This window comes from Nuphar pumila, chromosome 2 (genome assembly GCF_984573655.1).
Source record: "Nuphar pumila chromosome 2, dmNupPumi1.hap1.1, whole genome shotgun sequence".
Lineage (NCBI taxonomy): Eukaryota > Viridiplantae > Streptophyta > Magnoliopsida > Nymphaeales > Nymphaeaceae > Nuphar > Nuphar pumila.
Genome location: NC_143250.1, coordinates 87,403,790 through 87,475,878, shown reverse-complemented (window position 1 = coordinate 87,475,878; position 72,089 = coordinate 87,403,790). Strand labels below are relative to the sequence as shown.

At 36.3% G+C, this 72,089-nt stretch overlaps 3 protein-coding genes across 3 annotated transcripts; all 3 read right to left on the bottom strand.

Annotated features, from left to right (window-relative positions):
• Positions 1 to 12,790: 12,790 nt before the first annotated feature.
• LOC149845963 (F-box protein At4g00755-like) lies at positions 12,791 to 18,033 on the bottom strand. The gene is made up of 6 exons (XM_089997810.1): positions 17,916 to 18,033; positions 17,315 to 17,445; positions 14,697 to 15,110; positions 14,442 to 14,620; positions 13,548 to 13,666; positions 12,791 to 13,309 (listed from the first exon to the last, which is right to left on the bottom strand). The coding sequence occupies exons 2-6, from the start codon at positions 17,439 to 17,441 to the stop codon at positions 13,027 to 13,029; spliced, it is 1,122 nt and encodes a 373-aa protein (XP_089853936.1). The 5' UTR covers positions 17,442 to 17,445; positions 17,916 to 18,033; the 3' UTR covers positions 12,791 to 13,026.
• Positions 18,034 to 30,199: 12,166 nt separating this feature from the next.
• On the bottom strand, positions 30,200 to 46,790 carry LOC149845962 (F-box protein PP2-A15-like). Its single transcript, XM_089996100.1, has 3 exons — positions 46,220 to 46,790; positions 33,556 to 33,674; positions 30,200 to 31,022 (listed from the first exon to the last, which is right to left on the bottom strand). The coding sequence occupies exons 1-3, from the start codon at positions 46,526 to 46,528 to the stop codon at positions 30,581 to 30,583; spliced, it is 870 nt and encodes a 289-aa protein (XP_089852226.1). The 5' UTR covers positions 46,529 to 46,790; the 3' UTR covers positions 30,200 to 30,580.
• Positions 46,791 to 67,149: 20,359 nt separating this feature from the next.
• LOC149845961 (F-box protein PP2-A15-like) lies at positions 67,150 to 71,329 on the bottom strand. Its single transcript, XM_089996099.1, has 3 exons — positions 70,253 to 71,329; positions 69,939 to 70,057; positions 67,150 to 67,800 (listed from the first exon to the last, which is right to left on the bottom strand). Exons 1-3 carry the CDS (start codon positions 70,559 to 70,561, stop codon positions 67,341 to 67,343), a joined length of 888 nt encoding a protein of 295 aa, XP_089852225.1. The 5' UTR covers positions 70,562 to 71,329; the 3' UTR covers positions 67,150 to 67,340.
• Positions 71,330 to 72,089: the final 760 nt, after the last annotated feature.

Genomic DNA, 72,089 nt, shown 5'->3' with positions numbered 1-72,089 from the left:
ATGACTCACAATTCATGAAAATAGGGGTGGTTTAAAAATGATATAAAACTTCCTCTTTGAGTCAACTTTAACACATGAAAATAGTAAATAGGACATGCTAAACACCATCCAAAGGTTAGATTTTGCTTTGAAGCTTTGATCTATCTAAATCAAGTGTGTACCAACATAGAGTTATGCTGGTACAGTATATATATATGGCTAATATTTGGTGCTATTGAAGGCACAAACTATAGAGTATAAATCACATTCTTTTCATTTTTTTAGATTTTTTTTTTGTAGGTTGGCACGACATGGATGTGATCCACCAGATGTGTTTAGTAGAAAATATATTTTGAATAATGTGATTGTGACATGTAAGCAGGTTTTTTAAGGGCTTAAAAAAACAACAGCCCTCAACACACTAAATTTCATGACTCAAAAGGTCATATTTTAAGATCTACATAACAGGATCAAAGGTTTGATCTTTAGCAAACAAACCATGCAACATTGTGTTGTATGACTTGTATCGCTTGAGTCTTGAGGTTTTAAGCCATAGTTTTCTTTTGTTGCAGTTGATACCCAACACGGTGTTGTATGAGAACTGGACGTTGATCGATGGAAAGCACATTGAACTATCAGATGATACAAAGCTTTTCCTGGAGCAACGAGGGCATGAGCTAAAAGATCAAGCAGGTGGTGCCATTTGCCAGCTTGTTGTACATAACCTTCACACCCCAATTAAGGGGACTAGAAATAGGAAAGATAACCCCTTACCTAAAGAAGTCTTCTATGGAATGCTTACTGCTGTTAGTGATCCAAGAAAGGATGGAATTCCTGCTGGCTTTTGATTCTTCCTGTATCGATTATTTTAGATATATAATATGTGCTTGTAATCTCTTTGACATGTGATGTTGCAACCATGTTTCACGTGTACAATAACTCAATAAAATTATAACTAAATAACAACTAAGGAACGATCTACGAACTAACTACTGCTAGAAAAATTGTATCGTTAATCTACGCTATCTAAAATGATCAATCACAAATCTAATAAGACAGAAAAACACAACAAATCTAATTTCTATGATGCATATGAATTATTCTAAAATGCGAAAAAGAAGCAAATAAAAATTAGATTATGCTATATGCAACGAAGATGCGAAAACTCAAATATGATGCAATGATCTTAACTACTACGGAGAAGGGGGAGAAGAGGTTTACCTACACAACTTACCTTCAATGGACGGGTTGAGAAGAAGTGACTTTTCCATTGCAATCACACGCACCTCCAATCTCTCTCTGATGATAAGGGCAAGAAGAACCGGCGACGATGGGGTTTAGAAGCAAGAACGAGAAAGAAGAAGAAAGAAGAGTAAGGAAGAATACTAGCTTGAGAAGAGAAACGGGAAAAGAGAAGAGGAAGAAGAAGAGGTAGAGAGGAGAGAGAGGGGGCACAAATCTCAAGAGGGAAAAGCATCCCTCTCTTCTCTAAAACTGATATTTATAATCTTCTAATTAGGTTTTTAAAAATTCTTTCAAAAAGAGTTCATAAAATTTTTAATATTTCAAAAGACTTCTCTTTCTAAAAATATTTTTTAAAAACTTAATTAGTTTTTCCAAAATACTCCAAAGAGGCTCAATTTGCTCAAATTACACTTTGATGAAAAACTATAAAAAACCTTCACAAACAAGCATTTTTAAGCATTTATTGCATATGATCATGCATAAAAATGTATGAAATTATGCATGATCAAATTGTCCCATGCTTATCGTTTGCTAGTCCTCGAGCAAACTGGCCTAACAAAACAAAAACAAACTAAAAAGAATAAAAACCTAACTCACTTTCATAGAAATCATGGTTGCATTTAGTGGATGCAATAAGCCCTTTAAACCCTTGGGTTACTCCAATGGATGAGTAAGGTCTCGTGAGGGTTTACAATGATGCTACCTATAAATATCTTTGTCATGTATGCATAAAGATTTCAATTCAAGAGACATTAGGCAACTAAGGATTTTGTTTTCACAAATATTACATGTCGTTATACTTTCAAAACATAATTAGTCTTTTACACATCACCACAGAGTAAAACCTTTTCTTTTACTTTTCTAAATATCACAATCATTTATGCTTTATTCTCAGAAAATTAAATATATACATGTCATTATTTATTTCTCCTCACTTATATATTTTCTGCACAGGTTTTTTCAATACTTATTCGTAAGCAATGAACTTTTTCTTTTATACTATTTCTTTTCTTTTTCTAGATTTTTAATTTTTTTCACACTTTTTCTTTCTTTTTGGTAAGCACTATTTCAAATTTCCAGTTTTCATGACCCGTGCAACGAGCTTTGAGTCAGTGACTCCCAGGCCAAATGACCTTAGGACACCAGATACAAAGTATCACTCAGACTTAATTGCTCAAGTCACTAGACCTTCAATTTTTATAGTTTTACGTATATCTTACTTCTTGTCATATGCAATATCAACATCTATTAGGCTCTCTATATAGTCTTTATAACGGGTTTTCGGGCCGGTGGCTCCCAAACCAGATGGCTTTAGGGCACCAGGTATAAACACCCCTCAGGCTCTACTTGCTCGAATAAAATAGGCTACATATATCAACTTAGATAAAGAAGTGACTTTCTTCGTTATCCTTTTCAACGTGAGAATCAAACACTTTAATTTGTTTTTGAACCCAGCTACTAGGGAATACAAAGACATCACACTACTAAACGTATACTTTTTTTCACTTTTTGAGCTTTTAGTTTTAATGTTGTTCATTTGCTTAGTTTTCAAAAATAAACTGTGCATATTCATACTTGTGATTCAAAATAAACTCTAACATGAATCTATCACCATTTCTTTGAAATCCACATAAATAACCATATTTTTCTAGATTAGTGTCAGAATTTTTTTTTATGGGACTTAAAAATTCTCTAAAAATACTAGATTATGTAAGACATTCATATAAGGTCAAACTAATTCCTTAAAAGCCTAATTCTTATGAGTTTTCATTAATGTGCAAGTAAAAAGACAAAAAAAAAAATGGGTGTGCAAACTATACCCTCCCCATGCTTGAATGATACTGTCCTCAGTGGCACTCCCCCATGCTTGCATGAAACTATATGAATGCACATGAGAAACAGAAAAAAGAGGAGAAAAGTAGTAGAAGTCACCTGATCTATACTATGAAATCTTACCTGATGCTGCTCTGTACTGGCTCTGCAGAAATTCCACCTGTCTCAATATTTATAACTCATAAAAATACACCAAAATGAATGCATCCATGATCTAACATTCATACTTATTAAATAAGTAAACAAACCCTAAGAAAACTATAAAATAACCACAAATTTAATCCTAACAATACAACATACAAGCACTGCACGTTGCCTTACTCATCAATGAGGTCAATGACCTCGATGTCCTGACTAACTATGGCATCTGAAATATAGGGCTTCAATCATTGCCTATTGACCTTGAACATGCTGCCCGTTCGTGGGTCCAAAATCTCAATAACACCATGTAGAAAAACTCTCTAGACTATGAACGAGCCATCCTATCTAGACTTCAACTTCCCTGAAAAGAGATGGAGTCACGAATTATAAAGCAAACCTTCTGCTTGGGCCCGAACCATTTTCACACAATGTGCTTGTCATGAAAATGCTTGGTTCGAGCCTTATAGATTTTGGCGCTCTCATATGCATCGTTTTGCAACTCCTCGAGCTCACTCATCTGCAATCAACTCTTTGCACCAGCTTGAGTCATATCAAAATTAAACTTTTTGTTTGTCCAATACACCCTATGCTCCAATTCAATAGAGAGATGACATGGCTTTCTAAAAACCAATCGGTAGGGGGATATGCCAATTAGGGTCTTGAAAGTAGTCCGATATACCCATAATGCATCTTCAAGGTGTTGGGACCAGTTCTTTCAGTCTGGCCAGACTATCTTTTTAAGAATCCGCTTGATCTCCTTGTTGGAGACCTCGACCTGGACACTCGTCTGTGGATGGTATGGTGTAGCAATCTGATGGTGTACAAAATACTTCATGAGTAAGGAAGCTACCTGCACATTCTTGAAGTGCATACCACCATCACTAATTATCTCTCTCGGAACACCAAACCTACTAAAGATATTGTGCTTGATAAATCGAAACACCTCCTTATGATCATTGGTCCAGATGGCCATGACCTCGACCCACTTGGACATATAATCGACTACTACTAAAATGTAAACAAAACCAAATGATGGTGGAAAGAGACCCATAAAGTCGATACCCCAGACATCAAAAATCTCTATGACAAGAATGGAAAGAAGGGGCATCATATCGCACTTGTAAAATGCTCCTGATCTGCTGACAACGTAAGCATCTCCAACAAAAATCATGAGCATCTTAATGTAGTGTTGGCTACTAAAATCCAGATTAGAGGACCATCGCAGCGGTTTTCGATTGAAAAAATGGCCTCTATAGGCCAGGGAATGACAAAAAGATAGAATATAATTGTACTCCTCCATAGGGACACATCTCTGAATCACTTGATCAGGACATAATCGAAACAACTCTAGATCCTCTCAGAAATAATGTTTCACCTATGCTAAAAAGAGATCTCGCTCATTCTTGGCCCAATGCGTAGGGAATTGACCGATCACCAGATAGTTGATGATGTCCGCAAACTAGGGCAAAGGCTTGATATGAAGAAGTTGCTCATTTGAGAATGAATTATCAATCTGTCTCTAATCAGTTGATATCTCTACCGTCAGTCTAGACAGATGATATGTTACAAGGTTCTTACATCCACTCTTATCTCAAATCTTGAGATCAAATTCTTATAGCAAGAGGATCGAACGGATGAGTCACGGCTTGACATCCTTTTTACTCATCAAGTACCACACGACAACATGATCTAAGTAAATAATGACCTTGGAGCCCAATAAATATGAATAAAACTTCTTGAGGATAAATACGATAACTAGTAGTTTCTTCTCAGTAGTCGTATAGTTCATCTGAGCATCGAAGCGTAATAAATGACATGAGACTTCTGTTTAATCTTTTGGCCAAGAATGACTCCAACCGCATAATCAGAAGTGTCGCACATGATCTCGAATGGCATTGACCAATCGGGGGAACGATGGATGAGAGTTGTGGTCAGGGCTTCCTTTAGAGACAAAAATACCTTCAGACATGCATCATCAAAACAAACGACTGATCTTTAGAGAGCAGGTTGAATAACGGTCTAGAAATCTTGCTAAAATCCTTGATGAACCACCTATAAAAACCTGCATGACCTAAGAATGAATGCACCTGCTACATAGAGGTCGGTGAAGATAATTTGGCAATCGACTCCACTTTGGCTTTATCGACTTCAATCCCTTTCTCAAACATAATATGTCCAAGAACAATCTCCTATTGTACCATAAAATGACTTTTCTCCCAACTGAGCACAAGATTTGTCTTCATACAATGCTTCAGCACTCTCGATAACTTCTAGAGACAATCGGCAAATAAAGAGCCATAAATCGAAAATTCATCCATGAAAATCTCAAGAACGTTATCAACCATGTGGAAGAAAATCACCATCATGCACTACTGAAATATAGTCGGAGCATTGCAGAGCCCAAACAACATTCTCTTAAATGCAAAGGTGCCATATGGATAGGTAAACATCGACTTCTCTTAGTCATCGGGGTGAACAACCACCTAATTGTATCTTGAATAACCATCCAAGAAGCAAAAATAATGTTGGTCTGCGAGTCTCTTAAAAATATGGTCGATGAATGGCAATGAAAAGTGATCCTTTTGTGTTGCACTATTCAACTTCCTATAATCGATACACACTAGTCATTCCGTGGTAGTCCTCGTGGGGATGCTCTCTTCCTTCTCATTTAGAGCAATGGTGAGCCCAGACTTCTTGGGGACAACCTCGGTGGGGCTCACCCACTGACTATTAGAGATGAGATAAATGATCCCTGCATCTAACCACTTGACTACCTTCTTCTTCACCACATCCTTCATATAGGGATTTAACCTCCTTTGCATCTATCTTGAGGGCTTGGCACCCTCATCCATGATAATCCAATGCATGCAAAAGGAGGGGTCTATCCCCTTCAGATTAGCCACCGACCAACCAATCACCTCTTTATGCTCATGCAGGACCTGCAGAAGCTGACACTTCTGAGTGTTAGTTAGGTCTGCAGAAATGATGATGGAAAGAGTCTAATCCTTGCCTAAAAAGGCATACTTAAGCGAAGCTGGTAAGGGCTTTAACTCAAGTTCGGGCAGACTCTCAATGGAAGGTCGGGCAGGCTTCTCTGCCAACTCAATGATTGGGTCAAAGTGCCAGGTCCAATCCAGCTCACCTGACTGTCTATCAATCAATCCAAGGCTATCTCTCTTGAGTGATTCATCAACAACTCAGGGAGTGGGTTGAAGTGTCATGATAAACCAATGCATGAAAAAAAATTAGAATGACCACAGACAACAACAAAATTATGTCAGATTAACAAATCTGACAACCTTCGCTTTGATACCAAAATATGGTGTAACTATAATGTAAGCTTTGATACCAAAATGAAGGCGGATCTGGCGAAGAAGCTGATTCATGATCCGAGATCTAACTAGATCTCCACATGCAGAAGCTAAGTAAACAAGTGAGTCCAAATAGAACTTAAAAAAGCTATGATTTGATGCCTGAGCACTTTGTTTTGACAAAAAAGATAAACACGGGAAATATGTGTGACAGACACGCCTTTCCAATGAGCCTATATTTGTAATTTTTGAATTTATACTTAGGAAGATATGATTCAAATACGTTGATATGTTTCTGAGCTAAACTATTCAAAAATCCAAATAGAAGTTTTAGCATGCAGAATGAACAAACAACTATTCGAAGTAGCAGAAGATCAAACCAACAATTCTTCCAAACATGAAAGATATAAATCTAGGTGTTACTAAACAAGAATATCAAACAGATCCATAAACAAAGTTGAGATGAGCAAGTTACAAGGCAAATACTGGATGCTGTCAGGAAAACAACAAACAATCCATATTCAAACTAGCTTTCAAAAAGCAGAGATTGATAGTAGGATTCACTCAATAAAGACAAATATTCAAAGGAACTGATAAACATAAAAGATTGAGATCCAGATGTTAGATTTCCAACAAGCTAATATTTGGATTTTTTTGATCAGTATTTTGTGAGAACACGACAAAACACCGAACACTGCCAGACAACTCACTATCAAAACAGGACTTGGGTCACGACCCAATGTAAGAAAAATTACTAGGAACTTTAATCACTCTTAGGCATGAATTTTGGTCAAACGTCCAACACCAAAGTTATATTTTGGTGTCTTGACTTTCCAACAAGCCAAAGCACGCATAAAACAGACAAGTATCTTGGGAGATACGATCAAAACTCCGTGACTGTGTCAAACAGTCCAGAATGTCGATAAACAGGAAAACACACAAATGCAAATCAAAACTAAATATGAGAATAAAACGAAACTCCACCAGATCATAAAACAAGTCAAGACTTTACTTTCAAAATAAAATAATAACGAGAACAATTGTTTCATCGATAGTTAAACCAAACACAAGGAATCAACACAAGTTTAGCAAGCATTCATAAGTCGAAATCAAAACTCAAAGAGTAAAGAAATTGTGTATCTCTTGCAGCCACAAGCAGTCGAAGTTCTAGCAGCACCAACAAGCTTCTTCATTGCTGAAACAATCATTTCCTTAAGAGCACTAGAGTTCTCCTCCTTGAATCTGTCACACTCATCCATGATTTTTTTCCAAATCCTTTCTCAGAATATTTCCCAAAAGTTGAATAGCAGTCCCTCTACCCCCCTACCCCCCCCCCCCCCTTGGGCTCTTAAACTCCAAAAAAGGAGTCTCATTATGAAGGGAAGGGCCTTACCAATGCAGCCACCCAAACTTAGCCTCTCCATTGCTGAGTTTGAGAAAGCATTTACCTTAGCTTCAACAACTAATTTGACTTTCAAAATCAAATTAGAATTTTCAAATGAAGGCTGAACTTGTCCACGCAACGGTGGCGCCAACTAGGGTCAAATAGGGGTTTGGATCTTGGGCAAGATCCAAACATGCTGTGAACTGGACCCTCACACGATAATGCATTAAAATAAAATGTAAATAAAAATAAAAACTACCCTTAATCCCCATACACCTTCTAGTACCACAAAAAGATCCTACATGACACTAGAACTATCCGGATCTGTACAATTTGGCATAAAAAAATAAAAGAAATAAAATATGAGGAAAAAGTCTAGTATGATTCCAAACATGCAAAATGGAATCAAACATCAAAATACAATTTCTGAGAAGGCCAAAAGCAAAATATCTCAGAACTTGAAACATGATAAGCAAATAGATTTTGTAGTTTCTTGGAGATCCAATTGGACTCAGATAGTCCTACATGATTGGATCTGCAACGAGTTGCATCCTTTATCAGGTCTGGTGAATTGGATTTGAATCCAATTTGTCTTCAATGTTCGGATCTTCAGGATGTTCTGCATCATATTGAAATAATTCATTAAAAAAATAATAGATAAATACAAAGAAGCAATTTATTAAAATAACTATTAACAAATACACATTTTGTAAAGCATATGTACTCATACATACTGTTATTCGTGCTTTCGCCTGATGTGGTCAACCTCACCACATATATTACACTTGTGTGACACAACATCCTTGTGTTCTGTTCTTCGTCTCTTCACTTTTGGTTATCCTGCTTTATAAACTACTTTTGATGGATAGACAAAAATAAGAAATGATGAAGTGATGTGTGAGACATTATCTGCCATCAGAAGGAATGAATATGCATTATATGTAGTTTGATACCATTCAATTGTAAAGAACTTATCGCAGTAATCCTATGGTAGCTTGCCCTCATATAAAATACATGTGATTGCATGTTCACATAAAATCCTGCTAACCTGCCACTCTTAATAAGAGCATAAATGTTTCTCAAGATCAACATTGTAACTATGAGATCGATCACGGGCTTCATACCGACGTCGATGGTAATGCACTACCTACACACATAATTGATATGCCTTTCTCTCAAGCACCTCTATCTTTTCTTTGATTTCAGATACTACAACATCTGACATTTTATGGTCGATATTATTTTTTTTTTCAAAACATTTCATCAGCATGAAACAAGGCTTTTTAATAAGAGAAATTAGGAGCTTGCTACTATGGCGAGAATTCATGAATTGAAGTTATCTGTTATATTAGACGTTAAAGCACCCATATATTTTTGTTGAAAAGTGACTCTTAGCTTTGGTTTCATGTCAATGACTACATAATTGTATGTAGCTAAGTCTTAGTACTAAATTTTTTGAAGAAAATAAGTGCATTGTTGTCTTGTGGCTGCTCGAGCTGCACTCCACCAAAGTGTACTGAGTAGTGAACCAATTTTTTTAAAAAAGTGAACCGTAATTGTATGTAAGCCATGTGTAGAGGACAATATATTTTAGATCTTCCTGCTTATCTGAGAAAATTGTAAATGGTAATATCACTTTATATTCATCGAAGACAGTGAACTTTTCTTTCACATGCTCAAAAAATCACACCCATAAATCCTTTGACTCTTTATCTACAACTACAAATGTTATAGGAAACATCTCACCACAATGATCAATACTATGAATCAACAACACTATACTCATATATCTTTCTTTTAAGAATATGCAATCAACCATAAGAACTGAAGGACATCATTTTAAAAACTCATTAATGCATGAACAAAAGGATAAAAATATGTACTTAAATTAATCTTTTTGATCGCTCTGAATATACCTAGTGATCCTCAGTTAGCCTTCATTAAATGATCTAAATAGGCGGAAAGCATCCTAAATCACTCTTTGAATGAACTATATAATGCCTTCCTTGTCCGTTCTCATACCATGCTTGTTTATAAGTAACCTCTACACCTTTCTCATGATTGATGTCATTCATGATTTCTCTTGGAGTTATCTTCAAGTTATCGTGCATGCGTTTGTGAATAACACCTGAAATCCATTTGGAAGATACTTTTTCTATTACAAGGTTTCCCAATGATCCACCATATATATACTCACTTTAATACTTCTCCACTTGAAAGGACGTTGCTCCACACACCTTTGTGTAATGGATTTTTCAAGGAAAATTAACTATAAATTGTGGTTTCTTTCTCTTGCATATGACAATGATTATTATTGCAGTTCTTCATGAATTTTGCTTTATAGTTATCCATGATCACATGATCTTTTAAAAACCCTTAACAACGCTGAAGATTATTAGACCTTTTGTTGAAAGTAATTTCTCGATTGTTTGAGCCTATTGTTAGCCACTGAAAATGTTCATAAATATTAAGTTTTTTGTTATGCAACTCATCATACAACTGAGATGCCTCCACTTCAATGATTTTAAATTGTTCTTCATTGTATGAGAAACCATTGAATGAAAACATGTTGAACCACGACTCATTAATTTAAAACATAAAACAATTCTATTGCCCAATAAATGCTCACATAGCTTATACAATATACCAAAGGTTCAACTTCTTAATTGCCATTTGTGCAACATTTTCAACTGTCATTATTTATCCAATGTTATCATTGTCTTGGTCATCTCCTATCGTTTCTAGGTTCGGCTCAACAAACATGGTATAATCATCAATTCAATGTTGGGGACATCAATATCATTCACTGTTTGAGACAGTTGAACGTTCATCAAATGACTAAGCTCAATAGATGATGTCTGAAAATATATACACATTCTCCACAGGTTTTTCATCATTCCATTTATCAACTGCTTCTTTTACATTACTTTCAACTGCTTGTTTAACTTTACAACCAACAACTTATTGTTTGTCTTTGCAAGCAACTAAGTAAACATTGCCACTAAATAACATCAATTCTATATTATCATCATAAAAAACATTTATCAATGTTTGTTCGCTAACTACGTTTAGAGAATAACTATATTTGAGGCTCAATAACTCTTCTGCATAACCGGTTTTATGAGACATCAAAATCATAAAAAGCTATTATTTTTAGAAACCAATATAGATCTTCAACTAGTGTGATTAGTGTTACGATAGTGTACTTTACTGTTTATATCAAGCACACAATATATCATTAATCTAATAAAAGTATCATGTAATATATATATATATATATATATATATATACATTTAATTACCATAACTATCTTCAATGACCACTTTTAAAACCAACTACCCATAATAACCCTAACCCATATTCAATGTTTTTTGTACGGCCAACCCTATCTTCATTACACCAACATAAAAATACTGAATATTAACTAAAGGACAAGCAAACAAATATAAATCATGTACAATACAAACAAATAAATATATCTATGAAAAAAACTTTAAACATAGTAAAACCTAAATGGTAAATCCGGTGAAACATTCAATAAAATACAATACAACATAACAACAATCAAACACAAATATGCACGTGACTATTAAATGCTCATATCTATAAAATATGAAAAAAGTTAAGAATAAAATAAAACAATATTTTTTGTATGAAACTCACCTTTTGACCTAACTGGAATGCAAAAGGTACCACAACCTCGTCGTAATGCAGCAAACAAAATTTCATGAAAATCACTAAGAGGACAAGGAAAATATTAAAGATTCTAGAGAAAAAAGGGTTAGGGTTCTTTTTAGAAATAAATAAATAAATAAAACTTTATATATGATTCAACAAGAATGCGAATATACAAAAATCCACGTGACAAAAATTTAAGTAGAATGTCATTTATTTATAGATCTCCTTGAAGTTCAGCTACTAACGGTGGTTCGCATGATATGCCACAATTTTTGTACTATATAAGCAAATTTAGTATGATATTTACAAAGTTGCAAGGTTTTAGTAATAAGTTCATACCATATCTTGCAAATTTAGTCTCGTATTTGCAAAATTACGAGGTGTCAATAACAATACGCATGGTATCTCACAAATTTCATAGTATATAAGCAAATTTTAGTAAAATTTAGTATGATATTTATAAAATGACAGGTTTCAATAATAGGAGGTTCAAATTGTATCTCACAAATTTTGTATTATATATGCAAATTTAATTTGATATTTGCAAAGAGGTTTTAGTTGAACTGGAGGTTCGTAAATTTAGCTATGTAAACTTAGTGGAGTAGAATAAAAAGCATGTGAAACTATTTTTTTTAATGAGAATTTGCAATACCAAAAAAGTATACCAATATATCAAACCTCAAGAAGTTAGTTTGTGCGAAAAATAAAAGCTCCTAAAGATGTCAGACATTTGTAAATTTGGACCTATAATGAATTTTATAAATTGTAAAGCATTTTAGAAAACATGTCATTTTCCAGTACAATAGTCATTTCCGATAAAAAATTGGCAAGTGGGAAGCAAGTTTTAGTGTACCCATTTATACGCTCTGCTTGGAGGTATCGAATGATTGGATGGTCAAAAGAACCCCAAAACAATATACATGATTGGATGCTCAAAAGAACTCGATGTAATCTAGATAGATCGCTTAGTGAACAAAATTTTGATAATATGATTACAATGTGCAAAAGAGGTTTTCGTAAACTATAAAAATCAATGGCTTAAAGTATAACAAAATTTCACCACTAAAAAATTTAGGATTTTTCAGAAAAAAAAGACTCAAAATGTTATCCTAACAAAGAAACCATGCTGAACACACATGGTCAGTTCGAGTTAGAAGATTGTTGACTTGAGTCACAATTAGTCCACACCTTAATCGGTGCATATCTCCAAATTGCTCATACAGGATAATATGCTGGATTTACTTTGTGAATGGTCTTACACAATGGATTATGAAGTATAACAGAAGTGATATTGAAGTTCAACTGTTCACTCAACCATCTAAACTATTTAACTTATTCATTACGCATTCTAATCAACCACATATACAAGATGCCCTAGTAGCTTCATACTCAGCACAAATAGAGGCAACTATGTATCAATCAAAACTTGACAAGCAAGAACTGGAATCACACATTCATTCATCATCTGATGAATGATCATCAGAGTCCTCATCGTTACCAAGAACAGTTCGAAGGATGGCTCGGTTCCATCCCCTTGTGGCCCTCATCTGTCTAATTCTCGTTGCAAATGAAAGCCAAGCTGAAGAACCTGCAGCTTCATCATCTGATGATCGTCTCAGCAGGTAGGGAATATCATCAGTTCTGGGAAAATACTTCAAAATGCATCGCCCTGAGTGTGTGCTGACATCAACATCAAATGCATGAAGCGGTCTACCCACAACTTGAACATGGCACACGCTTCAAACACAATAAAGATGACAAGGTGTTAAATTTCAGAAACAGTACACACACACACAAAACTTGAACGGAGCATCAGTGTTCATGTCATGCAGGTCAAGGTGATGCCATAACAAAAAGATGCCCTTGCTCCTGCAGCTGGCAATAGGTTTTATCAAGATGCATGCATGTAAGGCAGAATGAAAACATACAGAGACGATACATGCACATCTGAAAGGGAAACATCAATAAAACTAACCATATATAGTACAAAGCATCCATTTCTTGTTGCTGGAGTCTCCCCAAAAGTTCAATCTGCAAGATTCCTCCAATGCACAAAACTGGCTTTGGAAGCTTAAAAGTCTGCAAACAATTTTCCTGTTCAACAGAAATAACACAATTAGTTCATTTTTCGATGATATTAAAGTTCAAAACATAAAAGTCCAACGAGCCTGAGTTAACCAGGAAATGAATAGTCAGAATACACACAAGAAATGTCATAGTTCATCAAGTCAATTGTTATTCAGAGTTCAGCTTTTTGCGTTTGTTTCAGATGATGGTACATGATGAAAGAAGATTCAGTGGTAACATGGCCCCACAGGCATATATATATATATATATATATATATATATATATATATATATATATATATATATATATATATATATATATATATATATATATAGAGAGAGAGAGAGAGAGAGAGAGAGAGAGAGAGAGAGAGAATAGCAGCCATTAATCTAGGTGTACCATAAAAATCCAGGAGTAGAGATGTCCACAAGCATCTAATATGATGTGGAGCTTAAATAAAAAAAATAACATAGATTAAGCCAGATATTACTTGGCAAGTATCTGGTATACGTTATTAGAACAAAGCAGTAAATCATGCAGGGACATGAGACTGACAAGTGCTGGGTGCAAATCTTTGAAACTGTTCCCTTCCGTCTCTCAGTAGGGGAAGGGAAATCTGGGGATGAAACTAATCCTCTAAGCCAGAAAATTTTCCATCAAATAATATTGAACTTCAGAATTATAAATTTAGAATTTTCAAAAAAGAACATAATATTTTGTACAAACACAAGAGCCGACTACTGTTGATGCATTTTTCAAAGTTCAAAACCATGTTGTCCTTGAACTCAAGTGATTACTTACCTGTGCCATAGGAAATACCGGTGAAATGTATGTCCAAACATAATTATTGTCCGCAGATCTATCATTTGGCATGAGCTCAGAAAAAACCTCATCTCCTATGTTTAATGGTAGCTTGGAATAACCCAGTTTAAATCGTACTGCCTTGGCTGAATATATAGGACTTCCCATCTGAAAGTCAGCTGCACAAAAGCAGTTTTAATGAATACGAACACAATTGCATTTGCTAAATACAGTTAAGCAAAGAAGAACATGGACCTTGAAATGGGTGTACATTGATTTCATATACAACACACAAGCGAGAGCTCAAATAGTATGTTAATGTCTCTGGCACATCGGTGCTTCTTTCACCTTTACTTGACCAATATGAAGGCCTCTCATTCTCACTATGGCATGGTTGCAATGTTTTTTCGATGCTTTCTTCTGGGTAATTATCAGTGCTTGAAGAACCAATTGACCGTTGGATACATCCTTTGTCTATAGGAGGAGACAGGAGACTTCGAACTAAACATGCATAGATTTTATGTTCTTTCTCCAGGTATTTCCATTCCAGAGCATTGCTGCAACCAACTACCAGACCTTCGTCTAAGGAGTTTTCTTCCACTCCAGTAAACATGGATGTTTCAGGAAACAGTTCCATGCACAGCTCCTTACAGAAACTATTGGCAACAGCTGCAGAGAGTTTGTAATGAGCATCAGGATAATTCCTAATAGAAAAGAATATTACTCAACAAGGTCAAACATTAACTAATCACAAGAACCCATCAATCACCAATTCAATATCCTCTAGTTGACAGGGCAGCCATGCATGCCCTTCATAAACAGCAAAATAGATTATCCTCTTGATCATTTGATAAAAAAAAAACATGGAAACCACAGAGATGAACAAAAGTTACATTAAAATGCTATCCTCATAGGTAATGCAAAAGATGTGATTATTGCTAATCACGTTAAACTAAATTTAAACAGACTTTTAATATTAAAATGCATGTCTTTTTATGTATAGCCATAAATTCAAATGGGTTATTAAGGATAATTATCCTATGCACCTGACTGTATCAAATAGGAGAGAGAATTAGCACCATTGAACAATGTTCTGACCAAAGTGGAGTGTCACCAAGTGGAGTGGTGCAGAAGGGGATGTGTTAATTGGTGAAAATGGAAAATAGAGCTGACATTGGTTATGTCACCAGCCTGGCCTGCATCAGATTTGCTTGGAAGAGTTGGAGATACTAATGGCAACTGTCAGAATACAAACCCCTTATTTTCTTTTGGCTTATAGGAAGGCATTGAAATTTGGAACATAATTGGTTATCCAAAGGACTTCTTTAGAGCAACTGTATTGAGAGACGTGTGGTGGAAGACTCGGAGGCAGTGCAATAAAGCATCATGGAGCTATATTTGACTGGAAAGAAATGCTCACCATTTTCATTGCAAATTCTTATCTTTGGTTTCCATACTCTATACAAACATCCAAATAGGGCTCTGACTATGTGTCGTGCTTGTGCTAATAAAGGGACTCAGCCGACTTGAGTCTCATTAAATGAGACGAGCATTTTGACCTTATTTATGACATACATCTTTTTATCTAGGTGACCTTATTTATGACATCTTTTTATCTAGGTGAATTATCACCACTCCGATTTCCCGATGAACTCCTATATCATTTTCAGTAAATTTTTATTATTTGGCCTAAACAAGAAAAAACACATTTAGAGAGAAAATGCAAAGGCATAAGGAGTAACAACACATCAAAACTAGAAAGAGTAAGCAATATAGAATCTCTTATTTATGATAGGTAGCATTTATCTTTGACTTGTTCATCTTGAAATCTAATATCATTATAGGATATGCACCACATAATCCTAAGTGTGTTTTTTCATATATAACCCCGCAAAACCATTTTATTGCCTTTGCGGGTTATAGATAAAACACGGAGCATTTCCTCTGGTTACGAGTGCAAAAATTGCTAGGAGTATGCTCACAACTGGTTGGGAGTGTAAAGTGTGGGTTGCCTCTTGGTCTGAAGAAGCATGAATCCAAACAAAAAAAAAACACATGAGTGAACCACATAGAAGAATCTGACAAATAAAATCTGACCAAGCATCATATGAGCAGTTCAGCTTGCCAGTCAAATAAACACCCTCAAACTCATTCCTGTAGCCCTCAGTTTATGGATTATTAGGCCTAAACAGAATATGCGCCTCTAAGCTTTATTTATTTTTTTGAATTCCATTATACAAGCATAGTGCATCTTTTTATTTCTTTAATTATGCCAAAGACAAATTTGAACAGAAGTCAACTATTATGAGTTTTATTCAAATGAAATTCACCACCATCTTGGCGAACTGGAAAATAAAAGTACCTTACACCATCATCACAGAATTCAAGTATAGCATATGGAATAAACTGTTACATATGCATTAACTCTTAGGCCTAGCTTATAGATAAATCATTATACCTGCTGCCAATCTCATTGGTTACAACAGCGAGGGTGGCAGCTATTATTTTCAATGGAAGTACTTAGCAAGCACAATTTCTTATTCTACACCATTTACAGTGAAAAACCATTGACAATCTTGAACTCTCATCCAATGCCTTGACATAAACAACATATGAAGATCAATCAGAAACACAGAACCCCATAAGCCTCTAAAGAGTCAAGCACACGATCATCACATTAAAAAAACAGTTTGTTCCAGTAAAATAATAGCACAAATTATTCGCCGACACAAACAATTCCCTACCAGGGGGTATCAATCTAAGATGTTCGATTTGACTCTGATAGTCACAGGAAACAATACATACGTCTAATTAGAAAAGTTTGGGCACAGCACTGAATACAAAAGAATACAGAATGACGGAGAAGCACTCACCGAATCTCCGCCACGCACACGAAACCGATGAAATGCGGACTAAATCCGCAGGATCCTTCAAACACTTCATAACGGCGATCGACATATCGTTCCCAAGCCAATCTAGAAAATCTCCACAAATTTCCATCTCGCTGGTCCAACAAACGAACACAAGACGGAGAAGGAAGAAAATGAAACAAAAACCTAATCAACAACAAAAAAGAATCTCCTATAAGAACCTATCGCAACAATGCCCCCACATCAACCCAAACAAAACAAACAGAAGAAAAACAAACAGACAGACGAACCCTAATTACCAACAAGAATACCACAAAAACTGCATTCCGAATGAAATAGAATAAAAAAAACAAAAGAAACCCTTAAAACGAAAAACCCACGAGAAAATCCACAAAATCAACCAAAAGAGATAAAGAAAAAGACACGTTTTGCGTGAACAGAGGTTCCTAAAGATTTCATCGCTAAAATTACTTCCAAAAAAATAAACTTTTTCTTCAATGCACATAAAAAATCCAACACAAAACCGAAAAACCACCAAATTTCGCCAAACAAAGAAAAAAGGAGACGAAAAAAGAAAAACCACCACAATGGTTCAGGAATTCACCTTCCAAAACGTATCCGCGGCCAATCGAACCCTAATTTGCCCTCTCCAGAGAGAGGGAAGCGCGAAAATAGGAGGAAATAAACGAGAGGGAGACGATATGAATATCCCGATTTGGGCAGATTCTGAGGATTTTTATCAGGGTCTGGGTGACGACGACGATGGCGATGCCCAATGAAGGAGTTCGTACGGGTACGCCAATTAAAGAGAAAAGATCAGGTGCAATATGATTGTGCATTAAACACATGATCACCCTCCATCATGAGGACAGGCCTGTCAGTTGTGAGGCCCAAGGCCTGATGGAGGGCGATCAGGTGCTTAATGCACAAATTTTGTGACATGTGATTGCACCCAATCCAAGCTCTCAATTAAACCGCTAAGGGACATACAAGTCATTTTATTATTTGTGTAGACACTTCGACCGTTCATCCAGACCCTCCTTTTCAGAGCGTAGCTGTCGATACGATGACTAAAATACCCTCGTGAAGTGTAGAGTTTCCCGAGCCGTGCTGCTGAGTGCTGGCACAACGCTTATACGCTGTCCGGGATGTGTTGTCGTGAGGAGACGATGGAAAAAGTTACGGTGCGAAAGGGAAACTCTTGGGTAACTACTGACTAGTTGATTGTACGTTGGACCAAGGTTGTTAAAAGCGAGGCGTTGAGCATGTTATGAAACGAGGCTTAAGCTTCGAGGCGTTGAAGCCTAAAGATATATAATATTAATAAAATAGCAGTGGTAAATGGTTTTTTAATATAAATATACATGTATGAGTTTGTTTGATGGTTGATTTAGTAAATATATGAAGATTTTTGAAGGACTTGAAAAATAAATAGCTTCCAATTTTTTTAAATTATAACCTTGAATTTGTTTCCATCAAAAAGGCCTAAACAAAAAAAAAATCTTAGTGATGCATATAAATATTTTTTTCTTGGACATATCAAATGCATACATGCAATATAACTATCATGAAACTATAGTTTTTCAGCAATGCACTTTTGCGCACATTTCTTATATACAGCCAGGTATATGTAAATTTAAGTTAGTTATACTAATGCAAGATTTTTAGTGGTTTACCACCACACAATTAATCGGGAGCTATTAATGCTATTGAAACTTGCATCAAACATTTAGCTGAAATCATAGTGAGGGCAATCCAAACAGTGATATATTTGAAATTATTTTAGATAATTATGTATTCAAAGCAATTCCAGAACGCTTCAGGTACTGAGGGTGCGCCTCAGTACCTTGAGCGTGCGCCTCGCCTGTGAGGCATACACTTCAAGTACTCAGGCGTACGCCTCTCACAACACTGTGTTGGACTTCTCCCCTTTGAGAAAATCACTCTCATACTTTTCACTGCTTAACTTTTTATGTTTAACTGCTTAAACAAATCATATTCACTTTTTTATTCAAATGAAAATGTAAATCAAAATTATCTAAAAGTATAACAGACATGATCAATTCATGCATCAAAAGGAGGTATGTTCGGTTGCTCTTTTTAAAACATAATTCAGAATCACATGTGATTTAGAATCTCAAGCAAATTAAAAAGTAACTCTCATTTGCAAAGGCAAATGAGATTCACTTTCTCACAGCTTACTTTTTATGTTCGGCTGCTTATACAAATGAGATTCACTATCTCATTCAAATGAGAAAGTGAATCTAATGTGATCCAACCGAGCATGCTCAAAATATGACAAAATTCAGGCCGCCTGAAAAAAACTTGTGCCATGAAAATTGTCTTCTGTAAAAATCAAGTTCCATGTAAGTTGTCGCTTCGTAAAATCAGATGTCATGATTTTGACCAAACAAAAGAGTAAAAACATCAAGAAAATAATAAATTGGTCATGCTTGTTATGTTTTTTAGTTTGCAATATTATGCTAAAATTTAGTGCCATCTAAGTCATTGACCATTTTTTTTTTAAATTCAAAGATCATAGAACATCAAAAAATAAAAGAACTGCAAAAAAAAAGCCGATTCAGCTGGAATAGGGTCGATTTGAAATTGAATTGTCTGATTTTTTAGTAGGGTTCCTTGAAGCGAATCAAATTGGGGCCGGCATGATTCAATTCTAATATTGTGTTCATCAATGCTGATGCCAAATGTTTAGATTTAGGTTCAAGATTAGAACGAATCTAAATCGGTTTAGTCAGATTGGATGAAGAAAGTTACCTTGGATTGATAATCCAATTTGAGTTCAATTGTAAAACAAGGATGAGACTTGAGGATTGCCTTGGATTTGGTTTAGCTACTATGTTAATGGTTGTTTGAGGAAAAAGGCCAGTACAAGTGAATTTAGGGCCTGTATGGAATCTGTAGCTGGGATGGGCGTTTATGGAGTTTATGCATTTGAAGAAGTGGCAGTTGCCAAATCCATGATTTAGTGCAAATACAAAAGAGAAAAGGCATCACTTTCCATCCAAAATGCATAAACGCCCATCTCAGCGCCTAGAATCCAAACAGGACCACCAAGGTAGTTTGATCAATATTCCACAAACGCTCATGTTCAGAAATACCTCTTGGCAGTACTTGAAAGTTTAACAATAAGATCAAAATAAGTGTTTATAAATTTACAATCAAAATAATTAAATTTCCTATGTAATTTCTCAATATGATGTAATTGCATTAATTAAAGCATAACAATTTTCATGTTTAATATTGAAAAAAAAATTGATGAGTGGATAAATAGCCATATTATGTTTTTTAGATTGTTGCCTGTTAGTTTTATTTCTTAAAAGTTTGTGGGAGATGATTTTTTGATAATTTCCATGATAGTTGTTTTTTTTTCCTCTTCATTTCTATTATTTTCGTTTGATTTGGAATAAAATTTTCAAGATCTGATGGTGTCGACAATGTAATGCATGAGTGTTTAGAACGTTCTATAATAAGCCCATGTGGCACATAGGGATGCCCTTTTGGCCTTATCTTCATTTTTTCTTTTGTTTGTTTTTTATGATTATTTGGACTACTATGAGGATTCGGTGGTTGTGGATAAGGGTGGTTTTCGGATAGGATAAAGGGGTATCCTTAATTTTAGGCTTTGTTACTTTCAGATCTGTATGCCTTGATGGGAAGGAAATTAGGATGTTTTTAGCTTCTTCTTTTTTCTTTTTAAAGGCAAGCTGGGGTTAGGCAGACCCATACCAGATATCTCTTATGCCCCATGTGTCGGAGGGATTTGAACCTGAGCCTTCAGCTTGGCACAGGACCCCGCTTACTATATGGGATACCACCTGGGTGGTGATGTTCCAGCTTTAGTTTAAGAAAGAAAGGGAGGTTCCCCTTGATCGAGGACCCTAACGATGAGAGGACCAATGACTACACTGTTTCTGGGTATGGCCGATAGTGGTAGAAAGTGAAATAAAACAAATGTTTAATATCATCTTGTAGCATTCATTTATTTATTTTTTCTTTTTTTTTTCGACAGCCAAAGCAGACCCCTATCAGTTATACAACCATACCATTGGGATTTGAACTTGCAATGTCCCAACACATGCAAGGTGACATGCACTAACTGCTCCTGCCAGACAAGCGGAGCCCTGGTTGGGCATCTGTTTTTTTTTTTAAGAGGGTGAAAAATCACCCTCAAAGTAGGAGGCCTGGTAGCACTGGTCTTAACCTGCCGTACCTACAGTCGCTGTCCTGGTGGGTATAAAACTACGATGGGGTTCCCACAGGAATTCGAACTTGGGATAAAGGGAAAGCTCCCTATCGCCAAGCTTGAAGCCATGTGGGCAACCCTTGGGGTCCGTTTTCATTCTGTTTAAAAACAGAAAAAAAGGATTTTTTTGTTGTTACTGAATTATTCTTTAGTATTCTTCACATTTCTGTTGTGTTAGTGGGACTAGCTAGTCTTTGAATGTTCACAGTGACCAGGAAAGTGTGTTGATAAGATAAGTGATGTTAGTGCTCGCTAGATAGTTGATAATGGTGTTAATTTCATTCCGATAGAGAACTTTAGAGTGGTTATGAGAGTTACAACCATAGCTGGATGAGAATGGAACAGAGGTCATCACCTTGTCCATGGGCCAAGCAAAGATTCAAATTTTCCAAAGATTTCAGGTGGTATATATGTGAAGTAGTTGCTCCCTACTACAAAGATTATGATTTTTTTTTTAACCCAAGTGAAATGCTTAGCTGTTCTACAAAAAGAAAAGCAAAGGTTGTCACTTGGCCATCTAAAAAAAGGGAAAGGTGTTAGTATAAAGTCATGTCAGCAGTGGAGACTTTCCATTGGTTTTGAAATAGCAAATTAAATAAAAGAAACCATTGGTTCGTCTGCTGTGGAGACTACACTCAGGTAGGGAGTTGCATCAGCTTGTCGTATAGAAAAGGCTAAAAAAATGGCCAAGGAATAATGGAGTCTTCCACTATGGAGTTAGACTACTCTTAATCTCTGTTTCCCCTTATGAAAGCCGAGCATAAGTACATCAGGCTGAACCAGCATGATCAAGTCTCTAATCCCGAGGGTGGTTTCCTCATCTTTCATGAAAAAAAATTATGACTTAAGTTCATCTTCAGTTAATTTTAGATGGTATATTTACAAATCTCTCTCTCTCTCTCTCTCTCTCTCTCTCTCTCTCTCTCTCTCTCTCTCTCTCTCTCTCTCTCTCTCTCATATTCAACAAGTTCAAGTGCTTCATGGCACGTTTGCTTACATATCATATAATTGGAAAACACATGATTCAAAATCATATGTTTCCAAATCTCAGGGTGGCCATTTTTTAACGTATACATCTTCTATGTATATGTTGGACTCTCGAGCTAACCCTGCAATCGGCATCACCACATTGGTATGCATCCAGTTGGTAAAACTTTTAAGGTCCCCAATCCACTGGAGAGCATACCCAGCTTCAACCTTGAGATAAGGGAGGCTGACTTTGGGTTTTGAAATGGTGATGTCCTGTCAACTTGGTGACATTTACAAGTCGCACCTACCAGACGAGGGGGACACTTGTGAGCGAAAAAAAAATAATAGAATCATGCGAGAGGGTAAACTCATGAACGTGATGAGTTCATAATTAGAGAGGCCATGTTATTAAGGTTTTCAGTTCTGAGGTCACCTAACCACTGGTTGCACAAACCCAACGATAAGTATCATTTTTTAATAGATTGAGATGCATGAACTAGAGCATACACAATTTTTTTTTTAATGAAAAGAACTATCGATTATGTGGTTTTCATAACTTTCAAGGTTTCATTGGATATATAAAACCCCAAGGAAAAGATCAACTAATGTGAGGAACGTTTTGCATATATCTGTATCAAGAGTTGAATGAATTCACAGGATTTGCAAGCATACCCAAATTAAGTGGGATAATAAATACAAGTTTATATACATATGGTACTACAAACTTGAATAAAGTAGATCTGATCTCCAAGAGCAAAAACCAATCTTTCGGTCATGTTTACCATGTTGTATTTACTATTTTCATGGGTTAAAGTTGGCCCTAACATGATGTTTCTTGGCCATTCAAATCATTCTTATCTTCATGAATTGTAAGCAATTGATTTTTCACCATCTTAAAGATTGAATCTTATAGTATATTAGATATGATAAAACCTATTAACAGATCAATAAACTATTTAAATGCATATATGTAGTTAGATCTAAATTCCTGCAAACAACTGAGGTCAGTTTTTTCTGTTTTCAGAGAGAGAGAGAGGGTACCAACTGCAAAATGCGGATTACATATCAACAAATAAAAGAGCAAAAAAAAAAGTTTTTAGCAGGGGGTTTGCCCGCTGCTGCAAAGGCCCTTTCTTCTTTGCTTTCTTTTGGTCGATGGTTCATGTTGATTTGTACCTAGTTGGCACCTATCAAGTTCATAGCTACTCTTAGTGCACTCAAGTGCATAGGTGAGCCCATACACTATGAAGGTTTTCAACGACAAAACTAGGAAGATTGCCACTACGGCTGGCAGGTGAGCAGAACGAGCCGAACAAGGAGTGTTCAAGCTGTGCCTGCTTTTGTAATGAGTTGGGCTGAATTGGAACTCATGATGAGCTTGAACTAAATGAACAGAGTTTGAGCTAGCTGGTGTGCTAAAAAAATACATTGTTCTACAGCTGGAAGTAATAGGATTTGAACTCTAGACATATTGAGCCAAGTACAAGCTGACTCATTAAAAAAAACAATATATTGTTTCAAAACTAGAATCAATTGGATTTGAACTATTAACCTATTGTTTGAGGGGAGTCAGCTCCTTCAACAATATGTGGCCTAACTTCAAATCAAAACCTGCGTTAGCATACCTATTTATGTAGATATACTATTGTGTATCAGTAGATGAAACCATAATTACAGGAAGCTTTTTCCTGCAAACGAAGTACTAGTGCAAATAAGACTACAGCGAATGCACAAGCACAAAGACAAGAAATTAACTACTAATGGGCAAAATACAATAAGCTACAAAGGGCTAGGCACCAAACACACAATGTGAGAGAGAGAGAACTTGAAATAAAAAAATAATGTATTGAAATGCCATGAAAAGCATTGAAGAGAGATTGAGACAAAAGGCCTTTTTTTATACACTTTATGGGACCAAAGGGGGGCTCCCATAGAGTTGTTGGGAGCTCCTAAGCCGTCACAAATGTGACCGTTGGGGGGGGGGGGGTCTCAATGACTCTATGGGTTGGACCCTCTTGCCCCTTCATAAATGACAAAAAAAATAAAAATAAATAAATAATAAAAAAGCAAAAAATGTTCTTAGTAGACATGTCTATTTATACATAATAAAAAAAATAAATTGCCTTTAGTGGGCATTACAAAAGTAACAAAGAAATAATATATATATATATATATATATATATATATATATATATATATATATATATATATATATATATTAACACCCTCCCTCAAACTAATGGTGAGATCATCGATAGTTTGCTTAGAAGAAAAAAAAACCTAGGAGATGATAAATCTTTGATAAATAAATTTGCAAGTTGGTATTATGAAGTGACATATGAAAATTCAATAATTTCCCATAAAAACTCATCTCAAACATAATGACAATCCATCTCAATGTAATTTGTTCATTCATAAAATGTATGATTACTAGCAATATAGATGTCACTTTTGTTGTCGCAACATAGCTTCGAAAGAATATAAATGAAAACTCCCATGTGTTTGAGTAAACTTCTTAAGAAAACCAGTTCAATTATAGTGGTGGTAATCGCCTTATACTTGGTTTCTATTGAAGATAGAGAAACCTTTTATTGCTTCTTACATCTCTAAGAAATTAATGATTCTCTAAGAAAAACACAATAACCTGCTGTAAAAATACGATCATTGGGGTTTTCACCCCAATTAGAGTCAATATAAGCAATTAAATTTGAAGACGAAAAAGAAGATACAAATAATCTTTTGGTTATAGTGTTCTTCAGATATCTGATAATTTGCATGACAGCTGCCATGTGAATAGTAATAGAAGCATTATGAAAGTGACTTGAATTGTGCACAACATAAGCAATGTCTGGCCTGATAATAGATAAATATGTTAGAGATCCAATTAATTCACGATAAGGAGTGAGATCTTCTAAAGGAGGTTCATCATTGACTCTTATCTTAGCATTGATTACTTCTGAAGACTCCACTTTCTTTTGGTCAGTCAAGTCAGACTTAGCAATAATATTTGATGCAAGTTTTATTTGAGAAACAATATTTGTTCGAAGAGAATATGTAACTTAAATCCCTAAAAAATATCTTAGAAATTTAAGGTCAAACATATTAAAATTGTTTTTAAGAATATTTTTAATATACTCAATGCCCATTTTATCATTCTCAGTGATGATCATATCATCAACATACAAAAGTAAGATAGTTATATGATTCCTTGCATTCTTAACAAAAAGAGCAGTGTCAGTATAACAAGAAGTAAATCCACTATCAAGAACAACTTTACTAAAGCAGCCATACCAAGCTTTTAGAGCTTGCTTAAGACCATAAAGAGCTTTATTAAGCTTAAGTGTTTTTTCTTTTTTAATTTCAAGACCCAGCGAAGGATCCATATAGACTTTTTCACAAAGATCTTAATTTAAAAATGCATTCTTGATATCTAGTTGATAGATAGGCCATTGTTTGATTGATGCTGAGGCTATTAGACTTCTAACACTTGTCATCCTTACAACTGGAGCAAATATTTCTTCGTAATCAATTATATATCTTGCGCATATCCCTTAGCCATTAACATAACCTTATACATTTCTAATGACCAAATACTTTTAGTTTTTACTTTATAAACTCACCTACAACTAATAGCCTTTTCCCTAAAGTGATAGTTATAATGTTTCAACTATCGAACTTGTTGAGTGCTTCTAATTCTAAAAGCATGGCATCTATCTAATGACAGTATTGTTTAGCTTCTTTAAAGTTGAACGACTCATGATAGAAATTGATCATCATTAGACAAGATCTATAATTTGGGAAAAATAAGTCATATGATACAAATTTTGAGGAGGTCTAATGCTCCTAGAGGATCATCGAGGTAAGGATTCCTCAACTTGATCATTTAAAGATATTTTATGAATATATGTCAAAAGCATTTTGATGCTCATTTCTTTTACGCCAAATATATACATGAATATCATTAGGATTCTCACTAGAAGAATCATCTCTTTGATGAGAATAGTTATTACAAACATTATCATTATCATTATCATAAACAATCTTACCATCCTAAATTGTATTATTAGAGTTTTTAGAGTCATCTCTAGGGAGTAAATCAAATAAAAAAGAATAATCAACATCTTCCTTGGGTATTTGATGTTCAAATTCATTTTGATCTTCTAGAAAAGTCACATTTCTTGAAACATAAAGTTTATTATTTTTAACATAATTACACCTATATTTTTTTTATTTTCACCATAACCAATAAAAGTACATTCAAGAGCCTTTGGTGAGAGTTTGTCTTGTCCTTGAAAAAAAAAACATTTACAATCAAAGATTCTTAGTCTTTTGAAATCTGAAGATATTTTAAATAATTTTAAAAAGGGCAAAACATATTTTAAAGATGAGTATGACATCCTATTTATAAGATATATTGCAAAATTGATCTTTGGCTAAAAAAAAAATTGAAACATTTTTAGAGATAAGAAGAGTTCTTGTGGTTTCAATAAGATGTCTATGCTTTCTTTCGATAAAGTTATTTTGTTGTGAAGTTTTGAGACAAGATCTTTGATGAATAATATCATTTTGTTTAAAAAAAAAAAAATTCTTTTGACATGTATTCCCCTCTGGAGTCGGATCTAAAGATAGTTATATTATGTTGAAATTGATTTTGAATAAGAATAAGAAATTTAAAAAAAAAAAAAACATCAGATTTATTTTTTGAGAAAGTAAACCCAAGTATATCTAATGAAATCATGAATAAAGACAATATAATATAAATATCCTCCTTTAGATATGACAAATGTTGGTTCCCATACATCTGAATGTACTAACTCAAAGGATCTTTTTAAAATGAAGTTGCTATGTTGAAAAGGGCGAGAATGTATTTTTCCAAAGATGCAATAAATTTCTTTTCATTACAAAATTTTTCAAAAAGAGAAAAAAATACATTTTAGAGATACTAGGATGATCAAGTCTTTTCTGCCAAGTGGCAACATCTTTTGTTTGAACATAATTGCAAAAAGACTTAGATGGTAATGATAAAAAATCCATATAGTATAGGCCTTCTCTTCTATGGCCTTGCCTAATCTGCTTTTCGGATTGGAGATCTTGTACATAGCAATTTAAAGATAAAAAAAAATACACTACAACTAAAATCAGATATTTGAGAAACCAAAAAAAAGTTTAAATTAAGTTTTGGAATAATTCTAATTTTCGGAACAAAGAATTTTTTGTCACTACTTAAAGTGGTTTCAAGAGTTTCTATTCCCTTAATATCCAAAGATGTACCATCAACCGTAGAAACAAAAGATTTGAAACAATTAGTGTTTGGGTTGTTTAAAAGTCATGCATTTGAAGTCATATAAAATGAAGCACCCGAATCAAGAATCCAAGAGGACATATTGCAAGTTGATGAAAGTGCGGCACCAAAAGTAGAAAGTGTAGAAGAGTTGTTCCTCATAAATTATTGAAATGGTTTCGCAAGTTGTGCAATGGAGTTCTTTATATCTTCATCCCCTTTTTTGTCTCTATTTGAGTTGTTTGAGTTCTCTCAAACGGAAGTTATTTTTCTCTTAGGACAATCGGATCTAAGATGCCCCGGTTCATTACAATGATGACGCAAATTTTCTTCCACCACCATTGTTGTTATAGTTATTTTTTCAAAAATAAAGGGGCTTATATGTCCTCGCAAGAATTTCACTAAGAAGAGTTGAAGCCCTATGCAGTAGGGATCCTCGTAGTTGTTCAAATTCGAGTATAAGCCCATGAATAAATTGAAAGAATCGCTCTCTCCATTTGTTTTTGCCTCATAGCAATAGCACTTCATTCCCATTGGGATTCAAGGAGAGCAAGTTCATCTCATAAAGAAGATAAAGTGTTATAGTAGTCCTTAATACTCATATATCCTTGCTTGGTTGCTCTCAAATTTTTTTGCAAAAAGAAATGTATAGCAAAAATTTTTTAAGTGTACATACATTTCATGAAGAACCATGTTTCATTTGCCTTCTTAAATTTGGCTAGATTAGCACAAATTTTGAGTTTCACATTGTTCATAAACAATGCTAATATTTTGGCATGGTTACTTTCCCAATCTTCAACTTTGGATTGATATTTATCATTGACTTTTGCTTTTTCTTCTTCATTCAAGGCATTTTCCTCATTCCTTTTTTACGAGCTTTAGTTGAGGTTTCGAAACTGTACCACATACAAATCCCCAAAGTTTCTTACTTTTGAGGTTGTTTTCTACAGTGACTGCCTATATCCTATAATTAGTATCATTCAATTTGAATGAGAGATCAATCTTTGCATACTTGTTGGCCATTTTTGGAAGAGAGGAAGGAAAAATGATAACGAGTGTGAAAAGTATAAGCACACAAAAATAAAAATAAATGAAAGTCCCAAGAGTGCTCAATCACCTAGGAGCTTTGATATCATGTAATGCAGTACTAGTGCAAATAACAATGTCACCAAGTGACTACAACAAATGCACAAGCACAAAGATAAGCCACAAAGGGCTAGGCACCAAACACACACAATGTGAGAGAGAAAACTTGAAATAAAAAATAATGTATTGAAATACTATGAAAATCATTAAAGAGGGATGGGGGACAAAATGCCCCTTTTTATACACTTTATGGGACCAAGGGGGGCTCCCATAGAGTCATTGGGAGCTCCCCAATGGTCACATTTGTGACCGTTGGCGAGGGTGCCAATGACTCTATAGGTTGGACCCTCTTGCCCCTTCATAAATGATAAAATAAAAAAGAAAAGAAAAAGACAAAAAATGTTCTTAGTGAACATGTCTATTTACATAATAAAAAAAAACTAAATTTCCCTTAGTAGGCATTACAAAAGGTAAAAAAGAAATTATATATATATTAACACTTCCTACATGGAAAAACTCACTTCCTTGAAAGCTCGCTTCGAAAGTGGGAAACCCTTAGGTTCCCCAAAAAGAAGGAAAGCTTTGGGAAACCCACTTTCAAAATATGAGAAACTTGGTTTCCTTTTAAGGCACGTTTGTGTGCCACAGAAAATGAGGTGTTTCCGAGGAAACGCGTGAGACCCCGTGTTTACACGAGCCCCACAACATCCCATTGAAACACAAGATTCACTTTCAGCGAAGAAAGAGACCCGTGTTTAATTGGGAGCCCCCCTTTTCAGCGAAAATGAAGTCCAGTGGGGGTAGGTCAGACTTTGTTTCCGTGGAGAGAGTCTCCGCACGGAGGCCCTTTCTTTGGCACACAAACATGCCCTTTTTTGAGAAGCCCGCTTCCTCTTAGTTTCTCAAATTGATTCCCTTTCGCTTTAAGTTTCCTTTCATTTGTCACTTTCCAATCAATTTTCCCTCACTTCCTACATTTTTCATATTAAAAAATTATAATTTTTTATAACAAGCATGCATATTGGTTTTATATTGAATTATATGTCTTCATGTCACATATTGCTTTCTATGTGTTTCTTTTTCATTTTTCCTGGTAACTATGGATGAAACAAATTTAGACCTTATTTGACCCCCAAAAGGCCATCCTTTGGATCAATGTTATCAAAATCTGTCTGAATCAGCCAATTCAGATCGAATAGTTGGCTCCATAAATGATAACTAACCAACCCCCAATGCACATTGGTACAGCATGAGCGGCATGAAAACATAGAAAACTCACATAAACATGTGATGAGAAGTCATTTTATACATATAACCAAATACACAGAGAATCCAAGCCGCCAATGGAGAACAAAAATACTAAAACTTTGGGCCACACAAATGATAACCAACACAATCCCCTCAATGCACATCAGTATTGCACGGGCAGTTTCAGTTTTACCATAAAACCACAGGAAACTCGAGAACAAACTTGTGATGAGAATGAATTCATTTTATACATTTAAAGAGAACCCTGAAAAATAATTATACATAAAATAACCGCACTACTAAGCATTACCATCCTAGCAGAATTGCTCCTCGAACCAAAAACTGAGCTCCTCCCAGGCCTGTCTGTACTTCCTTTCTAATAATAAGTATACCATACACCAACCTAACAAAATTTTCTCTTTCAAGTAAATTCACTTGGAAATATCAATACGCAATCCACACAGAGACCACCTTTAGAATGAGTACAGTCAATCTGAGTCATTGAAAATTTAATCTTGGTGGGAGCATCAGAACAACCGATGACAAAGTCACCCACATGATAATTCATCCAGTTCCCCCGTATGTCTTTCGTAGCCCCTTCACTTCCATTCTGCCGAGGATCTTCTAAATAGCACTGGCAGAACGCATGTTGGCCATCAGATGTCGACAGCTGAAAGCGTACCGGCTTTAGATCCCATCCGTGGACATGTTCAAAGTTACAGACACGCCGGCCTAGTCTCTTGGTGGGCCGTCCTAACTGGAGCCTAAAGAAAAGGCTGTATGTTCCAGCTGAGAATTGGAACTCGAACTCACCATCTACTTCAAACCACCATATCTGCTGAAGATACGCAATGTCATGGAACCTGCAAACAAGCAAGTGTGCTATCATCTTAAAACGGTATGTGATTAAACTTCTCAACCACTAAAGAATTGCATGAAGGGATATTGCTTCTACTAGAAATGCAGCAGGCATGAGAGAGAGAGAGAGCATTTAAGGTGGCTTTGACAAGTGTAAGCAGCAGTGGCATTTACAAATGCCTCAACAATGTTGCCTGTTTCGTGGACAATGCATAATGATTTCACCTCCAGGTAAACCTAATTAGCTGATACATTGATTTATCTAATGTGGAAGACCCAGAATGATTTTCTTTGTTGGTTCATATCGCCGACCCCAATTGTTTTGGGATGAAGGCGTAGTTGTTGTTGTTGTTGTTTGTTGATTGATTTATCTAATGTGTCAGACCCTGAATGTGTCAACCTACATTACCAAGACACTAACACACTTTTCACTCCCCGCTTTGAAAGGATAACTCAAGAAAATTAATTCCTTGATCCACTTGATATACAAAGTTCCATCCTATGTCAGGCTTCTTCATGGGGGCACTGAATGGATCTCCCACTATTGACTAGCCTTAGGAAGCAAACAACAGCGATCCATGATGCAGAGGCAAACCTTGAAAGACTGCTGGCAAGAAACTTTCCAAGTTCCACTTCAAGAAAACCCTGCCTGACATCAACTTTAAGCCCTACAACCTAAGAATGATGAAGAGCAAGTGGACGCGTAATTTGAATTTTTATCATCCCTTTAATGGGTGAAAACAGGTATTACTAAAAAAACAGATGAACTTGAGCATATTTGTTTAGATTATCTTTACCTTTCTAGGAAGAACTCGTAGAGAAATCATAAAGTTCCCCAAAAGGCATGAGAAGGCAGACACTGAGGAAACTGGGAATTGCATACAACAAATGGAAGGCTACAGATATAGTATCATGTAAAATAATAGCCATGCTGTGAAAAACAATTAATTTTTTTAAAAATTCTCTTGCTGAAAGAAGTTTTGAAGGCACAATTGGAGTTTTGCGAATATGGCGTAAGTAGGGCCGGTAAACAAGCCGAACATGACGTATTTAAGCTTGGCTCATTTCTGTGGTGCGTTGAGCTAAGCTTGAGCTAAATGAGATGAGCACGAGCTGGAATGTTTACAGAAAAGATAAATTGAAAGTAATAGGATTTGAACTTTAGATCTATTAAGTCAAGCTCAAGCTGGCTTGTTGGGCATACCATGGCTAACAAGAAGGTATTTTGGCTTGTTCTTCAGAACAGGAAACATCCACCCCAGAGACTTGTGGAGGAACATATTTCAAATGTGAACTACAATGTCATTGGAATTACTTAAGGGATCACATAAAAGCTGAGTCATCACAAGTTAAACCACTCACAAATGACAATGATAGAAATTGATGGTAAAATCAGTTAAATCACTCAATTCAGATTGGAAGCTCAATCTTCCAAGTTCAAAAAAAGATGATGCATTTCATTTGTACACTAACCCATGGTCTTGTTGCATTACTTAATGGAAGTACCTAAGCTTGAAGAGAAAATGAAGGGCCGTAGTGTGAGAGAAGACTAAGTTAGCTACATAGAATGTTTTTTAAAAGCGACTGGAGCAATTACCAGTTGGAATATTTCGGTGCTGTGATCTAGTTTGCAAGGTGTTGCCAAATATTGCTCCAATGGTGGATATAACCCAGGCTAGAACGGGTTCAGATTGGATGCATTTTGGTCCAACCAATTTGGAGGAAAATCAGGTTGCAGTCAAGCTTGGTCGAGCTCCTATTGGGCTTCCACAGAAAATAGTCCAAGAAAATGGCCTAATAGGTTAGCCAATCCCATCATAAAAGAAGTTGTAAAACAAAAAAACAATCCAGGCCCAGAACCCAAGCCAGCAAGCTTTGCACCCCTAATTGCTCCTTGGTTTTAATTACAATTGTATAGTTACATGAAACACCTTGCCTCTCAAGAAAATGTCACTCAATTAAAGAAAAAAAAAAACACAAAGCTTGTGATGTGTAATCATCTAGTCCATGGTATCACCTTGTAACTGAACAACATAAACTAACTAGCAGAAGGCTCAACTCTAACCTAGCAGTCCCTCTAGCTTTGCTACAAAGTATCAAAGATTGGAAAAAAGTCAACTTTAATTGACAGCGTATCCAAGTTACGCACCACACATACTTGAACAAAAAGACTTAGGAAGACCTTGGACTACCTGGCCTGGTGGTTGAACGGTCCAAGACCTTTCAGTTAGTCTTCATTTGAGACACAAAGCATAAAAGCTTGTCAGGTTATCCAATGAGCACCCCAACCCAATTATTAGCTCAACTAAGTTGTTCAGTCAAAAACAGTCCAAAGAACTTCCAATTATTGGCATCAGGAGAAAAGAAACACTTTCAAACAAACAAAACAACACTTTGTTAGTTGATTCAGCATTAATACACATACATTTTTTACTGATCTGAGGTCCATGTTCAGACTGAAAATGGCCAAGAAATAGATACTAGTAAAAAAACAGTTGTACTACACATTCTCCTAATTCGTTGATAATGAATTTCTACCTGGATTCATCACTGGGAATAAAATTCCAGTATCTGCGGTCATCAATTCCTGTTATCAACATGGCTTTAGAAGAAACTGCCAAGCAGACGGCACCTGTGGCCTTCTCCAACCAAACTTCCTGAAGATAAAAAACAACTAATTGTTAATAACACCTTAGTTTTGTAGTAATGAGAGTCTATGCAGTCAAAAGATCTAAGTAGCACAAATGCACTGCCTATAAAGTAGAAACACAAATAAATGCATTATTTATCAATAATGAAAAAAATTCTTACAAGTTATGGGAAGGATTGAAATTATTTAGAAAATTATTGCTAAACAATTATTGTGATCTGTTAATGTTATGAATAAAAAATTTACAACATTTAATACTTTATTTTTTGGTCCATCTACGTGCTACTGCTGGACCAATTCCTAGGTCACCTAGGTGACTAGGCAAGCTAGGAGCACTTTTAACCAGATGGATTAAGATACTAACAATCCAAGTTTCCTTTGGTAATATGATAAAATTTATCTGTGGGTGGTGTGTCAGCATGAGAAAGGACAAAATGCACAGGGACCAACCAAGTCTTACAATGCCAATGAAATTATTTATAACCTAAGGCAAACAATGATAGCATGGATAAAGGCACTTCATATACTGATTATTGTAAGTTATATATATATATATATATATAGAGAGAGAGAGAGAGAGAGATTCCTATTTACTGTTTTCTGTTTTATGTAAACTGAAAAATCCATCAGGGTTATTTCAGTCATTTCACCCATGTATAGGTGTCAGCCCATTAGAGGCTTGTGTATTCTTTTTTTGTTTTTTTATTTTATTTTCTTTTGTGTACTTTATGGCTGTTGGGGCAGCCCAACTAGACATTGGGCTGCTCCCAATGGTCAATGTCTAGTTGGGCTGCCCCCTTCACTCCCTTTTGTATTATAAATAGGGGTTGGAACCCCTTGTAATCTCTATGCTTTTCTAAGCATTTCTTAGTGGATTTTATAATTTTACATTGTGTTGTGTGTGCCCTTGGTGGCTATTGTGTATGCCCTTAGTGGCTAATTGTGTTTGTGTGTTAGGTTATTGAGATTGTTCTCACTTTGTATCATCTTTAGATGAATTAGTGCTTGTCCACTTCATTTGTATTTGTGTTGATCCTTATTGGAATCTCTTTTGTATTTTCGCTTGTTTAATTACATAGTATCAGAGCTTAAGGCTCTTGTATTTGTGTAACTCTTCTTCTCCAAAAGTTTGTGATTGCAAAGGAAGATCCATTCATGCTTGATCCAAATGGGCGAAAAAGAATCCATAACATTGATTGCGTTCAAGAAAACGACTCCAACTATTTGATGTATGCCACCGCTACAGAGCACCACAGTAAGAGGGAAGAAATTATGGGGGTATGTGAGTAGTACCACATGTGAACCACAACTCAAACTCATCAAAAAGGATGGTGACCAAGCGAAGATTCTCAATGATGAAGAAAGAGAGGTTGCACTCAAAAAACACTACATCAAAGTGGAAGATTGGAAAGCCGAAAATGCCCAAATTCTTTCTTGGTTTATTAATAGCATGGACCTCAAGATTGCGACAAGCATAGTCAAATTTAAAAAAGCGAGGTATGGCTTTTTCTTAAACGTATGTTTGTGCAAAAAGACTTCACGGAAATACTTTTTACAAGAAAAGATTTGAATTGTTAAACAAGGAAATAAGAGTGTGAGAGATTATTATGGTACTCTCTCACCTCTTTGGGATGAATTAGCCTTGCTTGAGCCTAATTGGGAAGGTTTCGCCATTGAAAATAGGCAAAAGCAACTTGCGGAGGAACATTTGTTTTCCTTCCTATTCGGGTTAAGACCCGAATTTGAGCAAGTGAGGTCCAATATCTTGCATAGGACCGAAACTACCACTCTTAATGATGTGCTTGGAGAAATATACCAAGCTGAGACTCGACTTGGCATGACAAAAGGAAGCGAAGAGATTTTTGCCGTATCAAGAGCCGATAATAATGTTAAAGCATATAAACCTCCTCAATTTAAAAAAAAATAACAATGAAGGATGAAACATATAACAATGAATGAAGAAGATGGGTGATTTGTCATTTTTGTCAAGAAGTGGGACACATTAGACCGGATTGTCCTAAGCTCAAATAAAAGGTAGCAACCGTTGAAGAAACACCACCCAAAAAAGGTGGTGAAAGTACCATGAGAGAAGGAGAACTTAAAGATTTTATTAAACATTTAACGAAAACATTTCAACAATTCCTTAAGAACTCCTCCATATCTACTTTCGGTGCCACCGTATCTACTTCCTCTCCTCCAGGTATGCTTTCTTGGATTCTTAACTCTGGTGCCTTTTTTCACAAGACTCTTTATAATCTTTCTTATCCAAATGCACAAAATCCTTTTTTTATAACTCTTGTCTTTCTACGATCGATGGAACAAATCTTGAAATAAAAAAGTATTGGAACATTTTCAAACATTTCAAAAAAATTCAAGTACCTAAAGTTAGAGTTGTTCTAAAACTTAATTTAAATTTTGTATCCGTCTCTCAAATCTCGGATTATGGGTATGAGGTCTCCTTATCAAAAAAATGTTGGGTGCAAGATCACTATTCAGGAAAGTTGATTGGGGAAGGACATATGAAGGAAAACCTCTACTACATGGATTTTCTTTATCTTACCAAAAAATCATTTTGTAATTTTGTCAAGAAAAAATATATTTTTGTATGGCATCAAAGATTAGGCCATCCTAATGTATCTAAGTTATCTCTTTTTCCGTTTTTGAAAAACTCTTGTAATAAAGAGTTTATATGTAACAAATGTATTCTAGGAAAAATGAAGAAGATTCTTTTTTGTTCTAGAACTTTTATTTCTTCAAAACCTTTTGAACTTGTGCATTTGGATGTATGGGGATCCGTACTAGTCATGTCAAAAAGAGAACTCTCCTATTATATTATATTCATTGATGATTATACTAGGCATACTTGGATATATTTTCTTAGGCAAAAATCTAATGCATTCTCATGTTTAAAAGAATTTCATAAAATTATACAAAACGAATTTCAAATCAATATTGTCATTTTTTTATCAGATTCAGGAAGAGAATATTTGTCGAATGACTTCAAAAGTTATTTAAAATAAAATAGGATTTCACACCAAAGATCTTGTCCAAATACCCCTCAACAAAATGATTTAGCTGAGAGAAAGCATTGACATATCATTGAAACTACAAGAACTTTGTTTATCTCAAAAAATGTTTCAAAACATTTTTGGGCTGAAAGTGCCCTATCTGCAGTTTATCTTATCAACCGAATGCCTTCATCTACTTTGCAAAACATATCCCCAATTGAAAAACTATATCAAACCATTCCTGATTTAAAAATCTTAATAATCTTTGGATGCGAATGTTTTGTACTTATTGACAAAAAAGATAAATTATCTCTCAAGGCTATTGAATGTGTGTTTTTTGGTTATGTTGATAACCAAAAAGGGTATAGATGTTATGATAAGAAAATTGACAAATTATATGTGTCAAGAAATGTTAACTTTCTCGAAAATGAAAATGGTTTTGATTTTGATTAGCCTAAGGATAGTTTTGAGTATTCTTTTTTGTTTGATTTATTGTCAAATAATACCCCTGATGGTGATATGCATGATAATGATATGCATATTGATGACTCTGGTATTCCCTTGGAGGATACCCATAATCATGATATTCAAACTTATAACAAAAGAACTCTTGATTATCCTCCATGAGCACTTGAGAGATACTCACAAAACCAAAATCTAGGAGAATCTAATATTAGAAAATCCAGTAGATCCTCTAGACATTCTGAAAGATTTGTGTCTTATGAGACTTTTTTTCCTAGATATAGAGCATGTCTTTTGTCTAATCACTCTTTTTATGAACCCACAACCTACAAAGAGGCTAAGGGAATTCTTGAATGGATTGATACTATGAGCTTAGAAATAGATGCCTCTGAGAAAGCCAAGACTTAAAAAATTCAATAATTACCCATAAAAAAAAGACTATAGGATGCAAATGGGTCTATAAAGTCAAAACAAAGAGGGATGGATCATTAGAAAGATATAAGGCTAGGTTAGTATTTAAAGGTTATTCTCAAGAGTATGGAATAGACTATAAAGAGACATTTTCTCCCGTAACCCGTATAACTAGTGTTAGGACACTCATTGCCTTAGCATCTATTAGAAAGTGACATATTTACCAACTTGATGTTAAAAACACATTTTTTAATAGTAACCTAAATGAGATAGTGTACATAGATCCTCCTCCCGGTCTTAAGATCAAAAGAGGAAAGGTTTTTCGATTAAAAAAAGCTTTGTATGAGCTTAAGCAAGCCCCCAAAAGCTTGTTATGATAGGTTTAGCAATGTTATGCTAAACTTTGGTTATAAATCTTGTTATATTGTAATTGCTTTTTTTTGTCAAAGATACATGTACTAATATTGCCATACTCTTATTATATGTGGATGATATGATCACCACAGGAAGTGACAAAAAGAGAATTGATGAAATTAAAAATATTCTTAAAAAAAACATTTTGATATGTCTGACCTTGGTTTTCTAAGGTATTTTTTAGGTATTGAAGTGACTTATTATCTTCAAAGATACGTGTTGTTTCAAATGAAACTAGCTACATATATTATTGTTAAATCTGGAATCTCTGGTAATAAAAGAGTTAACACTCCAGAAGTTGTAAATGCAAAATTAAGATTGGAAAATGGAACTCTACTTGATGATCCAACTTAATACCGGCAATTGGTTGAATCCTTGACTTATTCATCACCAAACCAAACATCTCTCATGTGGTTCACTCAGCCAGTTAGTTTCAGCATGCACCAACTAAGGTTCATATGAGTGTAGTTCTACGAATTGTCAGATATATTAGGAATACTATCACCAAAGGGCTATTTTTATCATCTTCCTCTTCTTTAGAGTTAAGTACTTATGTTGATTGGGGAGGTAAGTCCAATGATAGAGTCTCAACTACGAGTATTTGTGTTTTTTTAGGTGACCTTATATTTTGGAGGTGCAAGAAGCAGCAAAAGGTCCCTCTATCATCCGCCGAAGATGAATATAGAGCTATGGCAACCACAACGATGAAAATCATTTGGCTGAGGGGTCTTCTCAAATATATTGGTCTAATCATCTCTAGTCCTTCGAAGATGTACTGCGATAATAAGAGTGCTATCTATATTGCAAGCAACCACACCTTCCATGAACGCACTAAGCATATAGATATGGATTGTGCCACTATGTTCAAGAAGAATATTCGCGGAGAGTCATTGAATTACCTTATGTTACTTCAAAATGTCAGTTAGCAAACTTCTTCACTAAGGCCTCGCCTTCACCTTTTTTTTTTGTCTCTTCTTAGCAAACTTTCGGTGATTACATCGTAAGTTTGAGACGTATTAATATATATATCCTATTTACTATTTTCTATAAACTAAAATACCCAACATGGGTATTTAAGTCATTTCACCAATGTATAGGTGTCAGCCTATTAGATGCTTGTGTATTCTTTTTTTTTTCTTTTGTGTACTTTATGGTTGTTGGGCTGCTCCCAACAGTCATAAATATGATCGTTGGGGGCTAGCCCAATGTCTAGTTGGTGTGCTCCCTTCACTCCCTCTTGTATTATAAATAGGGGTTGAAACCCCTTGTAATCTCTATGCTTTTCTAAGCATTTCTTAGTGGATTTTATAATTTTACATTGTGTTGTGTGTGCCCTTAGTGGCTATTGTGTATGCCCTTAGTAGCTAATTGTGTTTGTGTGTTATGTTCTTGAGATTGTTCTCACTTTGTATCATCTTTAGATGAATTAGTGCATGCGCACTTCATTTGTATTTGTGTTGATCCTTATTGAGATCTTTTTTGTATTTCTGCTTGTTTCATTACAATGGATGAGTAATTATATGCTATTTATTAGATGGCATTTCAGTGGGACTATAAACCTTATGTTGCAAAATCAACAATTTACAACATAATTGTGCAATGGTTAGCATTCAATTCCTCTAAAAAACAATGTTATGTCAACTGTGCCACTATTTAAGACCACTGATTATGAAAAAGGCACTACTACATCTAACAGAGTAAATCAAGGGTTCCCTTCTAGTTTGAATCCAAATCCCATATGGATAATTAATAAATACAATATCTATAGTGAAGCACCAGCCTTAACTAGTGAAATTCACTCCTTTGGTATTACCACCACCTTTTTAGCAGCATAAATTGCGTTCTTCTTCGATGTTACAAGGAACCCTATGGAAGTAACCGGTCTCATAGCATGATGGATGAGCTAAGGTAGCCGAAGTCGGAAATAATGCAGCTAATATACCTTCAGTACATCCTTAAAATGAATGAATGGTTAATTCATTAAACAAGATGTAGCACAGTGTAGAGGGACAAAATCTTCTATTAAGGACAAGCTGGCAAAGGACAAGATCTGAGATGCTCTAAGACAACATGGATGCTTCTATAAACCCAATGCATCCATGTCGACAGGTGTGAGGGTGTGGGTGTAGAGGGACTTGGTCAAAGCAAGGTCAACCATGATTAACGTGAAGCCAACTTTGTTCGTCAATTTTTTGGACTCGATCAAACATGACTGAGTCCAATCGGTCTTCTTATCATATAAGGGGTTAGGGCACGATCACCCAACCCTTACCCTCTCTCCTCCCCCCTTCCAACTTCGACCCTCTCATGCCCTACCAGTGCGATTCTCCAGCAACCTTTGATGAAGGGAGATGTCCAACTCCTGCAGTGGCATATCCTCTCTCTCTCTCCCCCCTAGGCCCTAGCTCAGTCCCAAGTGTTCCCAATCAAACCTAAATTTGCTCGAACTCAGTTCTACAACTAGTTCTGATCAGACCCATGTGTATCACTGGGTCTTGCTTGCAATCAGACCTGGGTATACTTGGTCTAGGTCTGAGCACTGTTTCTTTTAAGATCTGCATATATATATCAATGTTGTCAGTATCAGTATTGGCCCTGTATCATTTGGCCAATGATTCAGGTGAATCGACCGATACCGATACTCAAGCGAATCGTTCTGAATCAGCCAAAAAATAATTAAAAAATATTATGTGTTAATCAGAACGTGACATGTGTTAAATCCATTCAAATAATATTAAAAAATAATTTTAAGTATTTTTTAGATTTATTAAAAAATAGCTGATTCAAGGGTGAGGCGTATCGATTTTCTGCTGATACGATACGCACCGATACTGACAACCTATTAGTTTCTTATATTTCTTATTTCTTATATTTTTAAATTTTGTAAACTCCAAAGAATTTCCTGAGAAAAACTAGATTTTAAAAACTCATTGTTTAGTTGATCTAACTGTTTAATTATTTTGGTCAATGAAAAATACCCCCATCATTATTCGATGAAAAGAAGTTTCATAGGATTTCTTCTACCTATCTTGAGAAGTTAAAACCTTTATGATTAACGATCCTTGAACAGTTAACCTGGTGTTAATGTTTATGGTATGACTGATATATCACAAGGACCTTGAATGGGCCAGTAGCCAAACTTGCAGTACACATACAACGAATAGACCTTCGTCTTCGTTGAATGTTGTCTGAATCAGCTTTTTCGAAAGATGTCCAGCGCGATGGCAAACAAAAAGCCTATGACATATTTCATTGGTATCATCCTTTACTGTTTTTTGACGTCGAATAGAGAACCCATTACGTTCTGCAAAGGTTGAATAGAAATCATATGCATCTTTATCACTGTTAAAGACCTGTCCTACATATGGAACAATTTCATCATTGGATGACAAGGGTGACGAGTCTGGCAAAGGAGCAACATAATTGTCACTTGTTAGGTCCATGTTAAATTGATTTTTTTAAACCTGCAAGTTAGAAAAAGTAAAACAAGGTGAATTACTTGAATGATCACTTGATTATCATTGTTTAAGATTTACTTGAAAGAAACTAAACAGCTCTTTGTTTAGTTTACTTAAGGGGCCATTTATGGGCGACTTGCACAACTGAAACAAAGGAAAAAAATTCTGGCATAGCAGTGACCTATTTCATCTAGCATGTGTCCTCTATCAGATGACCAAGAAGAAGATGAGTTTGTATATCTGAAACAAAAGATAAAAGTAATCAAGACAAAACATCTAGCATACGTCTTCTTAACTGACTTATTTCACCTGATATAAAAGCATACCAAGACTTCACCTGATATGGAACCCCTAATTCAGGTGCAATGTGATCGCACAAAAAAAAAATGCTGCCCCAACCATCTCCTTGCCTGACACATGTCCAAATTCGACCAAAAAATACTCAAGATTTTGTTGTGGTCACATCTGAACCGGAAAGGTGGCACTCAAGGAGAGGGAGCAGCCCATTTTTTGCGCAATCACAGAAAAAGACAGCAGATGATTTTTTGAAGCACCTCAAAATGGTGCTCTAACTATGTCACAGGGATTCGGCTAGCAGGGTGCCGCACCCGCGTCGACGCGACTCGACACAGGAGCGGGTGCGAGTGTGGCACTGGGTGCGGTCAACCCGATCCTGGGTGCGTTGACCGCACCCAGGATCATTTAGGTCCATTTTTTTTTTGGATTTTTTTAAAAAAAAAAAATTGCCCTATGAAATGGGCTGCACAATTTTTTTTTAAAAAAAATCTGCTGACAGCTGCTGCTGCTCCTGCCTTTTCAAAATCCTTCTTTTTCGTAAAGGATTTTCTCTCTCCATAATAAATGATAATGATGGTGGTAGCCTTGCTAATCCTTCTTTTTCGTAAAGGATTTTCTCTCTCCATAATAAATGATAATATGATGGCGGTAGCCTTGCTGGCTATTAGCATTCACTGTTCTCCTGACGAACTCTTCTCCTGACGAGATAGAAGCCACAGTAACCAAGATCTGCTCTTAAACATGAACTTGTTACAGATCGACGTGGCCTATGAAGACTAATAAACTTGTGAAATAAAATCTCACAAACCAGCATCCAATGTTAGGGCTGCAAATGGATTGGATTTGTTTAGATCTTTGATCCAAATCTGACATATTATTCTTAGACATGGATTTCAAATAACATCATATTGGGGTTGTATTCAGATCTACATGACCTAGTGCGCTATCGTGCAGCTGTATATAAAATGAAATTTGAAAAAACCCACATCGGGGGAACCCCCGGACCCCCTTATATATATATATATATATATATATATATATATATATATATACACATTTTTGCCCCTGCCGCACCTGGGTTTTTTGGAAGTGCCGAATCCCCGCACCCGCACCCGCACCCATGTGACATAGTGATCTAACCATACAAAGAAATCAAAAAAAAATATTAAGCATGCTATTGCAATCAAGAAAATCAGTTTTCTCTCAAACGTCAAGCATGCTAGTTGGTCCTCTAACAGTGAACCATACAAAGAAATCAAGACAAAACGTCAAGCATGCTATTGCAATCAAGAAATTGTGTTTTTCTCAAACGTCAAGCATGCTAGTTGGTCTGCTAGCAGTGACTTATTTCCTCTAGCATGCATATTCTATTAGATGACCACGTTTGAGAAAAAATAGAATCCAAGAAAAACAGTGGAAGCTGTAGGGCCGTGGGATTGAGGAAGGCCCTCTGTGATGTAGGGTTGAGGAGAGATCTCACCGAACAGTGGAAGCTGTGGGGCCATGGGAGCAGGAGGCAATGGTGGGAATGAGGAGGAGGACCCAAGGGTGGGGTTGGAGGAAAGGGGTTGGGCCAGAGAGAGAGAGATATGATGAAAAGGAAAGTGAACAGTCTTTTTTGTTTTTTGTTTTTTTGTGTTTTTTGTTTTTTTTTTATTATTAATTTTTTTTTCATCTCATTTGGCTTCCTCTGTTAGCTAACGCCTCCGTTATAGGTTTGTACGGGGAATGCAAAAAGGAAGTCCTTAAAACACGCTTTTCTAGCTGAGTTGATTTTACTGTTTTAACCCAATAAAAGATTTACCGAATTTTCAAAAGGGACATTGTTGTAAGGTTATTTAGTCATTTTACTCGGTTGAATGTGTTTAACATTAAACTTAACTAGTTTAATGGTAGATTAACCCATATATATAGCATGTAAATAAGGTTCGAGCAAAACTCCCCTTGTCACAGATCCAAATAGTAGAAGTGAACTGGAAAACAAATTAAGTTCTAAGCTAAGGTTTTGTGATGATCTAAGCTTCTTGAAAGACAGAAAAATGCAAAAAAAATAAAAAAATTTATTTGTTCTATTTTCTGTTCTCCAACCTAAGAACAGAAGGACAATCTTTGTTTGATCTTTTATTAGTATATGTATTTTCCTTCCTCGATTGAGATGAATAAATTGATAATCAAAATTGCACCTTGGACGCGATGAAGAGATTGTTTCCAATAAGTAATTGAGCTTCCTTTGCCTGCTAAGAAATTTGAAATAAGGATCCTTCTATTGGAAATTAGATCCTACTCTTTGTCTCCCCCTTTACGCAAAAGGTGGAGAAATAAATCAATCAATTGATAGTACCGCACCCGTGTCACACCCGCACTCATGCGGGTGCGACACTTGGACACAGCTTCCTTTGTGTAAGGTGAAGTCAACCACACTGAGGTCCATTTCTGTCCAAAAGTAGATCCAGTTAACCCTAACCAAGTCCAGTTTTATCTATATTATATATATATATATAAATACATAAATGCATATACATACATGTAGTGTTAACTTAAAACTGTTAAATATATATATATATATATCCTCCCCGCAACCTTGCACCCAAGTTTTTTTAAATTGCCGCATCCACACCCACACCTATGTGACATAGATTGATAGGATCCCAAGGCGATACATGACTGATGGGGCATAAACCTGCAACTTCCGCCTTGACAGGCTGGTGCTCTAACCAATTGAATTACAATCCCTATACCTATTTGTACAAATGCCTCTATGATTTCCCATCATTAGTACATAGAGCCCCATAAGCATATCTTGAGTTGGTATGGAAATGGGATCCCCAATGGCCAGATATAAGAGATTCATATGAGAAAACATAAGTAAATGAACTTCAATTTTGAGATTCCAAAGATTAAGGTACATGAACAGCAATTTGATCTCCATCAAAGTCAGCATTTAATCCTTTACAAACTAATGGATGCAAACCAATATGTCTTCCTTTCACTAAAATAGGTTAGAATGTTTGTCTGCCTAATCTATCAAAAGTAGGTGACATATATAGAACTTGGAGAGATTATCTAGACTTTATGTTTGTGATTGCTCTAGACTGTTTTTAAAAATACATATGAACCAGCTAGATTTTTTTAGCACATTGACCATGAAATAGACCAGCTAGCAGTTCTTTGAATTAGGTGATAGATGTAAACAACAAATCATTCAAACTTGAGCAGTAAGAGAATGTCCTACAGGATGGTACTGGAACTCATCAAAGAGGGGTCAAATGCCAACTGCATTGCTCCTTTTTGTGAAACCAATATCTATCAAAGAGATACTCATATGGAGAGAGATCTATCCATGAATCAATCTAGACCATCCTCTATCTGCCCTTATGAGCAACTCCACTAATCATTTCTTAGTTGTCTTGGCTAGATAGAGATGGGTCATCTTAAAAAGGCATGAAGGATACTGAGAGACAGAAATGAGGGCTGAAGCCATCGCATAAAACATAAACACTAGCATGAAGACAAGTGGGCATATCTGACAATTTGAAAGACAGGTTTGATCAACCGAACATGATCAGTAATTCTCCAACTAAGTATCCAAAGAGCTTTCCGGCTTTAGCTACTTTGTTTTTCTTCTTCAACTTGAAACTATAAGCAAACCCTATATTAGAAGTTCGCAAGTCAATATAGTTCTTTAGCGTGTTCTCAACTTCTACATGTTTATTGGCACATTGTTGCTGACAAACTGTAAAATTGGAGAGTCTGAAGAATTCTTCCATAAGACGAGGTTCTCACATAGTTCATGCAGAATTATTTGATCAGGCGTACATTTGTAGATGCTTAAACATGCAGCCACCAACATCAAAATCTGGTACCCACTCAATCTGCCACTAGCTTGCAAGTGCCACACAAAGAGTGAAAAGCACACCATGGTTGTCAGTGGATTGAATTTGGACCATCGCCCAAATACATCACAAATCGTGCTAGGTTCAGAGTCATGATTCACCTAATTCTTATTAGAGCAGCACGAGATTGACATAGGGTTAAGCAGCGCACCAGAAAAGTTAAGTGTTTCATTACAACCATTACCCAAATATGCCAATAATCTTTCTAGGTTCAATAACTTGTCCTCCCATCCTCACCTCCTCCACATCCCAGTGTGTTCTTTTCTCGATTCAACCAATTCTTAACGGTAACAGCATGAGATCAATGTAGGATTGAGCAACATACCACAAAAAACTAGGCCGAACCCCAATTCCGAGACGATATTAGGGATTCAGCGACTTCACTAGGTTCAGTTTCACGACCAACCCAAATTCCTTTATGAAACGGCACCAAGACCAATCTATGATTCAAAATGACTGTTTACAGTAAAAATACCTCCAAATTCATCACACTCATCAAGATCAACTGAAACCCCAGCAACACAGAACAAAAAAACTGAACTCGGAACGATGATACAACGAGGCATGTGGGCAGGCGATAGAGAGGAAGAGAGAGAGGATGAATCGGACCTTGGTGCCGGCATCATAGGGGTTGGGGCGGCTGAGGATGGCGAAGACGTCCTTCTTGCTGAGGGAGTCGAGGGGTTCCGGGAAGAGCTTGGCGAGGATGTACTTGTAGTTGGAGGGGAGCTTCGACTCCCAGACGAAGTTGGCGGAGGCGGCGGCGCGGAAGGATCGGTTAAGGCGGGCGAGCTTGCAGATCTCGGGGGGGCTGAGGTACATGAACACGGCCGCGATACAGCTCTCGGGGATGTCCCTCAGCCCGGGCTTCAGTGGCGCTCCACTGCCGTCCGTCAGGCTCGACAGGTTCGCCCCCATTAACCAATCCCCCACCCACCAAACCAACGACGCACCCCAGAAGAGAGACGATGACGAAGAAGAAGAACCACCACCACCAATTCCTCTTCTTTTTCTTCCCTTCCGAAATCTCTCTCGAGAGAGAGAGAGAGAGAGAGAGAGAGAGGCGGACTTTTCCTGTGGAATAATGTGGGGATTTTGTGGGAAAGAAAGGGAAGCTGTAGATAGAGAGAGAGACTGCAGTTCTCCCTCTCCCCTTCACATGGAATTCTAAATCATTTTCATGGTGAGTCTTTTACGCACAATCACTTTTCCTTGGGGTGGACGGGTTGTTGGGGGAAAGCAGCAGAGGGTCGATCAGGTGCAATCTCATTGCACACTTTGAGTGTGCCGCTGCACTTTGTTGCCCTTCATCTTTAATTAACAGTCACCAGATGGAGGACAGCCACGTACAGCGGCACACTGAAAGTGTGTGCAATGTAATTGTACTTGATATGCCGTTAGTGGGGTACGGGGTCGAACCCAGAGGGGTTAGAACCTGGTCCAGGTTGGACGGATCGGGTGATTTGACAAAACACAAAGCTCTTGTGTTATAGAATCACCCCTCTTTGTGCAAGCGTTGGAGCCCAGCAAAGGTGCTAATGTCCCTGCTTTAAAACAAATGGTGATGATTGAAGTAATGGGCTATGGTGATTTCAAAAGACAAAAAAAAAAAAAGTTATGCTTTGTCGAATCACCTGATTTCAGTTTGAGTTAATTCTCTTTTCTACCCACCACATTTGGGCCGTTCAAACGATTCCAGATTAGCCTCTCCCTCTCCCTCGACTCTCTCCTGATCTTTTCTCTTTCCTTCTTTGCTCTTTTCTCTCTCATTTAGTTTTATTTGAATTTGCACCTGAATTAGAACTTAATGTGAAGGTTAATTTGAATTGAAATTCCAATGGAATTTGAATTTGAATTACACAAAAATTCAGAATTTGGCATTTAATTGAATTAGGAGTTAAATGTGCATTTGAAATTAGAATTTAAAATTGAATATGATTCTTGATTTAATTTGAATTTAAAGTTAATTGGACTTAATTAAACATGAATTAAAATTTGAACTATATTAAACGAGAATTTTAATTTTAGTTTTAATTAAAACCTAATTTAGATTTTATTCAATGTGAATTTGGATTTGGAGTTTAATTAGAATTAAAATTTAATTAAATATGAATTTGGATTTAGTATTTGAATTTGGGTTTGAATTTAGAATTGGATATGGATTTTACCTAAATAGAATTAGATCTAATTTGGATATATATTCAATTTAAAAAAATTTAATTAGGAATTTAAATAGGATCTAAATTTTTGGTAATCAACTAAATTTAACAAAGAGGTAGGATCCCAAGGTGGGACGCCCCTCCCCCATGTAGGGCCATCCTACTTGACTGAAAATTCTCTACCTTTCTAAATTTTAATTGGCTTATGATTCTATCTTAAATAAAGTCAAGAAAAAAAATCTAAATAGTTTCTTAAATCAACATATAGGCTAATTAAGATACCTTAGATGTTTTAATTAAAATAGTCAATAAGGTGGGACGCTCATCCTAGGTAGGCCCCTCCCACATGTTAGGAGCCTACATCTAATTGGACTCAACCCCTTTCAATAGAAAGAAGGAGGTGAGACATCCCCCAACTACCTTTCTTTAAAGGAGGTATAAAAAAAAGTAAAGAAAAATCTAGAAACTTACCTAGTGAGAGAGTCACCAACCTTGGCAAGTTGGTGTACCTCTCCATGAATAGGAAGTCTTCACATGGGATCTAGAATCCTATGTGGAAGGCTATAAAAGGGGGCCCTCACATGTTCCTCTCTTTATTTCTCTCTCTCTTATTCCCTCTCTACGCTATCTTTATTGTCTTTTCCCTCTTATTCTTTCATATCCCATGCCCTCTATTGGAAGTCTAGAGTTGTTGTTGGTGGTCCCCTAGCGTTGGTACAACTTTGAGGAGTAGGTATCTATAAAGAAGGAAGAGCTTATATAGTTTTAGAGTTTTTTTTGTTCAATTTTTTGTTTTTCTACTTTTCGTGTAAATAGTATTAAGTTGCATGTGCAGGATGTGGTATGGTCCACAGATGATCATCAACATATGAATATCAGTCAAGCATAATGGAGGGGATGATATTATTTTTAAAATCGTTAAATTCCAAAAATGATTTTAGGAAAAATTTGTTGTATAGAGATTCGTACATCTTTTTGAAAACATGTTTGGGTTGGATATTTAATATGTATTGATGCATGTATGATCTGTGTTTTTACATCGGATCCATGATTAAACTGATGAGTATGTCACATCAGATCCATGATTAAACTGATGAGTATGTCTAATCCAACATCCAAAACATTATTTTATAAAAATCGATTTTTGATTCTTAAATGCTTGCTTTTAAAAAATTGGGTTTTTGTGAGATTCTTGAGTTTTTGGTGTGAATCATGTATTGATCCTTGTTATGAGATTTTTTGTTTATGTAAATTCAACATACTTAGATGTTACGTGTATGAATAGATGAATCAAAAAAATTTGAATGCATGGTTTGATGATTTCTTTAAAGAAGAATGTCTAAGTATGGTGTATGTGGACATTGGTTTTGTGGTATTGGATAAATTTTCAGATTATGTATTAGTATGAATATCATTCATGAATCATGCATGGATTGATATCATATGGTTTTAGAGGCTTTGAGCAACTCCAAAAAGGATTTGATAAAAATATTTTGGGGAAAAATATCATAAATCGATGTAGTTTTATGAAAAATCATGGTTGATAGATTCTAAATTTTTAATTAGTGCTGGATGTAATTATTGTCAATGTGTATGATGTAGACCTATGTTCAAATCGATACTTATGGTGCACACTTGATATATATATATATATATATATATATATATATATATATATGACCCTAGGTGGTAAAAGTTGATTTCATGTTTTAGAGCCCTCTTTTTAGAAAAAATAATTTTTATGAGGGCTATGCTATCATGTTATGTGTTGATGTTCATGTATAATATGATTTGGATTAGATTCATATTTAATCTAATAGTGGTATGCATGGCTGAATTAGAAATACATGAATAAATACATGTATTCCAAACCAAATAGGGTTTACGGGAGTCTTTTACAGGAAGAATGATTTACATGATTTTATGTATGTTTATGTCAATTAATTTATATTCAGCCTGAGTTTATTTATGGTTAAGTTAGGTCTGATATTATATGGGTATGCCTGATATAATATCCAAAAGAAAATAAATCTCAGATGGTGAAATACGATTTTGGTATTTGGACATTTTATGTGTTAAATTATGTTCGAGATTTATTTTATGTGTTAAATTAAGTTATGAACAACATGAATTGATTTTTGTTTTAGGTTTAAACTCATATTAGTTGTGTATGAATGACTAAACATTTGAAACTATTTATGAGGAATCATTTTTTGTTTGAGGGTGTGCTCTTTAGAAAATTGGGTTTTCTTTGGCAAATACGAGTGATTTTGGGTGTTGTAATGAAATTATGATCTGAATTTCTTTTTGTACAGTATATTAGATACCTGTAGTTAGGGATCTAATATTGTATTTGAGATGTTTATAAATTTGAGGTTCGATGGATAAGTGTTTGAGCTTGTTTGGTGAATCCTTGCGAAGCTTTGTACGATTTTGGGGTATTTTATCCTGAATGACCCAAAATATAAATCCTAAAAATTTGAGATTTTGAGAAGTACTTCCAAACATATGAGGTTGACTACAGAAAAAAATTTAGGTATGAATTTAATTGCTATGGTGCATAGCTGCCTTATCATTGGCCTGTAATTTTTGAACATTTTAGGTTTTTGGTGAATATGCATGTTTTATGAATATACTTTTTATGTTGTGCATGCTTACTATGATATGATGTTTAATATATGTTTATGATGTACTCCATGTGTTTATGGTGTATAATATGTGTATGATGTGCATATGATGTTATGACATGCAGTATGTGTGTATGAGATGCATACAAGGTTATGAATATACTTGTTGTTATGTGCAACATGTGGACATAATATAACTTTGTTATAATGCTTGCATATGGCATGTAATTTCAATGTCAATACATTATGTCATGTGTGTGTTGGTGTAGGAGACTCTAAAAATCGCTTATGTGCACATGTATGCTCAAAGTGTATATTGAGTAGGAGTTCCAAATGAGAACCAGGACGTACTAAATGCAATGGGTTATCCCTGTGAAATGGCCGTATAGACCTATGACCCTAATAAAGATAACCTTAATTTGAAATCACGAATATACTTCACAGGGGTATATTGTACCCAAAATCTCAAGTCTACCTTGGAGAAGGTAGGTAGTACAAAACTCTCGTGGACAGTTGAAATATAAATATGTTTCTAGTGGCAATAGTTTGATTGGTCCCCAGTTCTCGGAGTTAGGGAATCAGACTACCAATATTTGTCCTACGTGGTATGTCTATATCTTCTACAGAATTATAAGATCAATCTTATTTAGTTTGCACCACTAGGGGAGCTTCACTCGGTCGTAGATCGTGCCCATGGGTATCTGACTAAGTCAATCACTCAAGAAAAATTAAAATACATAGAATAATAAACACTTGGGTGGTCTCATCTGTTTTGTAAGATACCCTTCGATATCTGTTAGAGTTGGTAAGTAAGAGAATCAATGCATTAGTTAAGTAGGTACACTTTTCAATTATGCAGTTGCATGTATATTATGTTTATGTTGAAAGCATGCATTCAATGATATTAATGTTTAAATGATGATATGTTCTAATAATATATTACCTGAGTTTACTATTATAAATATCAATGTTCTTATTCTGAATTCATAATACATGTATGCATATTTTGTTAAACCGTTTCTTACTAAGACTTGTTGAAGTCTGACTCCTCTATATTTTATACAAATACAAGTAATGAGTAAACAAGCTAAAGTGGTTGTGAGATGCTGCGGTGCTATGTGAACCAATTATTTGAATCTTTGAACCTTTATTTTGATTTATTGATTATTAAAATTAAGACTGATTGTATGAACATTTCATTTATATAGTACAACAACAACAACTACGCCTTCATCCCAAAACAATTGGGGTCGGCGATATGAACCAACAAAGAAAATTATTCTGGGTCTTCCACATGAATCCTTCTCCTCCAATCATTTTTATCCAATGTCATGTCCTCAGTGAGGTTCAAAGCATTCATATCATTTCCTATCATCTCCATACAAGTCTTCCTAGGCCTACCCCGACCTCTTTTAACTAATATATTTTCTCATTTCTCCATCCTTCTAACTGGAGCATCAGTAGACCTTCGCCGAATATGTACAAACCACCGTAAACGATTCTCTCTCATCTTATTTTCAATGGGCGCAACGCCTACCTTCTTACGTATCGCCTTGTTCTGAATCTTATCTTTTATTGTATTTTCACACATCCATCTAAGCATACGCATCTCAACTACACTCATTTTTTGAATATGATGTCTCTTGGCAGCCCAACATTCTGTACCATATAGTAAAGCGGGCCTAATAGTCGTCCTATAAAACTTTTCCTTCAACCGCAATGGCATTTTACGATCGCACAACACTCCAGTTGCACTTTTTCATTTCATCTGCTCAACCTTTATCCTATGATTTACATCTCCATCAATTTCTCCATACTTTTGAATGATAGATCCCAAATATTTGAAACAATCATCCACCAGTATTTCTTGCTCACTAAGCTTCACTACACTCCCATCACTACTTCGTTGCTTACTAAACCGACATTCCATATATTCTGTCTTACTCTTACTTAACTTAAAACCTCTTGCTTCCAATGTCTGTCTCCATAATTCTAACTTAACATTAACCCCAGCTCTAGACTCATCAATCAAAACAATATCATCAGCAAACAACATACACCACGGCACATTTTCTTGAATTGATCTCGTAAGCTCATCCATCACTATAGCAAATAGGAAAGGGCTTAAAGCAGATCCTTGATGTAACCCAACCGTTATAGGAAAATTGGTTGCCACCCCTCCACACGTGCGGAGATTGGTTACTACTCCTTCATACATATCCTTAATTATACTAATATACTTGAGAGAAACACATTTCTTCATCATTGTCCACCAGAGAACGTCCCTAGGTACTCTATCGTATGCCTTCTCCAAATCAATAAAAACCATATGCAAATCTTTGTTCCTCTCTCTATTTCTCTCAATAAGTTGTCAGAGAAGATGTATAGCTTCCATAGTTGATCTTCCAGGCATAAAACCAAATTGGTTCTTCGATATCATGACAACCTTCCTCAACCTACACTCAATCACCCTCTCCCAAAGTTTCATAGTATGACTCATGAGTTTTATACCACGATAGTTTATGCAATCTTGTATATCACCCTTATTCTTATATAGAGGCACCAAAGTACTCTTCCTCCACTCATTAGGCATCTTATTTGTCCGCTACATCTTGTTAAAAAGATTTGTCAACCATTCTAAACCTTTCTCTCCCAAGCATTTCCAAGCCTCGATAGGTATACCATCTAGGCCAACTGCCCTTCTTGATTTCATTTTCTTCAAAGCCTCTGCAATTTCTTTCTTTTGAATCTTGCGCATGAAGTCACAATTCATCTCATGAAAAGGAATGGACAAGTCTCCAAGATCATGAGCATGACTTCCATTAAATAACTTATCAAAATAATCTTTCCATCTCTCCTTAATCTCCTCATCTTTGACTAAAACCCTTTGTGTTTCATCTTTGATACATCTAACCATACCCAGATCCCTTGATTTTTTATCTCTCATCTTTGCAAGCCTATAAATATCCTTCTCGCCCTCTTTGGTGTCCAACTTGTCATAAACCTCCTTATATACCTTATCCCTCACGTTTCGAACTACTTTTTTTAGCTTCCTTCTTTGCTATCATATACTTCTCCAAATTCTCATTATCACGACTCTTACTTAGATTTTTATAACACTTTCTTTTAACCGTAATAGCTAATTTGACATCCTCATTCTACCATGATGTATCCTTACCTAGCGGTGCACCGCCTTTAGACTCACCCAATACCTCCTTAGCCACCTTTCTCATGCCACCCACTATCTTATTCTACATTGATTTTGAATCCTCCTCGAGACACCAATCAGCTTCCTTAACTACCTGCTCTACAAACATTCCTTGTTTAGCTCCTTTCAGTGCCTACCACTTAATTCTAGGATATATCGTATGTCTATCCCTTTTGCGGCATTGTCTAATTCTAAGATCTAAAATTAAGACTCTATGTTGTGTAGCTACACTTTCTCCCAGTATAACCTTACAATCGATGCAACAACCCCTATCTCTCTTTCTAAGTAGGAAAAAATCTATCTGACTCGTATTAACCCCACTTTTAAATGTTACTAGGTGAGACTCCCTCTTCCTAAACCAAGTGTTTGCTAAGATCATATCATAGGACAAACCAAAATCTAAAATCTTTTCTCCACTTTCGTTTCTTTCTCCTATACCATAGCCTCCATGGATACTCTCAAATCCATCCCTACTAATACCTACATGTCCATTAAGGTCACCACCGATGAAAAGCTTTTCTTCATAAGATATCCCTTGTACTACTCCATCTAAATCTTCCCAAAATTGACGCTTAATGGAATCATCTAAACCTACTTGAGGTGCATAAACACTAATAATATTAATAATATTCGTACCTAATACTAATTTAATAAGTAAAATCCTATCACCCTTCCTACGGACCTCAACTACATTATCTATAAACTCACGACTCATAACAATCCCTACTCCATTCCTATTTCTATTTATTCATGTATACCAAATTTTATATCTCCAAGGTTCTATCACTTTTGCCTTCTCACCTACCCATTTGGTCTCTTGTAGACATAAAATTTCAATCTTTCTCCTACACATAACATCTACTAACTCTACCAACTTACCAGTTAAAGACCCTATGTTCCAAGTGGCTAACCTAATTTTATGGTCTTGGACTAACTTCTTTACCCCCACCCGTCCAACAAAGTGAGGGAACCCTTGCCTATTTGACACCACATCCGGGCGCCAGTGTGACGCGTCGCTTCCGGGCGATGACCTAGCAACCCTTGCCCATTTATCACTGCCTCCGGGCCTATAGAGTACAACATGTCGCTTAGTAGGGAACGCTCCAACGAAATTCTCATATTGGTTCATATTCATAGGGTATGACTAAGTTTTTATGTTGGCTGTCACTGGCCTACCGCAACCCTCCTCCTTTATTCGAGCTTGGGACCGACAATGTATAACTAAACAGTTATACACAAACAGAGTTATTTCATTTATATAGTGAATAATTTAAATATGATTTGTGGACGAATGGTGATGTTTTTGAATACCTGTAACCCGCCCAAAGTTTTTAACCAAAAGAAAATTAATGTTTTTGTTGTTTATTAAAGAGTTTTACTTATGTAATATAATCAAACCGATTTGCCTTTGGTGGTTCTGAGCTAGATCTGGTATTAGGAGTCTAAAACATGCTAGTGCTTGTGCTCAGATAGGCTATCTAGTACTTGGTACGATTGGAGTGTAGTCATTGGTAAGGCTATTACATAATTACATATTAGAAATCAATAATTTTAAAAAAAACTTATATTTTTTGGTTAGAATTTTGGGGCGTTATATTAAACACCACTACCCCTTCTTCCGCCTCTTCGCTACACTTTCTCATTGGATGGCCTCCCCTTTTGAGTCAACTCCTCCCTTGCCCGACTGATGATAGTTGGCCTCCTCCCTCACTTGAGCCCACCACGAGTCGGAGCTCTGAGCGGTATTTGTACACCTGGGGCAAGATTAAATAAGATCGAGGAGAGGGGGAGGAGGCACACTTCATCGAAGAGGCAGCCATGGTCGATCGATGACAGTTGACCTTCTCCTTCGCCCGAGCTCACCACCTTAAGGTGGAGTTTTGATGAGTCGCCAGGACGAAATTGGGTCAAGGGAAGACAAAGGAGGCGCACTTCGCTGGAGAGGCAACCATTGTAACGCCCCAAAAATTTTCCACTTTTTCAGGCATTTTTTTCTTTCAAGGTTTTATTACCTTACCTCACATATATACAATTAATATTGTGCCTACAACTTAATAGCCCAAATACCCACTACGAGTAACCTACCATATTACATATTTGGCATGGTTTCCTAAACAATTCACTCACAATAGTGAATAAAATATTGTTTAACTTATTAAATTAACCCATTCAATGTGCCCTGGTACCTTTAAACCAGCCAGGCTATAAAATTTGATTATGTGTGTATATTGAACTCACAGGTTAGGTGCACTTGTAGCACCCTATGGTCTAATCCAACGTCGTGCCCAATTCTAAGCCAAGTCCAGGTGTATGCAGATATTTGTGCCTCACAACACCAAACTTTCATGTCACACACCCATGCACACTCACACAAAGATCCAGATTTGAACATGACACATAAGCCACTGCATTATACTTACATAGGTCTTGTTAAATAAATGGGGCTAATTTTTAGGTCGAAGTAAGCTTCAAAAAATTCACCAAAATATGTATGCAACAATACATACATGTTTGAAATTTTTTGGAAGTTTGTACACAACGATACCTATGTGTACATGAGTGCTCAGACGGTAATAAATGAATATACCCTTAAGTCTGTATGCAAGAATATGCGCAACAATATTACACGTCTGTAATTACCAGACGACATATGTATTTATGCTTAGAAAGCGGTCAGATGCATACAAATAGAAAGAAACCAAAATTGTACCTGTTCAAAAATTTTAGGGATATATAAACAAAAAAAAAAATTATACATGATCAAGAAATCATCAATGCATATACATAGGACATATTCAAGTGAAAAAAATCTAGGTATATATATAACAACCATATAGGTTAAAACAAATGAAAATGAATTTGAGATGCATATTATAGTTAATCATGTTCAGGAATCTCCAACATATATCTATATAACAGTCTTCTAGATACAACTAGGTTTGAAAATAGTTTTTTCGATAAATGTTATAGTCATACTATGTTCAAAAGTTTCAGGTATGCCATATAGGTTAAAATAGGTTAACAATGAATTTCTGATGTACCTTAAATGAATCATGTTTAGGAATCTTAAACATATATCTATATAACAATCTTCTAGGTATAACCATGTTCAAAAATTTTAGGTATGCATATATATAACAACCATATAGATTAAAACAGATGGAAATGAATTTTAGATGCATGTTACAGTCAACCATGTTAAGGAAAAAGTTCAGAAACATGTAATCAACAGGTTACAGGCTTATTCGAGTTCAAAAAAATCAGAAATGCATACAACATGTTCAAAATAGGTGACTGCATTAATCATCTATGTATTTAGCTACCTATATATATGTGTGTGTGCCTAAAGCCTGATATCACAAAAAACTATGTAAAAGTATAGATCAGTGCATATATATATGGATTATCCTTCGTTTTCTCTTTGACATTCATTACCGTATTGAATATATTATCAAACACATTTTTCTCCACCTGCATCACATCCAAGTTATGTAGTATCAATAAGGTCGGCCAATATGGTAGTTCCCAAAATATAATTTTTTGTGTCCAATTGTGATCCTTCCCAAATCCAAGGAAGAGCGTCAGACTACAGGCATTTGTCAGTCCATATGAAAAGTATCACAATCGTCTTAAAATCTCTATGGCAGACAACCGTATAGGTGGACCTTTCATTTCAGTTGTGCCTGCTCGGAACACATTTCTTTGTTGTCAAAATGGATGGTCGCTGAGTAGAAATCGACGGTGATAATCAAACCAGTATGACTTCCTTCCATACGTCAATCTAAAAGATTTTGTATCCTCCATGCAGTACAAACATGCCAACCTCCCATGTGTGCTCAAACTAGATAACATACCATATGCAGAGAAGTCACTGATTATCCATAGAACAACAACTTTCATATTAAAGTTTTATTTTTTGTGGGCATCATACATGAGAACACCGTCATCCCACAATATTTTTAGTTCATCAATCAATGGCCTTAAATATACATCAAGATTTTGGCCCAGAGAGGTCAAGCTAGGGATCAATAAAGACAATAAAAGATTTTGACATTTCATACACAAGCTTGAAGGAAGGTTGTATGGGGTGACAAATACTGGCCAACACGAGTATGAAGTTGATCTACCCCCAAATGGATTAAATCCATCTGTACATAAACTGAGCCTAACATTTCTCACTTTCATTGCGAAGGTCTGATGACTACGATCAAAGTGCTTCCAAGCTTCCGCGCCAACATGATGCATGATCTTGTCTTCATCATGTCGAACTTTATTTGTATGCCATCTCACATATTTAGCTGTCCTCGAAGACATATACAATCATTGCAATCTAGGGGTGAAAGAGAAGTAGCGAAGTGACTTGTATGACACTTCTTTTGACCTCGTGCTACCATTGCCTCTTGTCTTTGGCTTGAACCGAGGATGCTCACATGACGAACATGATCTGATGTTTTCTTGATCTTTGAAATACAACATGCAGTGATTTGGACAAACATCTATCTTTTGATACCCCATACCTAAAGTGTTGACCATAACCTTCGCACGATAAAAATTTTGTGGCAGTTTTCATCTTTAGGCAACCTACTCTTCACAATAGAGCACAGACGGTCAAAACATGATTGACTCAAATTATACTCGAACTTCAAATTCAGTAGTTGAAGAACTGCAGACAAGATAGTGTGACTCTCGCAACCATTCCAAAGTGGCTCATCAGCATCTCTAAGTAAATCATAAAATCTACTAGCTGTATCGTTTGCTGCTTCTTCCTTTACCCCAGTTGGTATATCATTAGGACCCATAGCAGAATCCAGTTCTGGTCCTGCAGTATCAAATATCAAATCTACATATGGATTATCGTGCACCACATTCATCCATGCATTAAAATTATTCTAAAATTCTTCACCATGAAGCATCTAATTCTGATAATCACTCACAAAACCCTTCCTGTAATCGATTGTTCTTACACATCATGTAGGGGCACCTGATCTGACCTGTGGGATCCACTGTACTGACACTTGTCATTGCAAATTAAATAAAACTGTCAATATCATCCATATATTCAAGCGATACCTCATTGTCAACTATTCTACGGTACATCCATTCACGGTTTGCAGCCATTTTGCCCTATGATGTTACAGATATTATCCTAACCAGTTAAAAGAGAATCATAAGAATGCTATGATGAAGAAAATATCTAATTTATCATGCATTCATGATAGATGTAATGATTTGATATATATCACACACACACACACACACACATATATATATATATATATGATGTCATTCAATCACAAGAACTATGATGCATGCATTGATAACTTAATATTTTCATGTGCAAAACCATTCATTTGAAGCATTGATAACTTATCATTTATTTTCATGTGCAAACCCATTCATAACACGATACATTCGTTTGAAGCATGCTTTCATGATACAATTTCACATGAAAGACATAATCAAATTGAAAATAACTTCATGCAAGCATGGATACAATCACATCAAACATTTCAATACATTCAAAACATTCATATCAAAACAATGTCAAACATGTACCCGAAGCAAACATACTCCAATATCCCGCTAACTACTATCATGACTAACATGAAATCCAAACTCAAAAAATGAGAGCACTTCTAATTTCATACATTAAAATCATGCTCAACATGATCTTTGAACTCCATCAAAGTAGTCCTAGATATCCACAACTAAGTGAGTGTGTGAACAAAAAAATGTTGCATCCAAGAAATTAAATAACCTGTGATGCGCTTGCATCACTTACTCACCACGGGTATTTACCCGATTTGCATGCTATTGCCTTTGCATTTTTTTCTTATTTATTTTTGCATTATATTTTTAGCTGCATGCGATGCTTAGCACTAAGCATCGTGCAATTAGCTTAGCTACGTACCTACAAAACACATTTATATATGACAAGGGTAGCACAAGAGGCGGTAGGGGCTCTGCCACCGCCTGAGAGAGAGAGAGAGAGAGAGAGAGAGAGAGAGACGCTATACCTGTAGACTCACCGGTGAAGGGGATTCAGTCGCGGGTCGACTGCGGAGTGAGGCTACCAGAATAGGAGGACGACAAGGTCACCGATGTGGGTCAGGGAAGATTTTCAAAAAATGACTGATATTTGCAAAACCATCTCCTCCCCTCCCTGCCCCAACAACCTGACAGAAAAAGGGAGCAGGGGCGCAACCTCTGCCTTCCTGTCAAAAGGAAAGGAAGAGAGGAAGGGGCAAGAAGGTGTTGCCCCCATCCCTTGTCTGCTTGAAAAGGGAGCAGGCCCCTCCCTTGCTATTAGAGGAAACAGGGAGGGGCCTGACCCCTCCATTGCGAAAAGAGGAAGCAGGGAGAGGGGTGGGCTCAGTTGCCAGGTCGAGCATGACCCCAACCTCGACTGAGAGGGAGGTGGGCTCGGCTACCTGGTCGAGCCCGACCCCATCAGAACAGAGAGAGAGAGAGAGAATGAGCAGCAGGGAGGGCCTCCCTCTCCCCTATCGAAAAGAGATGACAGAGAGCGAGCGAGCAGGGAGGGGTGACACCCCTTCCGTTGAAATCAGGAGGCAGAGGCTGGGGTTACATCGAGCAAGCAAGGTGAGAAAGAGCGGGGGCGAGAGAGGGGCAGGGGCATCGACCCCTGTCAGAAATAAAAGAGGGACAGGGGCATCAGCCCCTACCAGAAATAAAAAGAGGGGCAGGGCGATGGTCCCTACCGGACCAATAAGAAAAAAAAGGGGGGGGGGGGGGGCAGGAGCAAAAACCCCTGCGACTCTTGAAAAGGAGGAGGCAGGGGCTAATGGCCCCTGTCATCCTTGAAAAGAATCGGGGCAGGCCCCTACCGACTTCAAAAGAAAATCGGGGCAGAGGCCATTGGCCCCTGCCGGATTCTGAAAAACGAAGCACGGGCTAAAGCCTCTTGTCAGAATCTCCAAAATAGGCAGAAGGGGGGGGGGGGGTCCCGACCCCTTCTGTCGGCCCGCTGGATGACACACACACAGAGAGAGAGAGAGAGAGAGAGAGAGAGAGAGAGAGAGAGAGAGAGAGAGAGAGAGAGAGAGAGAGAGAGAGAGAGAGAGATGAGGGGAAAGAAGAAGAGAAGGGAGGAGACATACCTGGAGGAGGAGGTCGCCGACGTCGGTGTCGATAGACGAGAAAGAGGGAAGGAGAGAGGAGACGAGCAAGAGGGGGCGAGAGAAAGGTCGAATGACCCACAAGGTGGTGCCGATGAAGCTGCCAGAGAAGGAGGCAGTCGCAGGAAGGGGGAGAAGGGAGGGCGAGCAACGGGGCGAGAGAAAGGGCGGGGGTGTGCGATGAATGAAACAGAAAGGGAAAAGAAAGGGGGCTCACATTAGGGTTTTACGAAAAATTTAGCGATGGATTAGCGACAGCAAAATTCTGTCCAAACGCCATCGTAAATTTGTGATGGAGTAGTGACGAAAAAACGATGTTGCTCATTCGTCGCGAAGTTGCGACGGAGTGTAAGACAAAATTTTTACATTGCTAATCTGTCGCAAATTTGTGATGGTGTTTGCGACAGAAATTTTTCATCGCTAATTCCTCAATTAATTCCAATTTTAGGGATGAATAGTTTTTTCTCGCTAATCCGTCATAACTTTGCGATGAATTATAAAAAAATGTATTTACTTAGCAATATATACAAAAATGGAATTGTGATATTAAATATCGTATATGGTACAAGATAAATTATTATGAGTCATCCGGCAAAGGATCTATAAAAAAGGTTAAGTTATTAATGTGAGATGGAGCAAAAAAAAAGCAGGGTTCCATTTAAAATTTAAAAACAATTCATGTATATATATATATATATATATATATATATATATATATATATATATATATATATATATATATATCTTAGAGATGTAATTCAAAGTGGGTGACAAAGTAGTTGAAAGGCATGAGAATAAATGTATCATTTCAAAAAATTTGCCTGGACATAATATGTTGTATTTCAAGAACACCAGTTGATATGATATTTAATCCATTAGGTGTACCTTCACAGATGAATGTGAGAGATGTTTAAATGTTCACTTAATTAGTAAGATATTTGCTTGGTAGGTATTATAAAATAATACCCTTTGATGAGAAATACGAGCAAGATGCTTTAAGAAAACTAGTGTTTTCTGAATTGTATGAAGCCAATAAATAAATAATAAATCCATGGGTATTTGAATAAGGGTTTCTTGGAAAGTGCATAATATTTGATGAAGGAGCAAAAGTCCTTTTGAAGAACATGCTGTAATACAAAAGACCTATATGTTAAAATTAAATTCATCAAGTTGATGATAAAATCCACTAACATTTAAGTCGTTATTATACAATTGTTAACAACCCTTTAAGGAAAAAGCCAAGCAAGGTTGACAAGTAGGAGAAATGGATGTTTGAGCACTGAAAAGATTTGATGTTGCTCATATTTCAGGAAGTACTTCACACCATGATCACTTGGGAACGATACATGCAGGTGCACCACAATATTTTTTATTGCATGTCCATGAACTATGACTTTTATCTTTGGAACTGAAATATTTTTTTAAGAGGAACAAAGTATGATGACAATGAATCAGAAATTTTCTTTTATGATTGACTAGTATAAGCATCCACTTCATATGCTTGGGCCAAAAAAATCCTATTGAATGGAGAGATAGATGGAGAGGTGATAAAACCCTATACTTTTCATTGCAAGAGCTAACTTCATGGATCATTTTTGGAGGGTTGATGTAAAGATATGGATGCTTTTGAAAAATAGCTATACTAGAGTGACTAATTTATCTTTGGCCTATATGGCATAAACTAAAATGAAAAAACTCTTCTTTTCAAGTTAATAGAATCTCTCTTTCTCCTTACAATAATTAATGATTTGAAAAATGTGCCGCTCTCTCTCACATCCCATTGATTGATGCTAATGCTTTGATTCTTACAAAAACACTAAATAACATGGTTTAAAAACGTGTTCTCTCTTTGCATTGGTTAAGTGTTCAATTAATTGATATTAAATAGCTATAGAGAAAGTATGTTTTCTCTGAAACTGTCAATTCTTGCAAATCGCTAATGCATGCTCTCTCTCCCTCTCTCTGACACACACATCCCATTCATTGATGGCAATGGACTGGGGCAGGGGACGGGGACAAGGTCTCCACCCCCGCCCCCATCTCAAAAACCGAACCTCCATCCTCGCATGGCGATGGATTTTAACCTCCACCTCTGCCTGCATCCCCGTTTCATATCCTCCATCCCCGGTCCAAACAGGGGCGAGGCAGGGCAGGGCAGGGCCCGTTTCCCCTTGGTCTATTGTCATCCCTTAAAAGGATTGGGGATGAGGCGGGGTGGGGCAAGGCGAGGATCGAGACGGGGCGGGGTGGGGGAAAGCATAAGTCCATCCTCCCCTCCATCCTCGTACGGGGATGGATTTTAACCTTCATCCCTGGTTCATGCCCTTCATCTCTAGAAAGTATGTTTTCTTTGAAACTCTATCAATTCTCTCTCTCTCACACACACACATCCTTACGCCTGTACCCGCACTTATGTGTTATAGCAAAGAAGAAAATGTATGTATGAATGTAATGGGGTGGATATTATGAAAAGTGAAGTTCCTTTTATGTCTATTTGTTGGTTGGGTGAAAAATGGCTATTGCCAGTTTTTTTCTCAAAAGGTCTTGAACACATGTATACAAAAGTATTATACATAAACGCGTACGTGCTTTTATTGTGTTAATATACGAAGCATAATATTTTCAAAATAGGCGACTTTTCAAAAATATTATATTTTTGGCATAATATCAACCTTTAAAAGACTTTTAAAATGTCAACGATAATTTTAACTATGGTTCAACCAAGATTATTTCCTTCACTTTCATCCAAGAAACAAAAGAAAAATCATTAAATTGGTTCTTCTTTTAAGTATGATATAAGATTGGTCTAATAGCGCATACATGCATACATGACTTATCTTCCTTTTATAACTTTTTATATTAAAGCTAGTAACATTTAGCTGATTGAAATGACTAAAGCACTCTTAAAAGTAATAACAATTTTTGAACAAATTATTACTTTTTAGGGTTAAAAAAGGCTATTTCATTTTTCGAGTTCAAATTACTAAAAGATATCTTGATGTTCGAAAATTGTATATAATATTTTATTTTTTTCTAAAGTAAAAGACCCTCTTTTATCCCAAACCGTTATCATTCATTTTAATAATTACTTTTAAAAGCATTTTTGGTTATTTTAATTAGTTGAATGTCATATATAAAATGTTCAACATCATGTAGGTCTTAAACAGACTCAACTCCTACACCCTAGTAAAGAAATATTGAAAGCATGCCTTATGTGAGGCACTTTTCATGTTTAACTATATTTTTAGAGTGTCAAAAAATCAATGGCACATGTCGTGATAAAATTTAATGATGAGAAACAAAAATTTTAGTTAAATCAATTTGATTGATGTATGAGTTTTAATAGATAAACCATGATAAACATATTTATCCACCACAATCCACCATTTAAGTTTCTAGCAGATGGATTAAACCCTTGATAGCAGCATTTGGGGATAGGAAACTTGGCTTTAAAATTATGAGTTGATTATTCTTTGGTCGACCAAAATCACTAAAGGTAGAACTTTCAAAGGCATGCCTACCCTTTCATGTATTTAATTACTAATACACATTAACCTTTTTAATAAAAAAACTCGATATCAGATGACTTTTCGGCTAATATTTGGTGATGGAGACCATCACGTGCTATACACACACACACACACACAGAGAGAGAGAGAGAGAGCAATTCATGCCATTAAATGTATATATTCCAAAGGATAGATGTGTATTTGTAAATAGATGAAAGTAGGTATGTTTTTATAAATGCCTATATTTTCCAAAGGGTAGGTGTGTATTTGTAAAAAGATGAAAATGGACATGTTTTTATAATCGTCTCAATATTATTTTGTCAATAAAAGACAAAAATATAGCTTTTATGCCTTAGGCACGTACTTGTAATACATTAAAAAAGAGAAGGCAATTGAAAGTAATATGAAATATTTGAAGTTTTAAATAGCCAATCGGTTGAGCAAATAGCCAAAAAAGGGTAAGAAGTCTTCATTTCAACGCTGAAGGACATCAGTGGCAACTGGTGAAGGGTGAGGCCAAGAATCCTATCCCAAACACCTTGCACGAAGGGTTTCCTTGTTATTTAAAATAAAAAATATGTTGAATAGCTATTTCTAAATTTACTAAATATAATGTTATACACGTCATAAAAGTAATAGGCTAATAGCTATGTCATAGGAACATGCCATTTTGTTAATGTGTACTCCTTGGTGGTATGATCTAACACGCGTGGATGCATAGACACAGATGCCAAACATTAAAATATTAAAAATAAAATTTTATTGAATAATAAGTTAAAAATCCATTGCCCTTGTGTCCTATTTTCTAAAAAAATTTCGAACTTGCAAATATTACCCGCATCACACACACACACACACACATATATATATATATATATATATATATATATATATATATATATAGAGAGAGAGAGAGAGAGAGAGAGAGAGAGAGAGAGAGACTCGATCCATGGCTCCCAAAGAGAGCATATAATCTGGTCGTCACCCTGCAAAATCGAGCATGGGATCACATACACATATACCCACACACACACACACACACACAGGTGCAATCGATACATGATATCTTGGATTTTTATGGCATTCAAGGTGATCATTGCAAAGCTGAAACAGCATGGCTGATCATTGAAGTAATAATGCATCTGGGCAAGAGGAAATGTGAGGGATAATTAAATTTTTTTATCTATTTAAGAAAATATTGGCCTATATAAGATTTTAGAAATCGAGGAAACTACATAAAAACATAATGATATTTTGATGTGAAAAATTCAAAAGCACATATCGTGATAAAATTTAGATAGATTGAAGGATCATGATCTTATGCTGTCTCTGCAAATCATGATAGTTTCAAAATATTGATGATATTTGTGACTATAGTCCCAATATTATTATAGTGAAAAATCAGTTTCTCTCTTTAAAATATCAATACATAGGGAATGAATCAGTTGGAGCTTGGATGCATATTGACTAATCGAACGTTATGGTCCCCATGATGATCCATTGATGGATCAAAATATCATGTTTATCATCACTTTATGAATTGGAATTTTAATTTAATTGTAAGGTAGAGAGGAAGATAAGCATCCATTCATTGAAAGCAATGTCTGCAGTGTTGGTGACCAAGGGACCCAGACCTGCCGTGGAGAACGTCACTCGATTCATTATGGAAAACCCTAGCTGTCCTCATCAGCTCAGATCTCTATGCTTTGAAAGCATGCATGGAAATAATGAAACTGTTGTGGGGTGTCTTGAATTTTGAAAATATTTTGGAGATCTGAGAGTTTGACCTGTCTGGTTTTGTAATTTTCTTTTTTGTACTGGTTAGGTTATATCCTGTCTAGTTTTGTTATTTGTCTTTTGTACTTGGTTACAGTTTTTGTTCTTTCATTATATCATGTTTAGTAATTTGTATTTTTTTCTTTTGTACTGGTTACGGTTTTTTGTCCTTTCATTATATACTGTTTTTTTTTTAAGTTGGGCAAAAGATTTTCTAAGTGTATTGAGGATTAGGGTTTTGAAAGCCCAGTATCTCGTCATTGTAAATTTTCACATCTTACAAGCGAATTTTATGTAAACATAAGGGATAAACTACTTATATCTTATGTCTTCTCTTATTTTTCATTTACTATCGTGTTACATGGTTTTCATAACAAAAGCTTGTTATAAATTCATAATTTTCGCCAATCTAACTCCATGGTAAGTTGGCGGGATTTGTAAAGGGATCGGCTCCCTATCTGTAACATGAGGGTTCAGAGCGTTAGTCCTTAAGATCAATTTTGTTTTTTGTAATTTTACCCTAGACTCCTTCTGGTAACTAGCATCACTATTAGACTTAGTAAACTCCTATTTAAAAATAAGAATAAGAGGCATCCCTCCTCTGTATTTAAATCAATAAAAGAAGAAAGCTCACTTGAGGTCATGAACATAAACAGTTTTCACCCAACCATGTAAAATCTTTGTTTTCGTATGTAATTGTTTTCTCTTTTTGCTTTTTCTGTGTTTGTTTCTTCATTCCATGCTTTTAAAATGTTAAGAACAAATATGAAATTGAAATTGGAGAGCATGGAAAATACATTTTTCATGTTATATTCTTGCTTAATTAATTTTAAAACCTACAATATGATGTGTATTTTTGGTCAAAAGGCTTAAAGTTGTACTTGGATGACAACACAGGTTTTATCCTTTTGTTTTTAATGTCAACTCGCTTTCCCTTTTGCTTTATGAACATTTCATGCTTCATGCGCTGCTAAGGTAATTTTTTAACACTTGCTTCTCGATTCACGCATCGATTCTCATGTCACTCTGATAACTATGACGTCGACGTTTGAGGCAGGATAACCAAGTGTAGCCATTGTGATAAATGAAAATTTCGAAGCATGACCTGAGAGCACATCTGAGAAGCAAGAAGTTCTAGTAATGAAAATATATATAGCAAGAAAATTTACATGTACAAACACACCTAAACTTACAACAGAAAACAGCAGAAATCGCAAGTACTACAGGAACACAAAAACTCGACCTGTATTACACCCTTTGTTTTAGCGATTCCAGCAAAAACACTAACGCTACAGCCTTTCTTCCACAAAAACTAACAAAACTTCCTCCTCCTGGCTACCTCCGTCGGAATTATCAATACAGAATCAAGGCAGAGACCGCCCTTCGTATGGGTGCAATCGATCTGTGTCATGGAGAACTTGATCTTTGTTGGGGAATCAGAATTTGCCATGACAAAATCGCCAACGTGATAATCGGTCCAGTTCCCACGTATCTGTGATGAAACACCGGCTCTTCCATTGTTTTCAGGATCTTCAAGATAACACTCGCACAGGGAGTGCTGACCATCAGAAGTAGAGAACTGGAATCTCACTGGCTTAAGATCCCAGCCCTGAACATGATCAAAGTTACAGTGACGCCAACCGAATCTTTTGGATGCACGACCCAGCTGAAGTCTGAAGCATAGGCTGTATGTCCCAGCTGGAAAATGGAACTCTAGCTCACCATGAACTTCAACCCACCAAATTTGCCGAAGATATGCAACCACATGGAACCTGCAATGGTGATCTCGTTAGGTGCCTTCCATAAAAGGACTGACTAAAGGCTGCAACATTAACTCAAAATGATGGTTGTGGATGGGATAACGTGCTAGAGGGCTCAGTTGATGACATTAGTCACAAGAAAAAAAATACATGGTCAGCTTTAATCCATCGTTGGTTAATCAAATCAGAATGATCCCCATGGCACAACTCAAAAAGATATTATAAGAATCCATCTGCTCCCTTTCTCTTATATGATAAACCTGTGCCATTCTCTGAGAAGAAAATTATTTTAAGCACGTCTTTTAATGAGATGATTAAGGCACATGCAAAAATAATTGTTCAAAAAAATGCTTCAAACACACAGCAGCCACCAGCAGTGTAATCACAGAATATCAACAGATATATCAGTCATCACAAAAAAGTAAGCTGTCAGCTGGCTACTTCATATAATTCTGCCAGGAATAAGCCTACGGCTGGCGCTCACAGAGAGAGAGAGAGAGAGAGAGAGCTGTGAGCTTGCTATTTCAGGTCATTCTGTCAGAGGTAAGCCATTGGGTTGTAGTCAGGTAGAGTTATCACTGAATTTCTAGCAATGACAGTTGGACATGCCCTTTTTCGAAGAGAGTTGATAAAAGAAGAGCAATTTAATATGTGCAGAAACAAGCATAAAGGGAATTCTAAAAACCAGGAATTGGATCTCAAATAGATTTACTTGACAAACCATTCTCATACAGCTATCGAAGCACATGGTATAGCTGAAGTACTTTTGCCGCAATAAATACATGCAATGTTACCTTTTCAAAATACAAAAGGATCAATATAGGAATCACCAAACCATAAAAAAATCTAGTTAAAGAGACAAGAATAGGTTTTCAAGCTCCCGGAGACCCCGACTCCAATCAAAACCAGTAGAGAGACGGAGAGAGGAAAGGAGGAGGGGTAAAGTGCCAACTACTTATCACATCTAAAGAGAAATGTGTCATCATCAACCATTTAGCAGCAAGAAAAACCGGTAAAACCACCACAATTCGGCTCAGATCAACCATGAAATCCCCAACAACCAAAAAATTTGCTTGCCAAGAAGCAAACCATTACACTCACACTGGTATTAAGGATGAAAGAATAATCTCAAATGAATATCAAGAGATGGTCAACAACATTTTTTTGGAAAAAGATGAAACAATAAGCATAAACAGATACTCCAGACTGAAGAAATCATAACATAACGCATCCGCATCTAATACAAATTTCCACATTTTCGTGCATCATCTAATTCTTCAGAGGTGGACCGAATTAAAAAGCTTTAGGTCATTAGTTATTTTTTTAGCTAGTTGTTCCTGTCCTGAAAGAGGATCTGAATCAAACGCATACATCCCTCGGACGGGAAATAATGGTGAAGCCATGAGTTTTGATTCACATCCGCACGGATCCTAATATCCCATGCCAAGTTCTATAGAGTCCATCAGAATCAGTATCCAGACGTTATACAAAACAATAAAGAGAAAGAAAAAGTACATGCAATCGCGATCAGTGGCTTAGCTAGGATTCATGTGAGGCGGGGGGGGGGGGGGGCAAACAGGGGTGTAGCAAAAAAAAATTATTTGTGTGATAGTCGGGGGTTCGGGGGCAGCGCCCCCCCCAAATTTTTTTTTGAGATAAAATAAAAAATGGCTACAATTATTAATAAAAATCTATTTCATATGGACAAATCAAACTATTTGCTGCAGTCAGGACTGGGCTTTTAAAAAAAAATAATTTTTTTTAACTGTTTCGGGAGGCAGGACTGGGCTGTGCTACGCCTTTGATCGCAATGTAAAATGTACAAATTTCGATCCCCAATGATTGCAAGATAGAAGCATTTCCTAAAAAATAAACAGTTTTTTTCTTCACCATGAATTTCATCTCAAGTATTCCCATGATTGTTTCTTCAAAATAAACATTTACAGTAATCACATAGCACATCTGCATGTTTCTACTTCTCAACATGATTGAATGCAGTAATCACATAGCACATCTGCATGTTTCTACTTCTCAACATGATTGAATGCTTGCAACATAAACCATGACAGAGAAAAAACAACAACTAAAGTTGGTACAAAGGGCTTAGCGTGAACACAGCGGCACAATTCGGCAGAGATGGGAAAACCCACCTGGATTCCTCAGTAGGAATATAATTCCAATATCTACGATCGTCGATCCCCGTTATCGACATGGCCTTTGAAGAGATAGACAAGCAGATAGCACCAGTTGTCTTCTCCAACCAGACTTCCTGAGCAAACCAAACAAGAATATCAACTCAAAATCTCCTCCAGAAAGAGTAACCCCACTGTAAAAGAGGGTAAAAAGAAAAATAGGAAAAACAAACACCCAAGGAAAACAATCCCCCAAAATCCCAACTACAGAAGACAAGGAACTTTAGAACTGAATCAATAAAAGAAGAAAGAAAGCAGAGGAAAGAACCAACCTTAGTACCGCCATCGAAGGGGTTGGGGCGAGACAGGATGGCGTAAATCTCCTTCTTTGTACAGTTCCCCAAATTCTCCGGGAACAATTTCTTCAACAGATACCGATAATTCGCCGGCAACTTCGACTCCCAAACGAAATCCGCCGACGCCGCGCCGCTGAACGACCGGCTCAGACGCGCCAATCTGCAGATCTCCGGCGGACTCAAGTACATGAACACGGAAGCGATGCAACTCTCCGGGATGTCACCCAAACCAGGCCGTCGAGGAGATCCATCTCCTTCCGTCAAGCACGAGAGGTTCGCACCCATAAAAAGAAGAGGGAAAAAAAGGGGTGCGGTGGGGGGTTGGAATTAAAAACTAATCTCCTCCAATATCCACAAACCAAGCCCCCCTTAAAATTTACCCACCAATATCCAAAACCCTAATTTTCTTTTTTACATCCGCATATACCAAACCGGCAAATTAACCAAAACAAAAGAGGAGATAACCCTAATTTCTTCTCCCCTACTTTTCCTCTCAGATTCTGAAGCTAAATCAAGAAATTTCAATCCGTCTTTCGCAATCCTAAACACGGATACCCATCATCGACAACCGAAACGAGACCCAAATCCTATTTTCCAAACAAAAATTCATCCACAACGGCTGGAAATAAATAAATAAATTCCAAACACACTTCTTCTACAGACACAGAGAGTTGTTAAACCACAAACAAGAGAGCCTCCAATTCCCTATACCTCCGTCAAACATTCCCTATACACAAACACCCATCAGCAACAACCGAAACGAAACCGTAAATCTCTCGTCCACACGAGAATTCATCTACAAACAATGGGAATCGTTCAGCGAGAGAGAGCACGAGAACCCCAAATTCCGATCAAACACGCAGAAATGAAGCAGTATGTCCCCCCCCCCCCCCCCCCCCCCCCCGCACCTTCGTCTCCCCCAACCCCCGTCTGCGGATTCCTGCATGCCACAGGCGAGCCGTAGGGAGACGACGTAGGGGTAGCTTCGGAATTTCGAGAGACCGTGAAATCGTGGGCGGAGCAGGAGAGGAACGCTTCGTCTCTCACTCTCACGGAGCTCTGGTAAGGGGGAGGGCATGATAAAAATACGCATATTTTTCACGTGGACACCAAATATTTACCTCTAATTAATATACCCGTCGAAATTTTCTGTGTTTTCAAATGCCCTCATTTCAGATTTTAACAACAGTAAAGTGACCATTAAAAAAAAAAAAGAGTGAGTCCTATAAGATTCGAACCCAGGACCCTTAGAGGGGTGTTTGTTGCACTCCCACGGACGGAAGCTATTGAAAAAGGACACTTAGGAAGGAAAGTGTTTCAGGAAGACGTGATCCCATTTTGGCAGTACGTGGGCCTTACTAATATTTCTCGTGACATTTATCTTGCTCGCCCTCGTTCATATATTTCATAAGAAAAGAAAAATCATGAAACAAACACCCCTTTAAAGCTATTGAAAAAGACACATAGGAAGGAAAGTGTTTCCTCGTGGAAGAAGACGTGATCCCATTTTGGCAGTACGTGGGCCTTACTAATATTTCTCATGACGTTTATCCTACTCTTCTTAAGAAAGACGCCCTCTTTCTTATATTTCATAAGAAAAGAAAGAACATGAAACAAACGCCCCCTTAATCATGATATTGCAGGCCAACCATCCAGATATCTCATTGACCCCATGGCCAAATTAATTTGTTTATATTCAAAAGGGAAAAGTTGATGCATTCCTATGGAGTATAGACCAATGTTGTCAGTATCGGTATCGGCCCTGTATCATTTTGCCAACGGTTCAAGTGAATGTGGATACCGAGGCTGAATC

Coding starts and splice junctions, on each gene's coding strand:
- LOC149845961 (XM_089996099.1), bottom strand. CDS start 70,561: ATGGGTGCGAACCTCTCGTGCTTGACGGAAGGAGATGGATCTCCTCGA. Junction 70,058..70,252: donor CCTTCGATGGCGGTACTAAG/GTTGGTTCTTTC, acceptor TGGTTTGCTCAG/GAAGTCTGGTTGGAGAAGAC. Junction 67,801..69,938: donor ATTCCTACTGAGGAATCCAG/GTGGGTTTTCCC, acceptor TCACCATTGCAG/GTTCCATGTGGTTGCATATC.
- LOC149845963 (XM_089997810.1), bottom strand. CDS start 17,441: ATGGAAATTTGTGGAGATTTTCTAGATTGGCTTGGGAACGATATGTCG. Junction 14,621..14,696: donor CAATGTACACCCATTTCAAG/GTCCATGTTCTT, acceptor GCTTTTGTGCAG/CTGACTTTCAGATGGGAAGT. Junction 13,310..13,547: donor GATGCTTTGTACTATATATG/GTTAGTTTTATT, acceptor TTGTGTTTGAAG/CGTGTGCCATGTTCAAGTTG.
- LOC149845962 (XM_089996100.1), bottom strand. CDS start 46,528: ATGGGGGCGAACCTGTCGAGCCTGACGGACGGCAGTGGAGCGCCACTG. Junction 33,675..46,219: donor CCTATGATGCCGGCACCAAG/GTCCGATTCATC, acceptor TTTTATCTTCAG/GAAGTTTGGTTGGAGAAGGC. Junction 31,023..33,555: donor ATTCCCAGTGATGAATCCAG/GTAGAAATTCAT, acceptor GCTTGTTTGCAG/GTTCCATGACATTGCGTATC.